General features: G+C 37.0%; 2 protein-coding genes and 1 long non-coding RNA gene across 5 annotated transcripts; 2 read left to right on the forward strand and 1 right to left on the reverse strand.

The window, feature by feature from the left end:
• Window positions 1–4,383: 4,383 nt before the first annotated feature.
• Window positions 4,384–44,282, forward strand: LOC107598696 (SWI/SNF-related matrix-associated actin-dependent regulator of chromatin subfamily D member 3-like). Of its 3 annotated transcripts, none has more exons than XM_016290089.1 (14): window positions 4,384–4,919; window positions 28,561–28,754; window positions 33,864–33,953; window positions 35,172–35,214; window positions 35,937–36,059; window positions 36,772–36,894; window positions 39,081–39,176; window positions 39,495–39,596; window positions 40,101–40,262; window positions 40,471–40,568; window positions 41,256–41,391; window positions 41,606–41,728; window positions 42,966–43,067; window positions 43,212–44,282. In XM_016290089.1, exons 1-14 carry the CDS (start codon window positions 4,908–4,910, stop codon window positions 43,263–43,265), a joined length of 1,458 nt encoding a protein of 485 aa, XP_016145575.1. In that variant the 5' UTR covers window positions 4,384–4,907; the 3' UTR covers window positions 43,266–44,282. The 3 variants fall into 3 exon arrangements, with proteins under 3 accessions (XP_016145575.1, XP_016145574.1, XP_016145576.1); XM_016290088.1 differs by lacking the exon at window positions 4,384–4,919 and adding an exon at window positions 20,500–20,900; XM_016290090.1 differs by lacking the exons at window positions 4,384–4,919; window positions 33,864–33,953 and adding an exon at window positions 20,500–20,900.
• Window positions 44,283–50,535: 6,253 nt separating this feature from the next.
• LOC107598719 (chondroitin sulfate glucuronyltransferase-like) lies at window positions 50,536–52,541 on the reverse strand. Its single transcript, XM_016290127.1, has 3 exons — window positions 52,513–52,541; window positions 50,976–51,259; window positions 50,536–50,656 (listed from the first exon to the last, which is right to left on the reverse strand). Exons 2-3 carry the CDS (start codon window positions 51,242–51,244, stop codon window positions 50,653–50,655), a joined length of 273 nt encoding a protein of 90 aa, XP_016145613.1. The 5' UTR covers window positions 51,245–51,259; window positions 52,513–52,541; the 3' UTR covers window positions 50,536–50,652.
• A 1,505-nt stretch (window positions 52,542–54,046) lies between these two features.
• LOC107598720 (uncharacterized) lies at window positions 54,047–54,661 on the forward strand. Its single transcript, XR_001610589.1, has 3 exons — window positions 54,047–54,144; window positions 54,256–54,318; window positions 54,547–54,661. It is a non-coding gene; the product is annotated as an uncharacterized lncRNA (long non-coding RNA).
• The last annotated feature ends 9,954 nt before the right edge of the window (window positions 54,662–64,615 follow it).

Raw genomic sequence — 64,615 nt, forward strand, 5'->3', positions numbered from 1 at the left:
TCATTTAGATCATTTTACATTAAATGCATCATATAAGTCACTTTGGAATAAATCACAGTAGGCCTATGTATCATGATAAAAAAAACGACTTTACAGTCTGGAAATACTTTAGGCTATAGCAAATTATTTCTTGGACCCCCTATCGTCTACACAGAAGAAAGCCCTGTCTAGACTCTGCCCCGGTACGATTTGTGTCCAGCTATTCATTAGTCTGTTTGATGAGAAAAATATGAAATTGATCAAATGGATTATTAATCCGTACAACTGCAGCAGTGGAGGACTATTATTCTGCTGCATGATACTGCAGAAGAACTGATGATGGTACGGGTTGATCTTCGGCTGACCAATCAGCAGAAAGGGGAGTTTAATTCCCGCCCACGTGTAGAAATCAAATATTCAAGCTGTTTATTCATTTTTCCACCCATGAACGAAAAACGAAAATTTAAGATGAATTCTCGTTTTTCGGTTTTTGGAAAAAAACAAAAAAACTAAAAAGGAGCCGTTTTCTCATTTTTCTACTTTCAATATTAAATCAAAAAACGAGTGATCGAATGATACACGGATTATGAAGGAGTGTTACATTTGTTTTTAAAATGTAGAACATTAGACAATTTTATGAAGATGTTAAGGAAAATTGTGGAGGATTTTTTTAAGTGATCAGAATGATTGGTTAGAGGAATGGGAAACATTGTTTTTATTTGGCTTTAATGGAAAAGCAACAAAATGTTTATGCTTTAAATTTATGGTTAACAGTAGCAAGATATACGATTTGGAGACGAAGGAATATAATGAAATTGAAGAAAAAAATGATATTATGTAACTTATAAACAGTATTTGACTGCAGTGACAGAGGACATATATGATTATTTTAATATGAATGGACAAATGGATGTATTTAACAAATATATTGTAGAAAATAACCCATACATTGTAAAAAAAAACATGGTCTGGTTTTAATGTAATTTTGCCTGAAATGTTTTAACTTTTTTTTGTTTTGTTTTGTTTTGTGCATATACTTCAAATGTAAGGCTGTGCATATATGAAATTTGTGTTATTTTAAGAAAGAAATTAAAAAAAACTTCACTAAAGCTAAGCAGGCCTGAGCCTGGTCAGTGCACTGGTGGGAGACCGTTTTTTGAAAATGTAGTTTGCTGCTGCCGCTAGTTTTAGTCCGGCCAGCAGGGGGTGCTCATTCCCTGACTTGTATCGGTGCAAAAGTCTTAGCATAAGGAATCGGACTTCAGACTGTAAAAAGAAGCAACCTTTTAATAAAGCGTTAGACCTGTAAAAAGATCGTCGTTTAGGAGCGGCATTAAACTGGCTCCTGCATGCAGCAGGCAGACTCTGGTCCCTCACTTAAGATAAGCAGGCCAGACTGGTATGTAACTTATAAACAGTATTTGACTGCAGTGACAGAGGACATATATGATTATTTTAATATGAATGGACAAATGGATGTATTTAACAAATATATTGTAGAAAATAACCCATACATTGTAAAAAAAAACATGGTCTGGTTTTAATGTAATTTTGCCTGAAATGTTTTAACTTTTTTTTGTTTTGTTTTGTTTTCTGCATATACTTCAAATGTAAGGCTGTGCATATATGAAATTTGTGTTATTTTAAGAAAGAAATAAAAAAAACTTCACTAAAGCTAAGCAGGCCTGAGCCTGGTCAGTGCACTGGTGGGAGACCGTTTTTTGAAAATGTAGTTTGCTGCTGCCGCTAGTTTTAGTCCGGCCAGCAGGGGGTGCTCATTCCCTGACTTGTATCGGTGCAAAAGTCTTAGCATAAGGAATCGGACTTCAGACTGTAAAAAGAAGCAACCTTTTAATAAAGCGTTAGACCTGTAAAAAGATCGTCGTTTAGGAGCGGCATTAAACTGGCTCCTGCATGCAGCAGGCAGACTCTGGTCCCTCACTTAAGATAAGCAGGCCAGACTGGTCAGTGCACTGGTAGGAGACCGTTTGTGACAATGAAACTTGCTGCTGCAGCTACTTTTAGTCCGGCCAGCAGGGGGTGATCATTCGCTGGCTTGAATGGGTGCTGGTATAATAACGCGGACTTCAGACTGTGAAAAGGAGCATCATTCAGATGAGTTATGCATATGAATGAATTTCACTACGGTTGATCTTTACCTTTCACTCGTGTTTGTAAGAGATTTTTCCAAGTAGGTATAACTGCAGACCGGAGATCTCCAAAATGGGGCGTGAACTCCAAAAGTGGGCAGAACCTCCAAAATGGGGTGGGGTCTCCTCGTGTGAAGACTTTCACTATTGTCTCTGGCTCCAGCCAATTGTTACTGACTTACATTTCAAAATAAAACTTTATAAATGTAACATTGTTTCTAGTTGATCTAAAATAAAATATGCTATATAAATAAATATTCTCCGTGAGAGCAGAGCCCAAAGCTCTTGGCCAGTGGTGTTCAGACTGGAGTTTGAAACTCTGCTTCATGATATAAACGGGAATCACTCAGGAGCTCTCCCGCCAGCCGTCCCGGCACAGTGCAGGGGAAAGATTTTACTCTATGGCTTTTTTCTAAGCAACGGGGGCATACCGGGGCTCGAAATTCTTAGGGTAGGATCGGGGGTAGTGATGCTGGGTGTAACTAAAAAGGTGCCATTGTTCGGTGAGGTCCGGTTGGGGAGTTACGGAATGATCTCATATCGCATAATCTTAATAACTGTTTATCTGCTGAACTGCCACTTTCTTTACCATACTATTCAGCGCCAATCCCGCAGTGCAGTCAATTTCACTGGTTAAGGTTAGGGTCAGGTGTGGGGAGGCTTTTCAATAATTATGGCCTATACTGCCCCTCATACAAATACAATAATATTAGGGCACTTACATTTTAGGCGGAAACACGGCGCATTTCACAGCAACCAGACGATTCATTGCTGATTGATTCCGTGTTTTGAACAAATCGGTTGAGGTAAAGTTTCATCATAAACATCTGATGAATCTGCCGTTTGAACGAATCATTTGAATGAACGACTCACTCATTAAACGCTCACTACTGACACCTACTGGAGTTTTAATTTCGTTGAAAAGTATCATTTCCACCATCATTTCTTGTTTGTATATTCAAAAACATTTAAAATAATCTCATAATATTATTTAATGCAGTTGTATTTTTCAGTGTAAATGATTTAATTTGATAACGTATAGATAATCACATTATTGTAATTGAATTTATAGATCAAATGTAAGAATTTGAAAAGAAAGTATTAATAAATTTTTTTTAAATGCCCTTGGATAAAATATAAAGAAACGTGCAGATTTATATGTCACAGCTGATAGAAAACTAATGAGAATATTGCTTCAAAATAAATCATAATTGCAAAAAAACAAAACACACACACACACACACACACATACACACACACACACACAGGTTTGTTTTTGTGAAAAGTGAGGACTCTCCATAGGCGTAATGGTTTTTCTACTGTACAGACCGTATATTCTATTGCCCTACACCAACCCTACCCCTAAACCTACCCCTTACAGGAGACTTTGTGCTATTTCAGATTTTCAATACACTCCATTCTGTGTGATTTATAAGCGTTTTGAAAAGTGGGGACATGGGGTAATGTCCTGAAAAGTCACCTTCTCCTTGTAATACCTGTCATTATACAAATGTATGTCCTCATTCGTCACGAAAACGCGCGCGCGCGCGCGCACGCACGCACACACACACACACACACACACACACACAAAAAAAAGAAGAAGAAAGAAATATATGTATTCTGAGACTAGATTTGACATAATCAGTGACCTTGACATTGACATCTGTTAGACAGCTAATACAAGTGTCAGGAGTAAGTCAGAGTGAAGTTGGACATCGGCATCAGGAAGGTTGTTGGTGCTCATTACCATACTTTGTTAAATAAGGTGAAAATAACTGCGTCTCAACTCCAATAAATACTTCTGAAAGCACAATTTTCTGCAGTTCATGTGACTTAAGTGCAATAATGAAGAATGATGGGACATCAGTAGTTATCCACATTATGCTTCCCAGGCTTCAGGATTATGTAGCCTAGTTCTGTTTTCTTCTGAGCCCAACAGCAATGATATTGTGATACTCTTGTCATCATTTTTTTCTATGAGAGGAGTGACCCTGACGTCAACATTCACTAATATCAAGAAACATCTGAAGGTTCATGAACAGTTTCTTCTGAGGGTTGTAATGACATGAGTGAAGTGCTGGAAGACTATCATTGTTCAGTGAATGTTTGATGAGCCTTACTGGACATGGGCAAAACGCAAGGGAAGTACAAAGTAGGCTAACGCATCCTTAAAAATTAGTTCAATCAATAGGGTTACATAAAGGATTGCTCACTGTATGAACTTACGATACATAACGATAAATAATGACAGAACTTTAGTTTTTGGGGTGAGCATCACATTATCGACGGCGCTCATTGTGAGGAAGAAGCTCTTGGCTGCTTGTGTGTGACAGCTGGTCTTTGTAAACTTGTCTACCACCATCTCTTCTTTACTCTCATCTTCGTGTGCAGATATTTGGCGGGCTTTTCACGCTCAAGTTGCGTAGTATTTTAGGCCTGTTCGACAAAGTTCCCACTGTACTCCGACGGCCCGTGTTAGTGACTGACTGGAGCGGAGCGTAATTTGATGACGCTCCCTCTAAACCCCCGAGTTTTATTCGAAGCAGCGGGGAACGCGCTTGCGCCTCAGCGCTCACCGTCTCTGGCTGCATCCCCCTCTTCTTCACTCCGCTCTGCCTCTCTGTCCAGTCACTCCAGCACCAAGCAACAGGGAGTGTGTGTGTGCTTGTGCTTCAAGCTATAAAGAACTTCATCTCCATCGCGCCGGACACACATCCGCCTCTTCATCTGCCATTCGCTGCCCTTTCGCTAACAACCGGCCACAGTAACCATCAGCCATGGAGAGGAAGGTAGGACATTTACAGCAACATCATAAGAATGTCGACTGCTCCACTGAGCACTTATTAACCAACAGTGTTCAATGTCTGCGGTCTGTTACCGTCCTGATGGTGTATAATCAGCCCTTCTCGTCACATAGTCAGATTAGTGCGCATGGGAGTTTTCCGACTGGATCTAGTTTATTTGGCAATGTAAAGAGCAGAAAGAGACTAAATGAAGCCAGACAGAAGAACACACGAACTAGTCCTGAATGCGCGCACGCACATACACACACTGGTGCACGTGTTAATCCTGTCTTCTCCATCACTGATCTTCAGTACAGATGGAGGGTTCTTCATGATCATAATGCTGACTGGAGTGAGAGGTTCAAAGCAGCATTTAAAGGGTTAGTTCACCATTAGCCCATAAATTACTCACCCTCAAGTCATCCTAGGTTTATATGACTTTCTTCTTTCAGACGAATCCAGTCGGAGTTATATAAAAAATTGTCTTTGATCTTTCAAGCTGTTTAATGCCACTCAGTGGGTGTTGCATGCATCAATCGAAAAGAAGTTAAATAAAAAGTGCCCATCCATAAAAAAAAGTGTCTCACACAGCTCCGGGGGTGAACAAAGCGAATGGATGCCATAAGCGAATTTGCATGCGCAAAGCTGACCTCATACGTCATTCCTCCGGAACTGCTTCCAGTGTTCAACTGTTGGCGCAAGCTACATTAAAGTGATTATTACGTTTTGAATAGAGCCCGACCGATATGGGTTTTTTTGGAGCCGATACCGATATTAGGGAGTAAAAAAAAAGGCAGATACCGATATATCGGCTGATATTCTTTGTGTATATTATAGTACAGTACCAGTCAAAAGTTTGGACACTTTCCCATTCGTGTGTCCAAACATTTGACTGGTACTATATATAGAATACAGTATATACATAAACAGAATATATATATACATAAACACATTTTTTGCAATGATCACTCAAATGTGGTGATCAAACACTTATAATGGTGACAGAGATATGTAAGGGCATTTAACAATTTAACAATAAACTTGCGATGAGTGCGATGCACAAAGTAATGGGGTGTTAGTTGTAACACACATGGTTTGAATATTTATTTTACCATAGTAACATTTAAATTCTGGCTTAAGTAAAAAAAATGTATCTCAGTTTTTATTATTCATTTAAAATTAGACAAATCTGCTATTATTTTAATCTCCAATCTGTTATTTATCAGTTCAGATATTTTTTTACTGGTTTGATTACTAGCAGAAGACACTGACCAGTTTTAAATTCCAATTGCGCAGATGGGGCACGTTGTAACACTGCGTTACAATGTGCTATTCTATGACATTAGCGATGTCATTTACACTATTTACTTTAATTAATTTTAATGAGAAACAACGAGAAACAGGTGAATAAAGACTGACAGTCAACGTTTAATGTTTAGAAATGATTATTTCAAGACATGTAAAGCATTTTTGCTCATTTATGTGGGCCGTTCCAAGCATGGTTGCAATGTGTGTATTGTCAAACTCCAAAATCTGATTATTTTTAATCCTTAAAAAACGCCATTATTTTATTTAAACAACAAATATACATTAAATAACAAAATATTTTAGTTTGTCTTGTATATTTTTTTCATTCTATCAGATAAGATTTTAAGCTGTTATATGGTCATGTTACAACGTGCCTGCTGGACCGCGAATTAAACCACCCGTAACTCCCGAACCCCGGGTCTATCCATGCGGGGGTGGTCTCATTCGAAAGAGGGCCTCGAGACGTACACTCGATTTGCGTTCGAGAGGGTTCCTTGAGCTGAAGAGATCCCCCGAATTTGGTGCGGATTCGCCACGCCGTTACGGAGATATGGCCGTTCAAAGTTTCAATGGTTTTCCATTGACTTAAGCTTTAAAGCGTTTCATCCAGGCCGCCAGTAGTAAACAATGGAGGGCGCTCTGCTGGACAAACTAAGTAATTACAGCATTTCAAGCATTTTATATGCATTATATGTGCTGTAAAAAATTTTTTTCATATCAGCGGCATATCGGCGGCATATTCGCCGATACCGATATATCGGTGACAGGCTCATATCGGCAAAACGATATATCGGTCGGACGCTAGTTTTGAATATGGATATTTTTCTTACAAAAACGCATCGATTCGCTACAGGAGACCTTTGTTCACCCCCCGGAGCCGTGTGAGACACTTTTTTTAATGGATGGGCGTTTTTTATTTAACTTCTTTTGGACTGATGCATGCAACACCCGCTGAGTGGCATTAAACAGCTTGAAAGATCAAAGACAATTTTTAATATAACTCCGACTGGATTCGTCTGAAAGAAGAAAGTCATATACACCTAGGATGACTTGAGGGTGAGTAATTTATGGGCTAATTTCATTTTTGGGTGAACTAACCCTTTAAGGCTCTAGTGGAGATGTTATGAGACATAGATGCTCCCCTGTACTCTGCTAAGAGCCTAATTACCTTTCAGCTTCAGTTGTTGGGTTTGCAAGTGTTAACTAGCTATATAAAGATGCCTTTCCTCAAGATTCACTCTTATAGTCAATGTGAACTCAGTTTGTTTGTCTTTGAGTGAAGGTATGTGATTTAACACTGGTATGTTTATGTAAGTAGTTTAATGCTGGAATAACTAAGCTAAAGCTGTCAGCATCATTTTGTTCTTCACCAAGCTAATATGTGTTATTTTTTTAAGCCCCGTCCTTTTTCTCTGTTAAGGTTCCCGCGGTGATCAGGATTTTTAAAATAGATTTTGAAACCTGAAGTCATGGAAATATCTTTATTGCATATAATATTTTCTAGTTATAGAAATGGCATGTTGTGAATGCAGTCTCTGAAATCATTTTCAAGTAGTCACAAACAATTGGAGAAGTCATGAAAATTGTATTTGGCGAAAAAAAAACATTTTACATTACATTACATTATTTTGCACATTATATTGGAGTGTGTGGGGTTTATATAGTACATTGTATATATAATTTCATGCCCCTACACAGATTTGAAATCTCTGAATCTGAATATTTGTAATTTCCCCACTTTCATATACTGTATGTCCTTACAGACATAGGCTGAGGTAATAACAGTGCACACTTTGCTAAGAGATCAAATCAAATATTAACACTATGCTATGAGGCAGCACATTACGATTGTCTAGAATCTGGTTGTTGCATTTATAATAATGATCTGAAAAATGCCCAATTTCCTTATGATCATGTACATTCAGTACTGATTGTTGTTTTGATGTTACTAAGAATAGTTCAGATGTACTGTAGGAGTAAGAGCCCTGAATTACGGTAAACATGACTGTCTTTAAAATAAATAGTTGAAAGCACTTTTTGCATTCTACAGCTAAAATTGTAAAGGCATATTGATGTGGATGAATTTATTTATTTTTTTAAGAGTGTTCTGATTTTTTTTTTTGTCTTTTGTCCTTTGCATTTAATGCATTCTTCTTCCCACTCCTGGGTAACCTAGTTCTTAATATGTGCTTTTCTTCACCACAAGGACTGATATTATGATACTACATCATAATTAACTGTTTCTTATACAAGTGAAGTGACCTTGATGTCAATGTCTGTTCACTCATACCAATAAACAGCTGAAGGTTTATTGACAGTTTCTTTTGGGGGGGTCATAATGCCATGAGGGAAGTGTTATTTTATAAGACAACATATTGTAATATGGCACAGATTCATAATAGGTCAGTTCCTTGTAGCATATACTGTATTTTATGTTCTGTTACATTTTCAAAATAATAATGTGACAAAGCATTTGTGATCTCAGTGTTGAGTTGCCATTCCCTCCTATATCCATCACATGTGTTGCTGAGTGAATCACCAGAATACAAGGAACTATTTTATTTTTCTTATTCAAGAGTATTCAGTAGTCGTGCAGTAAGTTTTTGGCTGTGGTGAGGTGCATGCTGCTGGAATGCCCTGTATTTGCTGCATTGCTTCTGCTTGGATGCACTGCAGGAACGTACACCGCCATTGACTGTAGATAGGCTGAGCATGCAGAAGCACTCATAGTACATGTTGTCCAATCTAACCATGCTGGTTTCTATGAGAGCTGGGGCTGTGCCTTTAATGTTGATGGTCTTTTGTGTGCCTGTGTGCAGTATTTCATGTTGTATGTGAGTTTAAGTGGGTAAAAGTGTGGTCTGTGGTCATTATATCTGGTCCTCCACTTGTTTGCTTTGATTCCATTCAAACTTTAGGAAGGTTTCTTTTACTGTTTCAATTATTCAGCTCATTCAATTTATGTTTCTCAACCCTTTATATAGGTTTATACTGAGAAGCATGATTGATGTAGAGTAATGCATAAACAATTTTGCTGACTACCCAGCCCTATCTTCTAACTGCATTCTAAGGGACAAATTGAATTTAATTTTGTCATCTTTTTTTTAAACCATGAAGCATAAGAATACAGTTTGATCATCCTTTGTCAACCTTATACACTTTCAATTCAATTCAATTCAAGTTTATTTGTACAGCGCTTTTCACGATACAAATCGTTGCAAAGCAACTTTACAGCAAATTAAGTTTCTACAATATTTAGTGGTAGCTTATCAGTGGTGACTGTCAGTTAATGTACATATGAGAAATGTATGGAAAAATCAATTAAAGACGTAATCAATTAGACGATGAACACTATTAACAGCAATTATTATATGATGCAATCAAACTTTAGCAAAATTTGGTAGTTCTGTTTGTTGTTTCGAGGTTGTTCTCTTAATGTATCAAATTTTACAACACTAACTGTACAGCAATTAATTGTACATATTAAAATTACACAACTATACAACAAATTACTGTAATTAACGAATTACTGTTTCTCACACAAAGCTATCAAATGTGACCCTGGACCACAAAACCAGTCATAAGGGTCAATTTTTTTAAATTAAGATTTATACATTAGCTGAAAGCTGATAAATAAGCTTTCCGTTGATGTATGGTTTGTTATAGATACAACTATTAGAAAATCTGGAATCTGACAGTGCAAAAAAATCATAATACTGAGAAAATTGCCTTTAAAGTTGTCCAAATGAAGTTCTTAGAAATGCATATTACTAATCAAAAATTAAGTTTTGATATATTTACGGTAGGAAATTTACAAAATATCTTCATGGAACATGATCTTTACTTAATATCCTAATAATTTTTGGCATTAAATAAAAATGGATAATTTTGACGCATTCAAAGTTTTTTTGGCTATTGCTAAAAATATACCGACGCAGACTTATAAGTGCATTACCACCACCTATCTCTCAAGTGGACCATTGACACTCTATCTACAATCTCAATTAGGAGTGTCAATGGTCCATTTGAGAGATAGGTGGCGGTAATGCACTTATAAGTCTGCGAATGTGCTCAGAAAATTGACCCTTATGACTGGTTTTGTGGTCCAGGGTCACATTTGATAGCGTTACAATTAGTGTGAGAAACTAATTCGTTAATTACAGTAATTTGCTGTATAGTTGTGTAATTTTTATATTTTCAATTAATTGACGTACAGGTAGTGTTGTAAAATTTGATACATTAAGAGACGTTTATGTACTGTTTGCTGTGCCTCTCAGCGAGGCATCTGTTAAATGTTTTAACCTTTGGGGATTGTACACCGTGTGGCCAGCTTAGCTTCAAAGTACTAAGTCAGTTGTTGCAAATAACATTTTTGTAGTACTAGGTTTTAGTTTGAAGTACCAAGTCGCAGGTGTGTCTTTGAGCTTGAGGCCTTGTATTCTCTCTGGAAACAATTCCAGTGAGGCCAGCAACACTTAGAATGGATCACAGAAGTTCGCTTCAGTGCCCAGCAATCATCTGAGAGTGAGAGAAATCCCATTAGTATTCAAGCACCCACTTTTTCTAGCTGTCACACCTCAAGAGCTTTAGGGAGAATTTAGGGAAAATCTTTTTCTCCTCCACTGCCTTTCTGCAGGTCTAAATGTGAGGAATTAGAATGATAGGATCGCTATGGCTGAACTCTAGAAACGCCTCATGTCATGCTGCCCTTTGTTCAGCTCAACAGTACGTCTTCTCGTTTGTTAGGACACCTGCAGTATTTGCATCTTTGACTTATTTTCGTATTTATACTTAATCCAAGCCTGTTCATGTATTTGAAATTGTTAACATATTATTGATATGTTATAATATATATATATATTTTTAAAAAAGATAAGACAAAAAGATGTTTACCTAAAAGAGGATCTAAATGTCTTTGATTGACCTCCTGGCCCAGTACCACAAATACAAACAGAACGTTATGCTTTGCAAAGTAGATTTTAACTTTTTAGATTTATTACTATGTTATTTCTGAGTTATTAATATATTGCATATATTGTTTTGTATAATATTTTTATTTTAACTTGTGATCAGTTGGTTAAAATAATAATTTAAAAAATCGCTTGCAAGACGTTTTGCTTCATTTGTTTGCAGATGCCACTTGGTTTGATATTTTGCAGTCTAATAGTTTAATAGCATTCAAACAATTTAAATGTGACTTAAGTGTCCAAATACTTGGGGCCACTGTGTTTTTTTTTCTTAATGTTTTGTATTGTATGCTTTACTTCCTGTAAGGTGTTTTTTTTTTTAATTCAAGCTGCAGAGAATGTGTTTCCCGTCCCTACCCCAACCCCCCCAAATACTAGGTCACTCTTTTGAAATGTCTGAGGCTTTTATGTCCAAGGTTCCTTGCAGAGAGATATGGACAATTGAGGACTTCCTTATTTGGCTGGACTGAAATGCTCTTGCAGCATTAAGGTAAAACAATCCTTTGTAAGCGCAGAAACTTCCTGCAAGCTCATATGAGGGGATTTGATTTGCTTATGCAAGAAAACATGGAATGTGAATGCAACCAAAAGCCAAGTAATCAGCTTGTAAGGTTAGCTTTTCACAAATAATGTATAGATATTTATAAAAATTCTGTTTTGTAGCTCAATAGAGTGCCTTCATGTTTTTCATAAACCTTTGCATATACACGATTTAACAGTGTTATGATGTTTGTAATGTGCAGATGCCAACACCTGCCAGCTTGGACTCTGTGGACGGGTTTGGTTCTCTAGTTTGTTCCTTGACATGTTCTTACACTGCTTTGGTCAACAATTCAGACATTTATGGTCAGTTGACAAACCTAGAATGACTATTCATTTCAGGATTATAACTTCGTCCTTGTGAAAAAGAAACTTAATTGCGTTGAATGTGTACTTGTGTACATCAAATCTTAAAAATATATTAAAAAAACCTGTACTTGCGTAATGTAATATTTATGCAATAAAAGGCCACTTAAGTGTACTTAAAGAGACACTCTTCATGCTTCTTAACACACATCAAATTAATTGTTTTACATTAATGTACATTAAAAAAAATTTAATAATCTTTTGTTGTGCATTTGTTGTACACTTATTTTGATGCGCTGACTAACATACTAAAGTGCTTGATTATAAGTTTAACTGTATTATGTTATTCGATATAACGTGTAATATATTTTAAATGTACTTAAAAAATTGCTAAATATTAAGCTGCAACTTCAATACAAATGTGTAATGCAAATATATTTAAAAACATGACATACAATGTTCAGTATAAAATGACATTAAAGTATATTTTATAAATGCTTGGCAGTACAAGCTACTTGAACCAGATTATTTGCTACTAGAACCAGATTGTATATAAGACATAAAGATGTACTTAAGTCCTGCTTAAGTGGGTCAAAAAATCACTCAAAAGTTCAGCCAACTGCATTTAATATTTAAACTATAATACATTTTTATTTAAATGCATTTAACATGAAACGAAGTGTTTGAAATCATTCAGTTCATATTTAAATATGTTCTTTTAAAATTAATTATTTCTGTAAAAGGTACCCTTTTTTTTAAAGTATGCTTAAGTTAAGTGTTGTAAGAAGATAATGTGTTTCCACAAAGCATAATTATGAATTATGAAAAGTATAATTGCATCTTAAAACATTGCAGCAATTATTACAATGAAAGCTTACATTTTTATGGTTAAGTTTTATTATAAATAATAATATTATTTATTTATTTTCCCATGAGAAACAAACAGTTCTTCTGTTTTCCATGCATGAAAATGCTGGGCGATCACTTGACAGTCGAGTTCGGTTGCACCCTAAAAACTAGATGCCCTTAGTTGTGTCACTGTCCTGCATGAAGGGTATTCAGTTCAGAGCCAAACCACCCCGATATTGATTGTTGATACTCTGATTACTGTGATCCTGATGCTTCACAACCCATAGCAGTGTCCTGGCCTTATGTGTAATTACAGGTGAACTGCACTGAGATTAAGTCTGCGGCTGCTGTGCGGTGGGCCTCAGTACTTTCCACACATCTCTTTAAAGTCCTGGACTCAGAAGGGGCTCAATTGTGAGGCAGGATGGTCTGATAGCTGGCTCGCAGTCTGAGTCTGTAGTGCGGTGTGCTGTCCGCCCAACTACGGTGCTTTTTGGTCCTCTCTGAGACAGACTGCTTACAGAGAGCTGACCCATTTTTACGGGGGAAAGGCTCAATATCCTCCCCCCCCCCCCCCCACTACCCGAGTAAGCGAGGGGAAGAGAAAGTCTGGGATAGCTGAATGGCTTGTTATTGTTAATCCATACCTAAATGGCATCTGACACATGGAGTTGATGCCTTTAAAGCTGATTGGGTGCTTTTCAGATGTTCTGCGTGTCTGTTATACAGTCAAAGGACATGAATGTTCACCTTTGTGCTGTCATATGTAGATTTTGAAAGGCTTCCTTTATTGCAGGCTCAGTTCGACCCCTCATTGTCTCTGGCCTCATTCTGTCCATCTTCTCTCTAAGAATGAAGGATGAAGTTAAAGAGACACCAAAGTATTTGTGTATGTATATGGGTTGATGAGAGAAACAGATATAAGATATAAGAGGGAAATAAAAGAAACACAGTATCTGATACATGTTCTGGATCTCGGTAGTTTTGCTTAGTCAGATTTCATTGATCTATATTTTCAGTAGTGTGCAATACATACAACATTTAACATATTTGACAGTGTGTTTACACTACTGTTCAACAGTTTGAGGTCACTAAGATTTTTCATGTTTCTGAAAGAAGTCTCTTATGCTCACTCACTAAGACAGTAATATTGTGAAATATTACATTTTAAAATAAGTTTTCTATTTTAATATATTTTAAAATGTAATTCATTTCTCATTACTCAGGACTTGGTGCTCAGGAAATATTTCTTATTATCACTGTTATCCTGCTTAATATTTTTTGTGAAAACTGAGATATATTTTTTTCAGAATTCTTTTTAACGTTATGCCTTCACTGCCACTTTTGATCAGTTTAATGCATCTTAGCTGATAATATGTATAAAAAAAACTTACTGACTGTGTACTTTTGAATATCAGAAAGTATCAAGTTATATTAAATTAAACAGTATTATTGGCCAGAATTAAGAATTTGCTAGATACAAAATCATGCTAACGGAATTCTCTTTATTTATTATTTTAAAAGGTATTATTGTAAGATGTAGTCTTATTTTTTTCTTTATAATGTTACTTTTTAATTGCTTTAGATTTATTGTTTAGCACATAAGCTGCTAGTATCGTATAGTATAGTAAAAAATATTAATTACAATATAAGAGAACAGTGTGTCCTGAAGCTATTGTGGATGCCAAATGAGACGTTTTGGTGAGGATTATGAGATGAGACCAGTTCTTCCCCACAGTTTTGTTTTCCAGAAAGACAGAGAAACTGGTCTTGCCAGGAACTCTAGTCTAGAAGACCGAGGATAGAGATGTTTGTCAGTCCAAATCAAAATCTTGCTGCCTTTAATATTTTCTGCATTTCTCAATTAAAATATGTAACTTCTTATAAATTAACAATGTCTTTGTAGCAAATCTCTTTTGTTGTTTCAGGTTTACTTGAATTGTGTTATCCTTTGGTGATTTAAATATTAAATTTGCCAGGTGCTCAAACTCAAGTGCATAGTTTGGAACATCAGTTCAAACACATTCATTTCATAGTACTTACTGCAGCAAATGTAGCAGCTGAGGTTAGATGGTATTACATGCACTGTAATCCAGAATCACATCAAATTTGCTTGGTCTTTAAATGAATAAGGTAGCTTGCTTTTATTTTCATGTGGTCTGTTTGGCTTGGCTACTGATTATTTTGCCAAGAGTGCATTTAGTCTGAAAACGGACCACCCGGGATACAAGCTTTTGTTATATGAACATTCAGAAAGTTTGTATACTTGAAGGAGGCTGAATCAAGAAAATGGTCATATCTTCATTAAGAGAAAGTACAGTGAAAACATTACAGCCATATCTTCGAAGCTTTCAATTCAAGGTGGAGCATTTTTGCCTGTGCAATAGTGTTACCAAATGTAATTGCAAAAAAAAAAAAAATAGATAAAAAAGTTTTTCAAGAGTAACTTTGAAGTTGGCTTGAGAAAGCCAGACCAGAAAGTTTGAAAACGTTTTAAAAGCTTGAAGTTTGAACGTTTGAACGTTTTCAGTTTAAAATGGTTTTAAAGATTAAAGGTTGAATGTTTTGAAGGCAATACAGTCTGATAGATAGATAGATAGATAGATAGATAGATAGATAGATAGATAGATAGATAGATAGCATTCATTCTCCTTCCCCCTCTTTTGAATTAACCTTGCCGTCATCTAATCTGTACATAAAAACGTGTGTTTTAGAAGTTAAAATGATTCAATCTGTCACTGTCTGTATCTCAAACTGCCATCCCCAAGCTCACTGTTTACGGCCAGTTCTAGGCAATGAGAATGTGATGCTTCTGTGCTTTGGCATATTGATTCGAGTCAATAGTTTCATAGGGAGGCATATACAGACCTCTGCAGGAGAAACCTAAAACTGCAGCTTGAAGTCAAACTGTCCCGCCGCAGTCTCCAACAATAGACACAAACACACAATTCCAGCATTATGGACGTGACATTTGCAGTCAAAACCTGAAATATAAATTCTCATAGAATGTAGGCTATTCGTTACCGATATATTGAACCATCTCTATATATTTTTCTAAATCCCTGCAAATAGAGTCCAGACATCAGAAAAGTGTCCGTCTATAAACACGTTTTATGTTTTAGATGAAGGAAATACACATGAGTTACGGACGTGACAAAAAAATGTTTTTGGGAGACAACATAGTTTATTCTGTAGACTTTCTGTGATTTACAATGCACAACCCAAGCAAGAGAATTCAAAAATAAAAATAGAAAACATTAAAATTAAAAATAATAATAATAATAGTTTTGGCAATTTGTCCTACAGTCCACCTGTGCCTATTTCTGTCCCGGACAACAAATGCAGTCTTTTGGCTAAATCTTTGCTATGTTCTCATTCAGAATGCAAAATGTTATTAGAATAAATACATTTCTAAAATGTTATGATACGGTAAGCCTAAAACGGATCACAGCAGTAGACTAGACACAGTATCAGTCCTCAGCAATGTGGTAAACATGCGCGCCGGTATGCATATGATTTAATATGAAGCGTCCGTAACACGTTATTATGATTGATAAGAGCAAAGAATGAAGATGAGTTGTTTATCATTAAAATGGACATAAGATGGCTTTGTACATTAAGTTTCAAGTTAATTGCATTAATAATTACTATATGATATAAATTTAATCTTAAAACCGTTACGGACATGACACAGCACTGAAGCGACCTGATGTCATAAGTATAGCCCTTAAAAATCCAAAAATCATCGCTGATTAGACACAAAGATTTTATTTATTTTTCAGACAGACCTCCATCTTTCTACAAAATGCTTACTGTTGACATTAATTTAAAAAATAAGCCTTTGAGCTCTCATTTAAAAACATGAAATCTGGTGGTTCATCCGGCTAGATGAAAATGTGGTGGATAAACAGCGATTTCCTTCCAATTTCTATTATAGCATGCTAATGCAGTAAAATACAGACCTAAATGCACAAATTAAATAGTGCTTTTGTTCTTTTGGTAAAAACTTTATTTTTTCATGGTGAGGTTGACATTTGCATGGAATTGCTCACAGACAATCTCTCCTTACCCCACACAACACTCTCCCACCCCCTTTACCACCCAGTCAATGGGACCTGAGCATTTGGCAGAGCTGTAATGGGAAAAGGGATACTTGGGGGGGCTCAAAGGGGTACCAAGACCACCACATCTTTTCAGCTCTTTGATGAGATGCTTTTGTAGAACTACATCCTGAATTGGGGTGATCAAAAGTATAAAGGGGTCACAATGTCACACCAAAAAAAAAAATTCTCACAGATTTTAAGCAGGCAAAAACAGGCCCTTTCGCAGTATTTTTCTGTGCATTTTAATTATATGTGGCTGCTGCTCGTTTCTTTTTTTTAAGTCAGTGTTAAGTTTCTGTCACATATCACCACTTCTCTCATCTGGCCACAAAATCACTTCCCACACCACAATTGGTCATTAATATGATTTTTGGCAGACTCTAGAGTCCAGACATGCTTTCCTTTTGAGTAACTGTTTCCTTTGTGCCACTCTCCCATAAAGGCCTGCGTAACACAGAGCTCTCTTGATATGTTTGACTGATACACCTCATTCTCAGTCTCTCTGGCATCTTTTACAAACCTCCTTATTGTTAATGCATATAATTTTGATTAATAACCTTTAGTCACTTTCTGATTTTTCAACAAACAATGACCACTTGTGTCCAAACATTTGGGTACGTTTTTGGGTACATTTGGGAAAAGTTATTTAGTCTTCATATTCACAGCTCTCCATCAGAATCATAGCATGAATATTGATATTGATCTCTTAACTGCCAGACAATGTGATAGTAATTTTTGTGATTCACAGGTTGAAGCCAGTAGTTTGTCAGTTATGTCCTTATAGGGTAATTCCTCTACATCTGTGTAAACTTAAAGTTTCTTAAATTCTTAAACTTAAATTTTGCAACACTGAATGCTTATTTAAAAGGCATATTTTAGTATTGTTTTCAAATGTCAAAACACAATGCCTAACAATTGAACTTCAGTGTTATGAAACTAAATATCAGAGAAAATAAAATGTTGATCTATCAGTCTATCGTTCTTAATGTATTGTTGTTTAACAATTTGACACTTTCATCATTTTAACATGACCCTGTATAATTTTTTGAAACATTTCTGGTTTTGCATGATTCATTTTTGAGTGGTATCCCCCCCCCAAAAAAAACCTTTGTCTTGTAATCTTTAATTAAATATGAGTCACTTTCTTTTGAAATGAGTCAAGCCCTTATTTTTTTTACCATGTTCTCCCATTGTCTGCATCTATGTCTTGACAGAGGTTTCTAATTTGACGGCATCAGGTGTAAAGATTTTCAGCGGTCATTTAACACTTGCCACACAATGAATTTGTCATTTAAAACACCTCTTGAATGATTGAGTATTCACTGCTCTTTTATAGTTAAGCAAATGGGAAGTCAAGGGGGATGGGAGACGACTTGTGGCTGGGAGGAATTTATGAAACTAAATATCAGAGAAAATAAAATGTTGATCTATCAGTCTATCGTTCTTAATGTATTGTTGTTTAACAATTTGACACTTTCATCATTTTAACATGACCCTGTATAATTTTTTGAAACATTTCTGGTTTTGCATGATTCATTTTTGAGTGGTATCCCCCCCCCCAAAAAAACCTTTGTCTTGTAATCTTTAATTAAATATGAGTCACTTTCTTTTGAAATGAGTCAAGCCCTTATTTTTTTTACCATGTTCTCCCATTGTCTGCATCTATGTCTTGACAGAGGTTTCTAATTTGACGGCATCAGGTGTAAAGATTTTTAGCTGTCATTTAACACTTGCCACACAATGAATTTGTCATTTAAAACACCTCTTGAATGATTGAGTATTCACTGCTCTTTTATAGTTAAGCAAATGGGAAGTCAAGGGGGATGGGAGACGACTTGTGGCTGGGAGGAATTTTTGTGGCTAGCCTCCTCCACAAAGCTATTTTCAGAGACCTGCCATTAGTGACAGTTTCAAGTAAAAAAATTATTTAGCAATTTTAAGTAAAAATTTTGATTTATTAACTTTTTGGTTTGTTTGTTTGAAAAAAAAAAGAAATTTCAAGAATCACACAACAACCAATATTTAGATGATTGGGCAACAGATGTTTTTTCAGTGCTCAGTTTTTTTAATTATTACCCTCGAATCTAAATATGCAATTATAGCCTCAAGTACCATAATTTATTGCTAATATGCATAAGCTTGAAGTGTGACATTATTTTTAATAATTTGTAGAGAAAATGGACTGTGCTTAACGTGATGAATAGTAACTAAAAGTAAATGTAATTACATACCAGTGACCAAATAGTAGTAAAAATACCTCAAACAAACGGTATTTCCCAGTTCAGAACATTTTCTAGAGACTTTTAAACAAGGAAAATATGGTTAATATTTGTTGTAGCTGGATTGATCGTTCACATGCTAGTCTACTCACACAGTGATCGTATAGCTTAATGGTAGAGCATATTTTGATAATATTTACTTTAATTCATGTTGTTTGTTCATAGCTTTGAAGTTATGGGGGAAATCAGGCACATGGACATTTGAGAAACTGATTCATCAAATGAGTAAGGGAATGAGGAGACAACTGAATCAGCATCCAAATCAGAATGTGTGTGTGTGTGTAAGAATACTTGGCAGTAAATCTCAAAGGATTTTGTCTTGGCGAAGCTTCCAGTACACACACCAAAAAAAACATAAAACACAGATAATACTGTAAATGGGGGTTATGCGCAAAAGACGTCTTATTCTGGCCTTTATGCTTTGATTTATTTCATAGTTGATTACCATAAAAGTCCATAGATATCGGCATGAGTTCATACTGCTGTTAACACGTTAACACAAGCGGATGCAATGAGACCTGTTTTCCGGTCTGGTCAGGTGACAGTCGACATATACGCCATACAACTAGTCAATTAATTTATGTACACAATAGACAAGATAGACAAAATATTTATGTACAAATAATCTATATACAGAAATAATTATGCAAGGGAATGTAAATAAGATAGGAGGAGGATATGTTAAATAAAAATACAAACAGTGTATTGGATATTGCACTTTTTTGGGAAGATCTTGGAGTTATTTTGCCTGTTCATTATCACTGATGGTGAGGTATGGCTTCAAAACCCACATTTTCAACAGCGTAATCCATTAATACAGCAAAATTCTGAAGGAATTATTATTGTAGGTATTAGTATTTAGTTAACACAGATGGCAATTAAGGTCAATATGACAGGTAGTGTAAAAAAATCTGTCTTCAGTGCTCTCTGAGCCTGTTTTAGATCCACCTCCAATTAGACAATCTGAAAACGGGCAGGTTTTCCTCACTGCTGCTGCTTTAAGGATCCTCCCTCCATTTTTATTTTTATTTTTTTGAGAATGAGCAGCGTGTTCCAAGCATTGCTTGGTTTGACTGCAGCAAAGACATGAGCGAGAGCAGTAGTGAAGGCAGAGGAGGAGGGTTTGGTTAGCGGCGAGACTAACTACACGCGACCAGTCAGCGAGCATTCCCTTATCTACCAATGGAATGCAACAGCTGCAGCAGCCAGTGAGCGTGTGTGCTTTTCAGTCAGTGTGTTTGTAAAAGGGGGATGGGGAACAGTCATGGTGGGCCAGCAGGAACCCCCCTGAAAGACCCCCAACTCGCAACCCCCCACGTTCTCTCGCAGCCGGGCTCCTGAAAGGCAGCTCAACCGAACGCAAGCGTGAGAGACAGAGAGAGCGAGAGACTCGATAGGGCAGCACACTCCGAGACGGAGGGAGAGAAAGCAAGGGAAGTGGAGCAGGGAGCCTCGGAGGGGGTTGAGGAGGTGAGCGAAGGGTGAATAGGAAGAGAGGCAAGGGAGAGGGAAAGACAAAAGAGAGGGAGAACCAGAGTGGAGAGAGACCAGAGGGAAATGGCTTCGGAGGAGACCGCTGGAGGAGCTCGCAAAGCCACCAAGAGCAAACTATTTGAGTTCCTCGTCCATGGAGTGGTACGTACCCTCTCGGCGCGCGCGCTCTGTGTGTGTGTGTGTGTGTGTGTGTGTGTGTGTGTGTTGAGCTCCGCTACAGACAGACACAGCCCGTGCGTTTGACTGATAGCGGTGAACGGTGTCCATGTGAAGGTTATTTCCAGTCCTCCGGATCCCGGCTCCTCGCCGCTCTTCTTCCTAAAGCGGAGACGGGGTGGGGAGGAGAGGCGAATGAGGGAGATGAGCATGTAAGAAAAAAAAGAGCGAGACTGATCGGCGAACGTGAAAGAAAGGCCAAAGGTAGCCACTTGGTCACTGGAGGCTGCATGCGTTTTGCAGTGTGCCTAAGGTGATGGGCGCTTTCATTCAAAACACATGCCGCTCTTTGAGACTCAACACACTGTTATACAACTCCAAGAACACATCAAGTGCTTCAGATAGCATCTACTGTGTAGATTAGCGTGTCTGTTGTCATGTCATTCATTAAAAATTCAAGCTAGTCCTAGAGCCAAAGGATGTACTAGTAGCGAGTGCAATTATTACTACTAATAATACTATATCACAGACTGCTGTTTCCTATATGATACTATTCAAGGTTTGAAGCAGAAGAGGCTGTAAGGATCCACTTATTGTCTAAACCTTTGTGTATGTACAGTACAGTAGCGGTGTAATCTTTATTTGTGATTAGCAGGGCTTTGTCTAGCCAGAGCAGATCAATGTGAAAAAGCAGTTTGTAGTAGAGTGAGCGTAATGTGTAAAACAGCATCTTCATGCTGTTGTTTGTTTAGTTCTTGCTTTTCATGTTTCTTGAGCCCTGTGATTTTATTCTTGATATGGTTTCTTGTTTTTGTGAACCAACATTGGATTTTTAGAAAGGTGCCATGTTAATAATAATAATAATTATTATTATTATTGCTGTTATTAATACATGTATGTGGCAGACTATGATATTTCTGAAGAGCTTCATTAGTTGGTGTCTGTGTTTGATTGTTTTTTCTATTTCTTTTACTTTTGAGTATTCTGATTTTTTATTATATTATTAGATAGAAGGATTATTCAATGACTGTGAGATATACATGACCATTTAAAAGTTTGGGCTGAGGAATTTTTTTTTTTAAAGAAATGAATACCTTTATTAAGAAAGAATACATTCAGTTGATGAAACATGACAGTAAAGACATTTATAATGTTGCAAAAGATTATTGTTATTTTTTTATTTTCTATTCCGCAAAAAATACTGTAAATGTATCACCACAAAAACATGGATAATAATATTATCCACAACATATTAGAATGATTTCTAATGGATCATGATTCATGAGACACTGAAGACTGGAGTAATGATGCTGAAAATTCAACTTTACCATCACAGGAATAAATTAAATCTTAAAATATATTAAAATAGTGAACAGTTCATTTAAATTGTACCAATAGTTCACAATAGTATTGTGATGGGAGGGGGGGGGGTGTATTTTTGATCAAATAAATGCACCGTTGGTGTTTGTAAGAAACTTCTGTCAAAACAAAAAATAGTTAATTCTAGTGTGCTTGTGTAAGTGAAGTGCTTTTGTAAGTGAAGACTTTTCACTTGCAGTAATAGTCTTGGCATCATAAACAACCTTTTGTTCACTATTTGCCTCAGTTCTGCATTAAGCTGCTTTAACTTCACATAACACATAAATGCTGAGTTTGGATGATGAATGAAGAAAATGATGGTGTTGCCTCTGCAGACTAATTAACCTTGACGAAGCACTGATTGTTCCTGGGCAAATGTTTCCCGCTCCTTATTTTGGCTTCCTCTCCTTTTATGTCCTCTCCTGTGCCTGTTTTCGTCTCCTCTGCATCTTCTGTGTTTCTTTCTGGACTCTGTATTCTCTGAATTACCCCAGCCTGACCTTTGCTATTGTTCACCTTACTGTTTCTCTGCTGCACTCCGTCTGAAGCCTGGCATATGAAAGTTATACTGTATATTCTCTGTTACATGACATTATATGTTTGACCATAGTTTGAACTGCAAGAATGTGGTGGTTCAGCCTTGTTCCCAAGGCAAGGAACAGTACGTGCACATCAAGGTTTGCAATTAAGTAACAGTTTAAACAGCCACTAGTATGAGAGAAATGAGTACTCAAAGTGTGTTTTGTATGGAAGGAAATCTGTGGCAAATACTGTTCAGTATTAACCATCTCTTGTTTTGGAAAACCTAATCAGAGTATTTGAAATTTGCTGTATATAGAGTATTTTGTCTCTCTGCATGCGATAAATCACCTGTGCTTTAGACGATGACTTGTTGTTAGTTTTATGCATATTCTGTCTTGATCCTTATTTTCTTTTTGATCTCCACTTCCAAACATTTAGTTTTGGCTCAATGTCGAGTTCAGATTAGGTGTCACAGTTTCAGTGTTTCTCTAATACACATTACACGTTATATTTGCTCCTTCTCTCTCGGGCACAAAATAAAACACAGTCTTGGTTAATGACAGACTCAGTCTTACTGTGTAACTGTGTGGATAAATAAAGGTGACCTATAGGTCATTTCACTCTACGAGCGGAAACTCTCATTACAGTTCACTTTAATCAAAGCAAACTTACTATAATGGTGAAATACAGTGAAATGAGTAACAGTATTTTACACTTTAAAATACACAGATTTACTATAATAAACTGTTTGAAAATAACAAAATAAGAATAGGTCCAACCATTATGACTTTTACCCTATTTTGTTTGTTGCTTCAAACAACAAATCATTATTGTGATTGTGAAACCATCCAATGAAATAAAAGTACCTTTTAATTTGTCCTGTGTATCAACATGTTTATATGCACAAATTTGTCATTCTGAAATAACCCAATCTGATTTTAGAATCTGAAAGTTATGTTTATATGAATCCTAAACTTTACAATCAGACTTGTATATTTGTTTCCACTGACCAGTTTCTAAGACAAAGATAAGTTTCTAAGACATTGGCAAGATGTAAATTCATCCATGTAAAGTAGTTGGATTCAGCGTGGCTAATTACTTTTTAACTTTTTAATCTCAATTGGATGGACTGAAGGGTTTACTTGAAAATTTTCAGTCGGTTTATAAACTGATTATTTGGTTGCTAATGTAAACATCTGCAGTAACTTATAGAAAGCACAGGAGTCAGATAATGTCATCTATCCAATCAGATGTCTGTGCAGTTGTCATATTAACAGCAAGCAAAGAAACTCCAGAGGGACGTGCATGTTCTTGAGCAAAAAGTTGTTGTTTATCAGCAGGAATCGAGCAGAAGTGCTCATCAGTCAAAGCTGATTGACAGCACAAACACTGCCACTCTCTCTGAAGTGCAAATCCACACGGTGTGACTGCTGGAAAATATTCCAAATAAAATGTTTTCCTTCCTACCTGCATCCAAATTTATATTCAAAGTGGTTTGTGAACAAAGCAGCCACACAGAGAGAGACAGCAAAGGACAGTAATTGTTTAAACTATTTTAAGTGGTAAGTTTCAGGACGTTCCGTTTTTTTTGTTCATGCGCAAACCCGCTACTCTGATAACAAGAGGAATCTGATGAAAGGCTCTTTTATTCCTCTCTAGCTATCAAACATGATCATTTTTCCTGCTGGTCAGTTTTTCCTGTGTTAATAATGTGACGGTAAGACAGCTCAACAGCAGGCAAAGACAGTTAAAAGCATCTGGCAGCACATCAGACTGAGAGACCGAGAAAGTGTTTATCTGCAGTATTCAGGGAATGACAGAAATGTTACACCTGCAAGTGTGTGGCCTTATAGAATGCTAAATATCTCATTGTCTTTTATTACCCTGAATTCAATGCTCACTGCACAGTCTGCTCTTATTTCACAACAGTCTAGAGTTCATTTAATCAATCTCCTGACCTGCAGACGTAACACAGCTCAAGCCCACGTAAGGTACATCATTAATAGGTACATCACAATCACTTCCTCTGTATAATAAGTAAAAAAGAAAAACAAATCTAAAATCAGCAGTTAGATGTTACTCTCACATATTTGTTTCACATACCACATCTGCAGCAGTTCAGTGTGAGCCCTTCCTGTTTAACTAAAGTGCAAAGAGGTTTCTCACACCGTAGTCACAAGGTGAAAGTAATCGTGTTTAACATAACTATGTCAAATCTCAAATGATGACTTCACACCATTAGGAAGGGAGCTTGACCGATTCAGATCTTCTTCAGATCTTCAATTCTGCTGTAGTGCTTCTTTGGCTCCAGCAGCTTTGTAGAAAATTTTTAACAATGCTTAATAAATCAGATGTGGCCATTCACACAGAATGTGTTTTTGTTTTGAAAAACGTTTAACTCATTGCAACTTGAGCCCTGCATTTGTTTAGAACGCTGTGTCATGTGCGAGATGCTGCAAAAGACTTGAGTGCAACTAAAAAAAATCACATCACAAATCTGTCTAGTGTATATTTACATACGAAACAATCCAAAAGTAGCAAAATGGACTTGAAAAAATTGTTGTGAACCAGCCCTAGCAGGCCTATACAGTAATGCTGGTGTAATGACCCTTCACTAAGCTCCGTCCCCTTCGGTTACTGTTGCTACAGTAACTCAGACAAGCTTTACAGAATGTCTCATATGAATGAATTGGAGATTTTCATAAACATATTAGTGATTTACAGTAAATTCTGTTTACCAATTGATAAAAATGTTACTTTATAGACTGAATTAGAATTTTAAGAAAATGCTTCTCACAGTCAACTGAAAAGCGGACAACCTCCTTTGATGACAATTATAATTGATAATGTTAGTGAATTTGATTTGATTATTGTGGTATGATTCATAAACATGTTCAGATATATTCTGAAGACGCATCTCTTGCAGAGGTGCAACTGAAAACAGGTCAAGAACTGTATTTTGGATAAGAAGTGAATGCGTAATACATGGAATATGACTATAATTCCAGTCCATTCATAAATTCAGTAATCAATGCGTTGAATTTATGCTTTGTGATGCATCAGTGCATTTACACCTTATTTTCTCCCATGATCCAGGTCTGTCCTGCTTTCTCCCTTTCAGTGTTTTGTCACTATATCTGCTTTGCGTAACATGTCTTTGTTGTCCTCTCATTATGACTTTAGAAAGACATGGAGTGTACATTTCCTGCAGTACATTTGTCTGATTGGAGTCTGATTGGAGTTTCTTTTGACCACTGTCTGTGTATTTGTGTCACTTTAAGCCGTACCTTTGACATGCTCTCAAATTGCCTGTCCAATTTCACTACCAGCACCATGACCCTAGCACTCTGCTTTCTTTTCTCTTTCTAAAGAAAATCCTGTCTGCCGTCCTTAACCTATTGCTATCCTGTCCATCTTATTGGCTGTTTCTTCTTCATGTAAGGTGTTGTGTAGTATCATAGGAAACTTTATCTTTCATCCATCAGTTGTATTGTCTCACCCTGTGCAGCCATCAGGTCTGTCACTCTCAATAACATTTTCATTTGTCTTTTCTTGGCAGCCATAGCCATCGGAGACTTTATTATGTCACTATAATATATTATCAATTACTTAAGCAGATAGCTAAGGGTGAAACTTTAACACCAGGAAAAAAAATATCTGTAATAATAGCCCCCCTGAGTTTTACCCTGTGATCATAACCATCATTTGAATTCTTCCCGGTTGTATTAGCAGCCAAGAAAATGAGTATATCCTGGAGAGAACTGTTTTTTTTTATGTCGAGTTCATATCATGTTTCAAAGCCGCTACATCTCTAGTATCTCTTTAATATGTGGTGTATCTCTATACTTGATGTTAAATTCTGTGGAATATTTATGCTACTCTAACATATTGCCAACACCATTTAGTTTTTTAGTTTGTCTACATTATTTACTGAGCGGTTCAATTCAGTAGTGAACATTTCCTGTAATTTCAATTAAAGGCAGAGTAAGTGATTTCTGGTAGCCAATGTTGACATTTGAAATCACCAAAACAAACACGCCCCTACCCCAAAAGTCTCTTGCCCCTATTTTGATAGCTCCGCCCCACATATACGTACGCAACCCAGGCAACGATTAGTTCTGTGAAACAAAGCAAAACCAATGTTACACTGTGTCTACGGACGTGAGCGGCGCGGCGCAACAAATCCCCGACAGAAAACTGCTGCCGGGTTCTATTTATGACGTGCTGACACAAATTTCAAATGGTTTTCAACGGTCGTTTGATCGCGTCCAGTGGAGGCAGACTTTAGCTGTTGTAGACACGGTGTTACTCACCTATTGCGAAGAAACAATGCAACCTCCGATCGCAGGCCTCCACTCCTTGAGTTCTCTCCAGTGCTGGAAAGCTGATCCGATATTTACACGGGTCCTACTTCTTGCTTTATCGTTCCGCAGACGTTTTCCTCTTGTTTTTTATCCGCTATCTCTATCTTTCTGTCGCTCGGCTCGGCTAATGTCCGTCCCATGCACTGAACGCGCTCTCCTCCACATCATGAGTAGACACTCCCCTTATTGCTACAAGTTTGTTTTGCGATTCGGAGCAGTGGGCAGCCATTTAAGTTGGGGGTTTGGGCACCTCAGTCGTGGTATTGAAGGTGGGAGAGAGCGCTGTACATTCACTCCCCCCACCTACAATCCCTGCCGGTACGAGACTCGAACCCACAACCTTTGGGTTACGAGTCCGACTCTCTAACCATTAGGCCACATAATGCTCCAGGAAGAAGTATCCAGTGATCGCTGTAGCTGAATAAAACGCAGATAAAGACATTATAACTCAATACAATAAACATGCGATTGCACAAAATATATGTTCTTCAAGCAATCTTGGGTATTTTTTATAAGGATAAATTATATTTATAATGCAACGCTAATCGATAGCCTTTATCACTGTGTGTATATAATGCTATAAAATAGTATGATTTCTGCCTTATTATGTGATACGAAACCACGTCTGATCACAAAAATAAGTTATTTCAAACACTCGACTATGTTATGAAGTTAATATGGAGAAAAAGCATGTCAATAAGTTAAAATATCTTTGTTGGACAACAGGTTTGTAAACGATTCATACACATGTAAAACTGTGTCGCACACGTGCTACTGTAGTACATTTACTCAAGGCTCAGACCGATTGTTGTCTCTGTACAGCCCTATCCAAACCTGTTCCAGATTGTAGAAGGAGCTGCTCAATTTCATGTCCGCCTTCCTTCACATCACTCCACACAGTCGCACACAGAAATATGTCAACAACTAGACTTTATCGTTATTCACAGGAAGACAAATTCTTATCGTGTGGAGAATTTTTACCCGGTATATCGCAAACGATAAGATATCGCCCATCCCTACTGTTCCCTATCCTGAAATGTTGTATGTGTGACCTTTTGTTTCTGGTGTCACAAGTGTTGAATAGATTGCACTTAAGTTATGTGTGTGCAGTTGCTGCTGCTGTTAAGGAAAGCAACAGCTGCTGTTGTACTAGTAAGTTACAGTAGGTCTAACAGTGACATATTTTTACATCACCACCTAACTTAAACTAAACACGTGCACATTCTTTTCATTTTTCAAACTTTTCACTTTCATTTCAAATGACATTTTTTATTACTGATTGTTAGTTATTAATGTGTATGTTTAAAAAGCACTATTATACCGATTCACTGTATATCTGTAATCTCTTGTTTCAGAGTCACTTTCTTATGTCATTCCTTTTGTTGTCATCTTTTTTTCAGCGGCCCGGCATGCCTCCAGGACCACGAATGCCTCATCAGGGGGCCCCAATGGGGCCTCCAGGACCACCATATGGAGGAAGCCCTGCTGTCCGACCCGGACTTAACAATCAGGCCATGGAAGCCAGTCGCAAGCGGCCCGCTCCTTCACAGCAGCAGATGCAACAGCAGCAGGCCGTACAGAATCGAAACAGGAAGTAAGTGTAATGTGACATATACTAATCAAGTCAAGTCAAGTCACCTTTATTTATATAGCGCTTTATACAATACAGATTGTGTCAAAGCAGCTTTACAGTGTTAAACAGGAGAATAGTGTGTTGACAATGCAAAAGATCAATAGTAAACATTCAATTTTTCAGTTAAAGTCAATTCATTATTGATTCAGTGATGTCATCATCTAGCTCAGGTAAGTTCAAATAGTATCCGTGCAGTCAAGTCGCCAATATTGCCAGAAATTAAGTGTCCCCAACTAAGCAAGCCAAAGGCACCAGTGGCAAACAAAACAAAACTCTATCTGTGACAGAAATGGAGAAAAACAACTTGTGAGAAACCAGGGGGGCCAGTTCTCCTCTGCCCAGACGAAACCTGCATGGTGTGGTTTAATTCCAGACCGCAATGCAAGTCAGATGAGCAGAGGACTCGTCTGGTTCTTGTAGTCTTGTGCCAATGGCCGTCTAGTTGACGAGGTCTTCACAGGGGATATGTCTCTGGGGCTTATCTAGTTGGCATGGTCTCCGCTGACATTCGTGGCTGTAGAGGTCGTCTCTTGGTGCTGATCCACCATCTGGACTGGATACGGACTGGATCCAGATGACTGCAGTGACCATCTGATCTGTGCTAAATAGGAAAAGAATCTGCCGCCCACAGTTGATTTTGATATTCTAGGTATTAACAAATGGCCATAATTTTGAGATCGCAGTAGACGTGAAGAACTATAATGCAATAAGGGAGCCAGTGCAGTTTTGACAGAACTGGGCTAATATGGTCATACTTTCTGGTTCTAGTAAGTACTCTAGCTGCTGCATTTTGGACCAGCTGGAGTTTGTTTATTAAGCGCGCAGAGCAACCACCCAATAAAGCATTCCAATAATCTAACCTTGAGGTCATGAATGCATGAAAAACTCTCAGAATTCTGCATTTGACATTGAGAGCATAGGTCGTACTTTAGATATATTTTTAAGAGGAAAAAAATGTGTATTACAAATGCTAGAAACATGGCTTTCAAAGAAAAGATTGCTATCAAATAGCACACCTAGGTTCCTAACTGATGACGAAGAACTGACAGAGCAGCCATCAAGTGTTAGACAGTGTTCTAGATTATTACATGCAGAGGTTTTTGGTCCGATAATTAAGACCTCTGTTTTTTCAGAATTTAGCAGTAGGAAGTTGCTTGTCATCCAGGTTTTTATATCAACTATGCATTCTGTTAGTTTTGCAAATTGGTATGCTTCGTCGTGCTGCGAAGAAATAGAGAGCTGAGTATCATCAGCATAACAGTGAAAGCTAAAACCATGTTTTTTTTATGATATCTCCCAAGGGTATCATGTAAAGCATCAAAAGCAATGGTCCTAGTACTGAGCCTTGTGGTACTCCATACTGCATTTGCGATCGATATGATACCTCATCATTCACTGCTACGAATTGATGATGGCCAGATAAGTATGATTTGAACCATGTTTTTTAATGAGAGGCTTAATAACAGCCAGTTTGAAAGTTTTTGGGACATATCCTAATGACAGTGACCAATTAATAATATTCAGAAGAGGATCTATGACTTCAGGAAGAACCTTTTTTAGTAGCTTAGATGGTATAGGGTCTAACATACATGTTGTTGGTTTAGATGATTTAACAAATTTATACAACTCTTCCTCTCCTATAGCAGAGAATGAGTGGAATTGTTCCTCAGGGGATCTATAGTGCACGTACTGATGCGATACTGTAGCTGACGGCTACGTGGTTATAATTTTATCTCTAATAGTATCGATCTTGGAAGTAAAGAAGTTCATAAAGTCATTACTGCTGTGCTGTTGGGAAATGTCTGTTAATTTAACCACTGTACTGAATAAATACCTGGGGTTGTGTTTGGTTTATTCTAAAAGAGATGAAAAGTTAGCAGATCTAGCAGTTTTTAAGGCTTTTCTGTAGGAGGAAGTACTTTCCCTCCATGCAATACGAAACACCTCTAGTTTTGTTTTCTTCCAGCTGCGCTCCATTTTCCAGGCTGCTTTCTTTAGTGTGTGAGTGTGCTCGTTGTACCACGGTGTCGGACTGTTCCTTAATCTTCTTTATGCGTAAAGGAGCAACCATATCTAAAGTGCTAGAAAAGAGAGAGTCCGTTTAAGAGAGAGTAGTTTCTGTTACAACATCAAATTTTTCTAAGCTATCAGATATGCTGAGGAATTGAGACCAGTCAGGAATTTTATTAACAAAGCAGTCTTTTGTGGTAGTAGTGATAGTTCTACCATATTTGTAACAAGGAGTTGAGTTTGCAGCTTTAGCTACAGTGGGGCAAAAAAGTATTTAGTCAGCCACCAATTGTGCAAGTTCTCCCACTTAAAAATACATGAGACTAGATAATAATCTGATATCATCGCTCTGTTGCAGAATTTCAATGCCATCAACATCAATTCCATGTGATAGTATTAAATCTAAAGGATGATTATGACAATGTAGGTCCTGACACGTTGTCTAGCCCCAATAGAGTTTAGAATGTCTATAAATGCTGATCCCAAAACTGCATCTATTTCATTATCTACATGGATATTAAAATCACCAACAATTAAGATTTTATCTGCAGCCAGCTAGGCTTGCTGCGATAGATGGTGTTTTCAGTTATACCGGTGTTAAGCCGCAACACCGGTTACGTCATTTGCCTAACCCCAGCACCGCCCCCCACCGTCGTTTTGATTTTTTTATAGAAACAAAAATAATTTAGCCTAGTTCAGTTAGAGGACAGACACTTTTAAAAACTAAATGCTCAATGCAGCGTGCCGAACTGTGCGCGAACAACAGTGCACCACGGAGCAGGAGTCAGATTTTTGTTGATGTTTGCTGATTACTTTATTTAAACTTTGTGTATTTTATTTATTATATTTTACATCAAGGTGTATATGCCGTGCCTCCAAGCTTTCTTATTCGTTTTGCTAATAAACATTGTTTCTTATTTATTTGGTTCCACAGTGTTTGCTGATTTTCAGTTTTATATACCCATTTAAATTCTGTAGCCTAAGTAATTTGTTATTTTATTAGGTATATATGGTGTATTTATATTCGTTTTGTTAATAAAAGTTATGAGTTTGACGTTGTTGCTTGAATTGAATCAACGCAGAATTGCCGCTAATTTGAAAGAGGGAAATCCGAGGAAAAGAGGGAAAACTCAAACAAACAATTGTTTGACGCCGAATTGCGGCAATTCTATTGCCGCTAATTCGAAAGTGAAAGTAAAATGCACACGGCACTTTTACAATCCATTTGAAAGCGAAGAAAAGAGGGAAACTCAAATTAACTAACACCCCCCCCCTCCCACCCCAACGGTGATACCGGTATTACAGGTGTTGTCACACATCGATTAACTGGTGGGAAATTTCCTCACTGTCACAACCCTACAGCCAGCATAACACCCCCCCCTCCCACCCCAACGGTGATACCGGTATTACAGGTGTTGTCACACATCGATTAACTGGTGGGAAATTTCCTCACTGTCACAACCCTACAGCCAGCACTAACTCAGATAGAAAATCAGCAAATTATTTTATAAAGTCTGTATGGTGCCCTGGTGGCCTGTATACAGTAGCCAGTACAAACGTCACAAGGAATTTATCATTAACACTTATTACACTAGATAATGTTATATAAAGCACCATTACTTTAAACGAATTATACTTGAAATCAGACCTCTGAGAAATACTGAAAATATTACTATCAATTTTAGCAACACCTCCCCCTTTACCTTTTGAACGCAGCTCATGATTATAAAAGTAATCTTGGGGGGTAGACTCATTTAAAGTAATGTAATCATCTGGTTTTAGGCAGATTTCTGTCAAACAGAGTACATGTAGGTTTTGATCTGTGATCATATCATTTACAAAAAGCGCTTTCATAGAAAAGGATCTAATATTCATTAATCCAAGGAACTAATAATCAGGAACCCACATAAAAATATATAGAGAATTTTAGCAATAACAAAAACCTGGAGGATGTCACTTAATGTAGGTAGACTTATGTAGGCTTTTGAAATAGTTTTTTAGGGTCGACAGCTTATATAAACGTAGTTCTGGGTTTTTTAGCTTGTTTACTGTACACCTTGTCACACAGCCGCTTTTAGGCATTGTTCTGTATTTTGTTATAAGTCAGAAATGACAAGGAGGCAGCTTCCCACAATACAAGTCAATGGAGAGGGTTGGATTGTTTTCCCCCTCCGGTATGGGCGTGGCCTAAATGCGCTGTGTTTCTATGGCTGTATTGATGTAGATTTCATGAGCTTTTTTTTTCCCCGCCCCGGAAAAAGTATTTGGTATGTCACGACTTAACAAGCAGATTTTAATAGTGAAGTGCTGGGTAGCCCCGCCCACAGTGAAATCTTACTGGTCCAAAATTCTGCTCCACATATAGTAGCTGTATATTAGATATCAATCTAATATACAACTATGTATATCATATATGACCCAAGTTCCTTATGTAGATCTCTGAAAATTCCCAGTTGTTTTAAATGGGGTCACTCTGTTGTCTTTTATCACAAATCTCTCTGACATACAGTACAGTCTTAGTTTGCGCAGTGGCTGTTGTTTAGTTGCAGTTAATTTGATCTGTGGAGTCTTCGGTCTGCTGGCCAATCATCTGACTGTGCTGTTGTGACAGAAAGGGGCCACGCACTGAGAAATGTTGTATATAATACTTGTTTCTTCATTTTTCCTGGATCTCTGTCTCTTTCTCTCTCTCTCTGTTGTATCCTCTCTGAATCAGCTCCATTGATTCACATACTTGCTCATTCTGTCTGTCGACCTTGTCTGACACATTAGTGTAACATTATCTTGCATTGTCTAGAACCCTCCTGTCTCACATCAGACTAATCAATGCACTAGTTGTGTGTGTGTATATGTTTGTGTAATAACCACACATTGGCATATCAGATCTGCTGTTTCTTGTACAACTCCCATGTTGTCTGTTTTGTATATTCAGCTTTTTGTAATGTGTCCCCAACATATTCAGTAGTTCAAAACTTGCATACAAACACATGCTCTTGCAACACATACAAACACACTCAGTACCGTCTAATGAAGGACCCTTCGAATGCCATCAACTCATAGGAAGCCTGTTGGATTTCCTGGACCAAATAAGATGCCAGGGAGACAGATGGACATGAGAGAGGCCCAATCAGATCCCACACTCGGATCAAAGTAGGAGTTTATTCTGCTGCATGATGGATTCACACATTTTGATCCCACCTTCGTCTCAAGCCTTGACCCCTTGCCCCCTCTTACCCTAGCACATCTTGCCTCCAAAGAAATATCCCTAATAAGGGTTACTCCCCTTCACCTCTGATTGATGTTTAATGGTTATTATCAAAGATTATTCCTTCATACAGCAATGATTTCATTTATTGAGTTACAGATCAGCTGATGTTAGTCATGTATTGAGACCTAACATGTCATTTGAGTCAAAGACATTATAAAATCAAAGGTATTATAATAATATTAATATATTGAGGTTAAAGTTTTAATGCTATTATATATTTTCCTGGATTTAGCATGGATGCGCTTGCATGTCCTGTTGCATGGCATGAAGGCAGTATGTGAGAGCTTGTTTTACACTTCAGTGTAAAGTGTCGAATCTAAATGTTTTCACAAATAACTAAACATGTATTAATAAGTCAGGCTGACTGATTTGTGCATTTTAGTTGATTGGATAAATATATTAAGTGGGTGAAAAGTGTGCTGAAATAATAACAAAAATTGTATTTGGTCATTGCTTTCCTGATCTTCTTGCAGTGTTTGTTTTGGTGATGGTCACCTGTACGGATCCTGCTTTTAAGTGTACAAAGCTCTTTTTTTATGATGGGGAATGAACACATGCCACACAGCACTCTTTTCAGTCTAGTTAATAGGACCAATGATTATTTGCTTTCACAGGTAATGCCACACACAGCTCTCTCAACTAGCAGTTTTGCGCATATCTTATGTGAAATGGAGAAAAATGCACAAGGAAAAGCACCAAAATAATGCTACTTGTTGTGCTCAAAGAAATAGAAGAGCATTCATATATGAGCACAGATATACTTGTATGCACAACACAGGCGTATTGACACACCTGTCTGCACATCATGAGCAGGTCCTATGAATCTCTGCTGCTTTCCAAGCTTCAACTTGTGAAGTTTGAGCAGTAATGATTCTAGTTGATTCTAGTAACGTCCTCTGTGCCAATGGTTGCCAGCACCATCTGGGCTGGCGTCGCACACACACAGACACACACACACTCCCACATCGTCTTTCCCGCATCCTGGACCAGCCCCAGAATTTTAGCAGATGTCCTGGGTGCTCCACTGTCAGTCTCCATAGTAACATCTTGGGTTTTTTTCTGCCTTTCCTCTCCGTTTCCCCTTTCTCCCCTTTCTGCAGTGCCAAGAGGAGGAAGATGGCTGATAAGATCCTTCCACAAAGGGTGAGTAAGAGATCTGAGCCTTTTCATTGCTTTCATTGGTTTAGCTGGGGGTTTTTTGTGTGTGCAAATGTGCACGAATGAAGATGCACGGGTGTGCGCGTCTGTTCTCTATCTCGGCCTTTTAGAGGGGTGGAAACCACTACCAAGCAAGCGATACGGTAGACAGAAATGTTTTGGGGGGGCTTTTGCATTCAGTAATTGTCACCTCAGTTAGACAATGCAGATATACTCTACACTGACATCAGGTCATTTTTAGAAATATATTATATATTGCAAAGAGTATCTAGATTTTTTTCCCTACAAAATATATGTTCTAGTTAAGGTCAGCTTCCAATTGTATCTCATATTCTAATATTCTAATAAATAATCTAAAATATAAGACAGCATTACTGCTGTGGGTTCATGGTGATGGCTATTATTGAAAATCTATTTTTTTTTTCATCATTTAATAGGGTTTAAATATTATATGAATGATTCTGTTTAGTTTTTTATAGTCACTGTGTTGCTATGAGTTGGTTGTGTTAGATAAGATAAGCAGCATTATGTGTGTTTTATCAGGCCTTATAGATAGATACAACTCCAGTGGAGACGCCAGACGCATTAGTCATTGACGAAACACTCTGTCTATCGTACACAGAACAAGGAAAATAACTAGGATAGTTTGAATTTGTTTACCAGTGCTCCCATTTGCAAAATGAAGTTTTACTGATTTCCTTCTTCAGATTCGTGAGCTTGTTCCGGAGTCACAGGCGTATATGGATCTGTTGGCATTCGAGCGTAAATTAGACCAGACCATAATGCGCAAACGGGTGGACATCCAAGAGGCACTTAAGAGACCCATGAAGGTATTTCTCATCCTCAAGATCCATATGTTCTTTTAATTTAATTTTCCAGGACAGACTGTTTTATTTAACCTCTTTTAAAAATATATATGTGTTTGCACTTTTACTTTTGTTAACCAATCCACCTTATTTTTAACATTAGATTGGCCACGGCTATTTTTAAATTGAATGTCTCGCTTCCGGTGTCATTTGATTCCAGCTATTTTTAGCTGTTAAAAAACAGCTTCTTATGCTGCTTGAAACTGCAAACTGGTATTTTTTACCATGTTATAGTTTTACAATCTACTGCACTTTGAAATTCTTCTCGTTATTTCCCTATAGTGGCTAATGAATCGGAAGTCTCGCACATTCACAGAAAACAGCTTACTTCTGTGTTGAAAAATAAGGTGGATAATATATCAGACAATTTCAAGCAGGCACAAGGAACCTTGGAACAAGTATTTTCACCTGCAGTCTAGTCGTCTCTTATTGAACCATTTTAAATATTGCTTGCATAAATCAACAGGATAAGACACCAAACAACTTAAATGAGCATCAAATGAGGCTGGTGTCATTATTCTTGTGTTTAGCTTCTCATATTTTACCACTTATCAGCTTAAAAGCATTTTCCCAACATAATTCCTCTGTGTTTTTGTGAGCACCCAGGACTAATGTCATTTTGAGGAATGAATAAAGATAAATATTCAGAATTGACTCTTTTTTTTCCTATTTAAAGCAAAAGCGAAAACTGCGTCTCTACATCTCCAACACATTTAACCCTGCCAAGCCTGATGCAGAGGACTCTGAAGGTAGCATTGCATCCTGGGAGCTACGTGTGGAGGGCAAACTGCTGGATGATGTGAGTCAATTGTACTTAAATCAATAATTGGGCAACACATATTTAATTCAAGTCCTTTACTATGAAACACAGAGGTGCTGGTGCTCTTGTTTTGGGGCTTTTATTGGTAAAAAGTCTCATTATTGTATTGCAAATAAAATGTTTGATCATGTGCTTTTTGTCTGTGACGTCATACCTTGTGAATGGCAGCTATGTGCATTTTGAATTAGTGAGGTTAAATGTACTCTTCCAGGCTCCGAGTCTTGACCACAGACATGTGCCTCACTTACCAGTGAGATCACTTCCCAGCCTCCAGCCAAACATACGCACCAGAAAGTTCTGTGGGTCCCTTGACTTGGACTGTTTTTCCTTACTTTGCTCTTTTGATAGTTGTATGCCATGCACCCTTTTAACCAATAATGCGTATCTTAAAGGAATATTCTCGGTTAATGAATTTCACAAGGAAAATTCAACCTAAAAAGAATGCACTTAATGGCAGTCTAGCAGGCAAGTGTACATCACCCAGAATAAATGTTCAAAATATGCAGCGATCACACTTTTGAAGTGTATAAGCATAAACACGAATACTATACATATTATACATGCTTTACACTGGTTTTAAAGAATCATTTACCTTCCCAGTCGAAAGAATCATTCAAACCTTCCCATTTTTAAAAAAAATAATTTACCTTCCCACCCTGTTGCTTTTGCATGGTCAAGTCAAGTCACCTTTATTTATATAGCGCTTTTAACAATACAGATTGTGTCAAAGCAACTGTACAGCATTAATTAGGAAAATAGTGTGTCAATAATGCAAAGTGACAATAGTAAACACTCATTTTTCAGTTAAAGGCAGTTCATCATTGAATTCAGTGATGTCATCATCCAGCTCAGTTCAGTTTAAATAGTATCTTTGCAATCATTTGCAATCAAGTCAACGATATCGCTGGAAATTAAGTGTCCCCAACTAAGCAAGCCAGAGGCGACAGCGGCAAGGAACCAAAACTCCATCGGTGACAGAATGGAGAAAAAACCTTGGGAGAAACCAGGCTCAGTCAGGGGGCCAGTTCTCCTCTGACCAGACGAAACCAGCAGTTCAATTCCAGGCTGCAGCAAAGTCACATTGTGCAGAGGACTCAACTGGCTCCTGTGGTCTTGTCCCGGTGGCCGTCTGAGACAAGGTCTTTACTGGGGATCTGTATCTGGGGCTCATCATGGTGTCGCTTTGATATACCAGGAAGGGACGTGACATAACGATTCATGAAGTGCTGTTTATATGCAGCAAACTCCACCTACAGAAATTACATTAGTAACGGATAACCAGAAGTTACCAGAAAATGTTTCCCTCCTTTAAAATGAAGGTTAAGTTTACTTGCCTGCTATCTGTAATTTGGCATTGCATAATTATATTTTATGTTTGACATCGACCTTAAATCTGTTTAGTGGTTTCCATCAGTATGATTAAATAGAACTTAACTATTAAAAGCTGAGGCTCATTGCTCGTTTGTTTTTGCTCAAGCATGTTCCCTTCATATCTAGCCACAAAGACATTGGAGCATGGCTAAACATGCAAAAAAACATGCATTTATTAGTACCTGACCTGTACAAGTACCAAAAAATATGTTGACCTTCATGACCTTCATAGCTATGTAATGATATCAACTACCTATGTAAAGATAATAGAATAATAACGGAAGATAGCTGTCATCAGTGCAATCAGACATTTATTTATTTATTTATTTTTACATTGTAAAATGCGTCTTTTGGTTTATGATCTGAAATGCCAGCTAAAGTACCGGTTTGATTCATGTGATTGCAGCTGAAGCATCATTGGGACGAAATTCTTAAGAGTTTAAGCAGTGCAGCATAAATCCAGCCTCTTGGGTCAGTCTTTAACCAAGATAAGTTTTGCTAATACACTTGAGGCATGCTTTTCCATCCCCAAAGAAATAAAACTAGTACTTATTGATGATAGCTTGAGGGACTCATGCTGCCTCTGGGCTGAATGGAATGTTGTCCTGCTCAGCAAATCATCCGCCACAGTATGCCACATTTGAAATTCAGCCGTTCTCTTTCATGGAAAGTCTACCAGGAAAGTTTATGATGTGGTGCAATGTTCTTGTTTTCCAACAATGTCTTCATCCTTGAAACTGGATAGTTTGCTCAGTGGCACACACTGAAAACAGTATTCCTGCTTTCTTGTACAGCCGGGAAAGCTGAAGAGGAAGTTCTCCTCATTCTTCAAGAGTCTGGTGATTGAGCTTGACAAAGACCTTTACGGCCCTGATAACCATTTGGTTGAGGTTGGTGTTTGATATCCTGCTTATCACTCTAAATGACAGTGAAACACATTTCTTTCATAATGGAAATTCTTAAAACCAAGAACTAAAACCACAATAAGTATCTTACATTTTAACTGCATATATGTCGCGCATACACTATTTTTCAGTATAGTTCATATATAAACATGCTATATAGCTCTTTGTTCAGTAAGATGTGTGGTGATAGTCGTTCAGGTTATTTTTCTATTAAGTTACTGAAGTAACTGTGTTTAGCTCTTTTTTTTCTTTGTAAGTGTGTGCAAGCATGTTGATTTCCTTTTTTCTTTTTTTTTTCTGCAGTGGCATCGTACCCCAACCACTCAGGAGACAGACGGTTTCCAGGTGAAGAGGCCTGGAGATGTGAGCGTGCGCTGCACCCTGCTGCTAATGCTGGATTACCAGGTAAAGGCAGCAAAATGCATCTAGTAATGTTTACTTGTATATTAACTGAAGACTACTGATCAAGAACTGCAACATGGTGCAAAATGCAATTGTATGACATCAAATTTTGGAACATTTTTCCTTGGGCTTGTGTGATTTTCTTTTTGATTATAAATTTATTTCAGACTTTGAAGCCTTGAGTTTCATTGAAGTAATAAGTTGATGAAACATAACATAATAGTGAAGGGTGCATATCACATATATGAGTATATTAGAACAGGAACTCTGTGAGTAGCAGGTCTACTTGGTAATCATTTTGTGATGTTTTATTTTATCAGTCAAAATAGATAAATATTCTTCTACTGAGCCTACTTTTTTAGATTAGAAGTTAATTAAACTTAATCATGTATTAAATTATTAATAGTTAATTAAATGTAAGCATGTGTCAGTACTCATGAAATGAAATGAATGTACACAGTGACTGAAAAGCATTATATATCTGAGAGTCTTGTGTTCTGTGTGCAGCCACCTCAGTTTAAACTGGATCCGCGTCTGGCTCGGCTGCTGGGAATACACACACAGACTCGCTCCAGTATCATACAGGCCCTCTGGCAGTATGTCAAAACCAACAAACTGCAGGATTCTCATGACAAGGAGTACATCAACTGTGACAAGTACTTCCAACAGGTACACTTGATTGAAAACATTGATTAACATTCATCACAATCTGTAATTAATGAATGAATCAGCCTCACATAAACCCCTATAATGTGTTTGATATTTAAAATAACATTGCCGAAGTTCATAGAAACATGTTGGAATTATTATCTAAAGCCAGTATACTGTATTTTAATCAATAATTTTTTTGTGTTTCTGGCCTCATCTAATCTCACAGATCTTTGACGGTCCACGTCTGAAGTTCTCTGAAATTCCACAGCGCCTCACCAACCTTTTACTTCCCCCCGACCCTATTGTCATCAATCACATCATTAGGTTTGGATGTCTGATTATGTGTTTTGCTTGTCTGTACAAACGTGTCATATTTATTGTCAACATTTACCAAAATACAGTGTTCTTAATCTTTTATACTTCTGGTCAAAGCTTTGGGGTCAGTAAGTTTTTAAAAAGAAATTAATATTTTATTCAGTAAGGACACATTAAATTAATCAAAACATTAAGACATCTTTAATCTAAAGATTTCTATTTCGAATAAACAGTTATTTTTAACTTTCTACTCATCAGAGAATCCTGAAAAAAAAAGTACAGTCTCTGCAAAACTATTAAGCAACACAACTATTTTCAGTAATAAAGTTTCTTGAGCATCAAATCAGCATATTAGAATTATTTCTGAAGGTTCATGTGACACTGAAGACTGGAGTAATGACTGCTAAAAAACATATAAAAAAAGTTACTATATTTTTGATCAAATAAATGCAGCCTTTGTGAGCATTAGAGACTTATTTCAAAAACATGACTCCAACATCTTTAACAGTATTTATTTTATTTTGCAGCATCATTTTAATTCAACCTCATCACATCTCTGTGTAGATATGTATATAATCCAAGACAGGAGTATTTTGGTTCAGTCGTTGTGCCTTTTACTCTGTCTTCTCTATCTGCTCTTACTAATTTTATGAAGAATACAAAACATGAATTCAAATTGAGGTTATTTTTGTTCAGCGTCGACCCTAATGATCAGAAAAAGACGGCGTGCTATGACATTGATGTAGAGGTGGAAGATCCTCTTAAAGCACAAATGAGCAGCTTCTTGCTCTCCACAGCCAATCAGCAAGAGATTGCCTCTTTGGACAACAAGGTTAGTGCAAGTCTCCCACATCAGTGTAGGCACAGCGGAGCAGATGAGTGAACTTCTAGACATTTTGTTCTGAATTATAGGGTCTCTGATTTCAACTCATATTATTACAGTTAACCTGACAGCAGGATAATAATCAAGATTTAACAACTTCTGCAGTGCCATCATGTCTGTGAATACACCCTTGATTTTTCACTTTGGTTCTAAATGCTTGCAGATCCATGAGACTATTGAGTCCATCAATCAGCTGAAGATCCAGAGAGATTTCATGCTCAGCTTCTCCAGAGATCCCAAAAGCTACATCCAGGACTGGCTCAAATCCCAGAGCAGAGATCTGAAGGTCTGCAACAACTTTCATTCTTTCTTTCATTCTACTCATGACTCTTGATATTTATATCATTTTTATATTTATAATATTTTTGAAGATGAAGTTTGTTTTCTGTTATAGTACTCTCTCATATTTCAGCTTAATGTGCTGAGACAGATACATGTAAGCCAGTTTTAGGATGAGGTCCCAAAACGTGTAAATACATTGGCTCTGTGCCGGTTTCAAAACATTGCTCAGTTTGTTTGAGTGGTCCGATATGTCAACTTCTGGCTCAACCAATGGCATGCGTTTAGGGCAGGACTACCTGTTTGGAACAGGTCAGAAGGGGCAGAGTGTTTGGTAAACTGTTTGGAAATTAATTTTGCTGTTCTGTTGCTGCTGTTAATGATACAGAAATTACACACTTTGAACCACATTTATATAAGCTTCAACAAGGTATTTACTTCATATTCAGTAGTTTTCACTAGTACAATTTAAAGCTTCAACAGCTCCCATACAGTACCATTAAAACTCATGGGGGAAGATCATTCATTTTGGGCTCAAGATTAAAAAAAAAAGAAATTAATACTTTAGCAAGGATGCATTAAGATAATTTAAAGTGAGAATAAACACTTTTATTGCATATTTCAAAAGATTAAAAACAAAAAAAGTTTATACATTACAGAATCCTGAAAAAACAGTCATGGTTTCCACAAAAAAAATATTAGGCAGCACAACTGTTTTCAACATTGATAATAATAAGAAATATTTAATGAGTGCCAAATCAGCATATTAGAATGATTTCTGAAGGACATCATGTGACACTGAAGACTGGAGTAAACTTCAGCTTTGCCGTCGCAGGAACACATTAAAACTAATTAATAAATTAAAATATATTTAAATGGAAAACAGTTCATTTAAATTGTAATAATATTTTACCATATTACTGTTTTGTTTTTTTTTATCAAATAAATACAGCCTTGGTGAGCATAAGAGAAAATTCAGCATTGCATCACAGGAATAAATTACATTTTAAAATGTATTAAAATAGAAAACAATCAAAATAATTATTTGAATTGTATATTATAATATATATTATAGTAATATTTTTCAGTATTACTGATTTTACTGTCTTTTTGATAAAGAGCATTAGAGATTTCTATTAAAAACGTCATGTGATTTCTTTCTCTGCGAGCATGCCCCTTAATCTCCTTTTTATCCTGATGTTGTCCTGCATTTCTAACTGATATCACATTTTGATTGTATGTAGCTGATGACAGATGTTGTTGGGAACCCAGAGGAAGAGAGGAGAGCAGAGTTTTATCATCAGCCTTGGTCTCAGGAGGCTGTTAGCCGTTACTTCTACTGCAAGGTAAGAATATAAAAATATATACGATGACTAGTGTGAACCTTCTCCTGGTCTTACTATAAAACAGAGTGTTATAACGGGCTGCACTTTGTCAATGTCTGAACTGCACTGGACAAAAACTGACTGACTGTCTTTTTGCTTCCAAAGATTCAGCAGAGGAGGCAGGAGCTAGAGCAGGCCTTGGCCTTGAAGAACACCTAGAACTCAAACCGACCACATTCAGAAAACATGGCTCATTTGTGACAACACAGCCAACACATGGAGGTCCCTGCATCATTTTCTGCAATGCATGAGGGTTTGTGTGCGTGTCCAGTCATTGTTGTCACTGTGACCTACAATCCACCATAATGGACCAATCACACCATGTTACTCCAACAGCCCCATTGTATAGTATGTGTCTTCCATTCCTGGATGAAATCATCTCACAATGCACTATTTGGATTTCTGGTTTTTAATACCAATCACATCCACCAGCATTTTGAACTTGATGACTTCAGAGCTGGCTCAGTCCCCTAGACTGTGGATCCAACATTGATTCAGTTGTGATTCAGCTTTCCTTACTGTCAGTCATCAATTCCTGGTATTCACACACACTTTCCCTGTGATTAGCGTGTGTTTTGACTCCGGTATTGATGATGTCTCTAATTTAGTCCACATTTGTACCAGTTTATTTCTTGGGTATTGATCAAAAAGGTAATTTTGAATGCCTATCAGTGGAGATACAATAATTATCTCCATTATTAACACTTTTATTTAGAAGTGTATTAATGAAGTACTTTGAGGCAGGCAGCTTAAAGAGGAGAATCATTCAGTATTAACTGAACTGGTGGCTTACAGGGTATGTCGCTCTCTGCTGTCTGTCCCTGCCACAACAATGACATTTAGCTGCAATAGTGTATATAAACATTGAAAGATAGAAGGAGGTTGTTTTAATCAAGTATTTAAAAGCTATTCTGCCATATAAAGTCAAAACAGTAACTACACTCGAGAGAGAATGTGACTTTAGAGTTTTTGATTTTTTTAACGTTTTGATACATTTTCACACTTTTTTTGATTGAATTATGTGTAGTTGCTGTGATTTGCCTTTGTAGGACACTACTGACATAGTCATTAGTTCACTTTGAAGGAATTTGATAGGTCACGGTTTTTGAGAAGCTTTCACATTTGTGACCCTGGAGCACAAAACCAGTCTTAAGTAGCACAGGTAAATTTATAGCAATAGCCAAAAATATTGTATGGGTCAAAATTATCGATTTTTCTTTAATGCCAAAAATCATTAGGATATTTAGTAAAGATCATGTTCCATGAAGATATTTTGTAAATTTCCTACCGTAAATATATAAAAAATGTATTATCATTAGTAATATGCATTGCTAAGGACTTCATTTGGACAACTTTAAAGGCGATTTTCTCAATATTTGGATTTTTTTGCACCTTAGATTCCAGATATTCAAATAGTTGTATCTCGGCCAAATATTGTCCTATCCTAACAAACCATATGTCAATTGAAAGTTCAGATGATGTATAAATCTCAGTTTTGGAAAAAAAATTTTTTTCAAAACTTATGACTGGTTTTGTGGTCCAGGGTCACATATATGACAAAAATGGGCCATACCAGCATGGTGACAAGTTATTCAGAAATATAATCCGCTTGTGACATCAAAAGACTGTTTCTGGGTCCAAGCCTTTACTTCATTTGAAGTAAGAATACAATCTCAACTGCCGTTTATGAGCACTGTACATTAATGGTACCCCTTTAAGCTAAGCTTCCAGTGTAAACTAGTCTCTGGGCTCACAGCGTCCCAGTCAGAAAAGATGAATCTCTGTCTAGCCAACTGAGATTTCAGTATGAAGTTAAAGGTTAGGATCTTGATTTTTCAGTAGTACTATAGCACACCGTAAGTGTATATTAGCACTGTTTGTAGTTTGTTTTTGGGATCTGAAGGAGCATTTGGACCCGGATGTGGTGACGTGTTATGTCAAACTAGAGCAGATTATTCAGATCAGCAGTCAACTAGATAAAAGTGAATATTCTGTAAAATCTCATCTTTTCAGAGACACTTCTTTATGCTTCACCAAATCCTTTTTTGTGCACATGACATTACCATCTTCTTGGAGAAGTTCCTTTGAATCCTGAATTTTTTTTTTATCCATTTCAATAGTGTTGTTTAAAATAACATACTGTGTGTTTCTCACTAATGTCACTGTTTCGAATGATTTTAAAGCATTAGTGTAATTTGATGTTTTACCAAAGGTCTAATTTACTTTTAAAAAGAGAGTGTTCAGACTTTGACATGATGAAGGACTTTTTAAAAGATGAAGGATGCATTTTTAAAGAATACACATTTTAAATTCCCATTTCTCCATAGCTGTGAAAACAGTGCTTTTTAAAATTGCTTTATGACTCATAGAGTCTTTGCACTAAATCATGGAACATAACTGAGCGCGCTGAACGCTTTCCATGCTAATTATACGTCACCTTAACAAAAAAGTATAGAAATGAAGGATGAACTAGGGAATAAATGTTTTGGAATGTGGATACTGCCATCTGCTATTACAGATTGGTTTCATCATTGCAGCATAGTCCTGACTTATCAGTGGCTTTGGGTTTTGATCGTTAACCCTCTGCTCCTTTACTGTCAGCTGAAGGATGGTTTGTCCAGATCAATTATTGTGAGTTCTTGCGGTTTGTCTGGGAGTCTCACGCATCTTCTCGTGAGGAAAGAGGAGTTCTGGTGACCTGGATGTTGTCACGACCTATGCATGCTGCATGGAAACATTTTTATACTTTCATACAAGGACATGAGAAACCTTCTGACTGCTTGGGACTTGATACGAAAAGCACTGAGTACCTTTAGTTAGTGACCCTCTGTGTCTGGGTCACAGCCTCTACATACAGTACCAACATGTACAGCAGGGGCCATTTTAAGTTTTTTTTTTTGTCTTTTAAAAAGACACTGCAATTTAATATGTGGATAAGAGAAGCACACCAATGCTTTTTACAGAGCCTGTTGGGCAACAACAGCACCTCTCATTGAATCTTATGGGTACTACATGTATATTCAGCCATTTTGAACATTATAAACTTTAAGTATAACATCTACCTGTGTGGCTATTAGCGACTTTCTCATATGTAAAGTAACCTCTTCTCTAACTCAAGCCAACAAATGTGCTTAACCTGACTATCATGGAGTCAAGTGTTGAATGTTACCATCTCTCTTGCTTTTAGTCATAGTGTGGATCACGCTGCCCTCCAGTGCTTCTGTAAGGGAAAATATCCAACAGTTTGGGTGCTAAAAAAATCAACACTTTACTGGTATGGCTTAAATTAAATGCCACACAAGTATTGAAGTATTCAGTACTAGAGTTCTGCTGGGCTTTGAAATCTTCCAATATAACCAGGTTTTGGTTATAGTGTCCGTGTTATTCCTTGGTTTGTTCATAGAAGTACTGCCAACAGACATCTGAACAAGTAGGTTTTAATGATTCACTATGTATTTTTCTCTCTCTCTCATGGTCTGTGTATGTTTGCTTTCTCATCTTGTTTCACTGTTCAGCTAGAGAGATCAAAACTACAGACGTACATATGTAGCATAGTGAGGATGTAAATAAACAAGCGCTTGCCAAAGTTTGTGAATGGAACACCATACTGAAAGTGTGATGAGAGTTTATTTTCGAGATGTGCAGTGGTACTCAACCAAGGGGTCAGGGCCCACTAGGGGGCCTCAATAAGTTATATCAAATTATTTACATTTAGTCATTTAGCAGACACTTTTATCCAAAGCGACTTACAAATGAGGACAATAGAAACAATCAAAACCAACAAAAGGGCAATATGTAAGTGCTGTGACAAGTCTCAGTTAGCCTATCGCAGTACACATAGCAAGGTTTTTTTAATAATAAAAAGAAAGCAAGTAGACAGAATAGAAAAAAAATAGAGAACGCTAGTGTTAGAGGGTGTTTTTTTTGTTGTTTTTTAATTAAAAAAAAAAGTCAAGAATAGAGAATGCTAGTGTTAGAGGGTCATTTTTATAACAAATAAAAAGAAAACAAGTAGTAAGAATAGAAAAAGAATAGAGAATGCTAGTGTTAGAGGGTCTTTTTTATAACAAATAAAAAGAAAACAAATAGTAAGAATAGAGAATGCTAGTGTTAGAGGGTCTTTTTTATAACAAATAAAAAGAAAACAAATAGAAAGAATAGAAAAAGAATAGAGAATGCTAGTGTTAGAGGGTCTTTTTTATAACAAATAAAAAGAAAACAAATAGTAAGAATAGAAAAAGAATAGAGAATGCTAGTGTTAGAGGGTCTTTTTTATAAATAAAACTAGTAAGAACAGAAAAAGAATAGAGAATGCTAGTGTTGGAGGGTCTTTTTTATAACAAATAAAAAGAAAACAAATAGTAAGAACAGAAAAAGAATAGAGAATGCTAGTGTTAGAGGGTCTTTTTTATAAATAAAACTAGTAAGAACAGAAAAAGAATAGATGAGGGTCTTTTTTATAAATAAAACTAGTAAGAACAGAAAAAGAATAGAGAATGCTAGTGTTAGAGGGTCTTTTTTATAAATAAAACTAGTAAGAACAGAAAAAGAATAGAGAATGCTAGTGTTAGAGGGTCTTTTTTATAAATAAAACTAGTAAGAACAGAAAAAGAATAGAGAATGCTAGTGTTAGAGGGTCTTTAAAAAAAAAAAAAGATGGAATAGAAAGAAAAAGTATTATTTTAATGATTAATTCATAATTTAAAAAATATTTTTTTACGATAAAAATGCACCCAAAAAAAGTACCAGAGGTAAATATCTCAGATTGGAGGGCTTTAAATATTTTCTTGGACAAAGGGGGCTTTGAATCAAAATAGTTGAGAACCACTGCATTTGTGTGAAATCCAAGGGGGAAGGGGGGATGGGGGGGGGGAACTAAATCAAACAACATTACAAATGGTTTGATAATACGACTGTGGCAGTTGAGAATAAGACTCATCTATGACAACTATTATTTTTGTGATTACAGCAGTGGTGAAACAGCAGGGAGTATGAATTATTAATGATTTATTTGTTTTCCTTTTCTTAACTCCTCTTTTAGGATAAATGTGTCATTATGCCAATGAGGAAACTGGTGTTTGTATTCAGCAGCTGGCCACACCCTCCGCTTTGAAAGAACCTTTCACTGCCTCTCTGCTCTTGACCTGGTCAAATCCACAGGGTGTCCCTCTGTTCTCTAAAATGCATGAAAATAGCAGAGCAGAGAAAAAGACTTCCATACATACAGTCAGATGGAGAATGTTCTGTATTAAACTATGTTCCCTGTGGAAAAAGACGAAAGGCGCCATTTCAAGTCAATGTCTCAGGCCCCTCTAAACATACAGCATATTGAATTTCATCTCTCATCAGCTGAAAAAGAGGAGGGGACTGAAACTGTGATTTATAAGATTGTGGCGAACCAGACCAAGCTAGTTAAGTAAAACGTGTTGTTTTTCCAAGAGTATAGGCACTCTTTGTACAAAGGTCTATTCTCAAGTCTGATTCACAGGCACCCATATTTAAATATGAACTGTCACTTCTGGTTATATGTGAGAACCAGTGGTGTTCAGTGTCACTGATGTCAACCCAAACAGAGACCGCATGAGTAGGCAAAAACTTTGATTTTGTAAACCGGGATTCACCCTTTAACCAGTGTTGCTTAGTTCTACGTAGCGCAAGATACTTGATAAAAACATATATATTAAAAAAAGTTGTTGCATCATAGTAATGATTCATAATTAGTTTTCACAGATAATTTGTTTATTCAATCCTGAAATATTTAGCACATTCTGTTCAAAGGTCATACAATCATATATCTGGAGGAAGAAAGATGGCTCAAGTTACATTTGTAGCGGAGACTAGAACCTCTACTAACCACCTAAAGTCTGACGTGTTCATATAGTAAAAGATGAAGGTGTTCCTTATGCTTTCCCATTGCTAACTTCAGGTTCCTGCATTCAGTCATCGGTATTAATGTAAACGAGGTGAAACTCGTTCCTCAGGTTTTATTTAAAATGAATTATGGAGATATCGTGAATGTTGTTCTCTGGTTAAATTGGTGCACATTTATAGTTTAAATCCTTTTCTTTTTTTGTAGATCCTTGAAGGGACTCAAAAAATATAAATTCTGTCATCGTTTACTCATCTTCAAGTCAGTTCAGACCTGAATTTCTTTCTTCTGCAGAACACAACAAAGAGAACTGGTCACCTTTGACATTCATTGTATAGACAAAAAAAAACATTCTTAAAAATGTCTTCAATGTTCCACAAAAAGTAAGACATACAGATTTTGAACAACATGAGGCTAGGTAAATGACAACTTTCTATGCCTTTAACAAGGCGACTTCACCCAGTTTCACTGAATTGAGATGACTGGATGATCTGTGCAGAGAAGTTCACAGCCTCGGTGAAATTTACTCGGTCAATATCAGTAGGTCATTTAAGGCCACCTATATATCAAAAAGTTTAAGCCATCTTAGGGTTGCAGTAGTAGTCAGTTCAGGTGCTGTTACATTTCTTATGCTCACCAAGGCTGTATTTATTTGATCAAAAAATACACTAAAACAGTAATATTGAGAAAAATTATTACAATTTAAATATACTTTTTTCCCCCTATTTGAATATATTTTAAAATGTTTAATTTATTCCTAAATAATAACGTCATAATTAATTCCTGTGATGGCAAAGCTGATTTTTCAGCAGCCATTACTCCAGTCTCATGATCCTTCAGAAATCATTCTAATGTGCTGATTTGCTAATCAAGAAACATTTCTTATTATCATTGTTGTGCTGCTTAATAATTAATATAGTGGAAACTAAGATATCCCTTTGTGCATTTAAAACACTGATTAAAACACTGGTTTTAACTGGTTAAGGCCAAGAATGAGGGGATAAAGATCCAATTCAAATTCAAAGCTGAGTGAGACAAATGAGGGAGAACTACTATGATCTCTAAAGCAAACAGCTTCAATGACCCTAACCTCTGCTCTGGCACCCTAGTTTTGTCAACATAATTATTAATAAAATTGTATTTGTTATTGGTAAATTGAGGACAATGAAAATGGCAGCGTGTGCTCAACTCAAAAGATTTATTAAAACGGTCTCTAATAGTAGTCAAAACATGACATGTAAAAGTTAGGACAATTGTGGAGATCAGCTGATATCATTTTTCTCACAAAATGATTTTTGTTTACATGCCCAATAACCAAAATCTTTTTGTAATGCATTATATTTCGTTATTAATAATGCCCTTCTATTTATGCAAAGTTGTTTTGTAATCTAAATTGATGCCAATATTTTTTAGCCGTTAAGCCTAAAATGATGAATAAACAGGCAGTTTCTTATTTTTTAATCGTATTTAATTTACATAAAGATGCAACACAAACGGTTACTGATGTTTTAGTCCCAGTTGACAGAAGTGAGACTAAGAATTCCAAACATAACCGTTCATCATCTAAACCTCTCTTGGGGTACTGGCATGGCTGAACTGCATATGCAGCCGTGGGTGTTTTTATGAGAGGAATAATAAGAGATTCTATGTCTGTGGCTTCACAAAGTGGTGAAGAACTCAGCTGTAAGAAAAGCACAGAGGCGAGGTGAAAAATACTGGACAGAGACCTTACTACTTACTGCCAAGTCAAACAAACCCCCCTCTCTAGTCACATTTCTATACCGACTACTGATACCAACATGATCCAAAGGTCATAGCTGATTTAATATCATTTTAAATACTTTTAAATCTACATAGCTCATTGCAATTTTATATGATGGCCTTCTTGTCTCATTTTTTTGAATAACATAACAACTAGCTAAAAGAACCATTTCTAACTGAGATTTCGGGCCTTTCATATAGGACATGAAGCCAAACTGAACTGATATGCAGGGACTCACCTGAGGACTTTCTTGTGTGGTTTGTTGGGGTCCTTGTGATAGGGCACAACGCGAGGCTGGAAGTCCTCATTCCCATCTTGACCATCCTGGACATCCCTGATATGACCACTGTGTATGAGTCTCCCATTGCCCAGCTCATCTCCACAAGCCTCATCGGTCTCCCCCTGCGTCCAGGACACCATCAGGAGGCTGAGGCTGCAGCCCAAAGAGAGGCCCAGGATGAGGGGCAGAGCAGGCCGGAAAACAGCCAGGAAAGAAGACAGGCGCATGGTCGAGCAGGGGCTCTGCAAGCCAGTCAATGGATGTCAAGTCTCGATAGGTCTCCTTAGAGAGCAGTTCAAGTAATAGCACAGTCTCGTTTACAGTGGATTACAGTAGAGGCATTTGACAGGGATTCTGTAAAGGTTAATATTTAAATTCCTGATACCATGCGTGCTCGTGTCTAATCATAACATGAGTAACTTAGTTAAGTCAGCGTTGATGTCTTCACAATCTGATTAACGGACGACGAAGATGTCAAGTTCAGCAGCGAAAGGCCAAAACAAAAGGAAGAGCAACAGCAACCAATCTGACCTGCCTCTTCACAGTCAGCTGACTAACATCGGGACATATGGGTCTGATTTAACATCCAAACATGCAAAACCGACACACTACCACCCTCCATATAAATTAGTCCACTTTGATCTAGCCAGACATCCTCCTGCACGCAATATGCGCGAGCTGCATGCACGAACACATCATTTGAGAATTACATGTACATTACTAGATGAAAAATCACCTCCCCTGGTGCACTTTCATGCACAGTCATTTTGTGGTCCGAAAGACAACTGCTGATAAATTACATTCAATAAAAAGTCCTCCACTGTCTCGCGTAGCTTCGTAAGTTAGCTGCTTTGCTTGCACAGAGGCTGAGCAACATTAGCAGCCACCAGCGATATTTCCCCCAAAACACACTAATCCGCTCACTTTGGATGAATTCCTGCGTCTCTTCCGAGGAGCCGTTGAAAAATACAAAAACAATCGCGAAATGACTTTCTTGGCTTTGCTGTGAATGTCTTCAGCATCGTCGGTCACGTATCAATTCTTCCTACGGATGTGCTCAAGAGGAAGATTGACTCGATGGGTTAAAACAGACCCAAGGAAACAAGCAGCAGCCGCACAAGAGTTCCACCCGCACAAGAGTCCCGCTGCACGGATCTGCAAGAGCTGGCTGGCGCTCTCTCCGGCAGCGTGAACGAGGAGCTCGAGACTCAGGCCATCAGTGTCAAATAAGCGATTACAGCGAGGCGGCAGTGAGTCATATAAAAGAATAGCTACCAAATAAATCAAAAGGAAAAAAATAATAATAACAACAAAATAACTGCACAACAATTAGCTCTCAAATCTGAAACATTCTCAACAACATTCTTAAGGGAAAGTAAAATAGCACATTTAATTGTATTTATTTAAACGTAAAGAATAAAAAAAATCGTAGCTTTAGAAATTATGAAATTTAAAGTAGATTCAAATTCAAATGAAGTAGAAATGTGAAGTAGACCTTTTCAAGGACTCTGTCCTGACTCCTGACTGTGAGACTCTAGGACAACAGATTGTTGACTGACACCAATATCTTGTTACCAGAAATCTTATAGCTGTTTGGCATTTGAGTATTGCTTTAAGGATGGCCAATTGACTGTTTACTTCTGAATCAAGTTCATCTGCCTTTAGCAATGGTCAAATTGCATTAGGTAAAAGACTTTGCTTTGGGCAATAATGAGACAGCTCTCTTCACAAAGATGAATGAGATACAGAAAAACTTGAAGTCATGATGCAATGCAGAATATCTTCTTTGGTGTAATACATATATACAATAATATATTATTAGGTATTTTATTGTCTGCTTTTTAGGCCAATGCCTGAGTTTCAAAAGGTCTCAAGTAAAATACAGATTCAGTTCTACTTAAAGGGGATAGTTTTAATTCCCTCATCATTTATTCAGAATATATAATCAATCTGAATAGTGAATGAGACTGTCATTTTGGCTTATATCTCATTTTTGTTTCACAAGATGGTGATTCAAAATTCATTCACTAAAAATTATTTTGGGATCAACATATCGAGTATTGTAATTCTCGTACATCCCTGCATGCACATGGACCCCTTTATTGTGTTATTTTATACTTCTATTGCAATGTTTGGTAGTACGTATCGTTCAGTTTTAACAAATCAAATGCCATTGTCCACAAGTAAGCTACTGCTGTTTGCGGTGTTATTGCATTTTTATCAATTAAGACTAGCACGTACTACCACTGCCATATACTCCTAGTAAAAACCTTATCTTTTAACCTGATCGGACCTTATCTCAGTGCTACTTTAACACTGCTGCCGCGGGTTGTTTTTCATGTCCGCGGGTGGAAGCGACTCCAATAACATGATATTTACCCCCTGGAATGCGATTTTTAGCAGGGGAACCCCGCCAAAAGAACGTGTATTTTACCCCCTGGAACGCGATTTTTAACTGGGGACCCCCTCGAAACGCAATTGGGATAGTTTTGAGCAGCGATTGGGCGGGTTTTCTTGTAAAAACCTGGCAACCCTGGTGTGCGCGAGCCGCCGCCTGCCCGGGCGCGTGTCAGAGAGCTGCGCGTGCGCGCTTTGCTCCTCTCAGAAAGGTACGTCTAACCCTTATACACATACAGGTGCATCTCGATAAATTAGAATGTCGTGGAAAAGTTCATTTATTTTATTCATTCAACTCAAATTGTGAAACTCGTGTATTAAATAAATTCAATGCACACAGACTGAAGTAGTTTAAGTCTTTGGTTCTTTTAATTGTGATGATTTTGGCTCACATTTAACAAAAACCCACCAATTCACTATCTCAACAAATTAGAATACTTCATAACACCAATAAAAAAAAACATTTTTAGTGAATTGTTGGCCTTCTGGAAAGAAAAGGCTCTTTATAGTTATTGTTCTTGGTGTGAACGGGACTGTATGCGCAGTACAAGGAATAACAGTGGTAAAAGCAAATATTTAATCAAATCTTATTATTTTTCTAAATTTATTATTTTTTACAGCATTTGATTTATAAAAATGTGGAGTTTGGCATTGACCTGGACACACGAGTTGCAATGTGGGTCCCAATGGGGCAGGGAAGTCCACACTTCTCAAGCTACTAATGGGAGAGGTCAGTTATGAAGAATATATGATTTGACAGTTAAAGTCTTCCAAAGTTCTTAACAGTGATTCAGTTTTAAAGTCATTGGCATTCATTGGCCTGTGTTTTTGTCTCTCATAGCTTCTTCCCACAGACGGAATGATAAGAAAGCACTCGCATGTCAAGATTGGCAGGTATCACCAGGTACTGTCTTCATAGAGTATGATTAGTTGTCTTGCTACTTGTGTCATTCTTTCCATTTTCATAACAGTTGTGTTATATGTATGTAGATGTAGAGAGAGACTTGTTTGTTACAGTTCTGAGCTTATAGTCACATCATTTACATGTTTCTTCATAATTTGATTATAAGCATGTTCGTTTAAAGTATTGGCAATTGTTTGTAATTGCTCTTGCATTGTGTTTGTCCTGCAGCATCTGACTGAGCAGCTAGAGCTTGACCTGTCTCCTCTGGAGTACATGATGAAGTGCTTCCCAGAAATCAAAGAGAAAGAGGAGATTAGGAAGATCATTGGACGTTATGGCCTGACAGGGAAGCAGCAGGTATCTGTGTGGTTGTGTTTATTGTGGAAGGCTGTTAACATGAGTCCTGCCAGACAATACAGTGCACTGTATTTTCTGTTTTAACTGTCATGTCCCCCTTTTACAGGTCAGTCCCATCATTGAACTGTTACAGCAAGATGAGCTCACATCAGGCAAAACTGTTGTGCTCAGTTTACACACAGTACAGCCCATTCAGTTAGCTTGGCTTGTATCCGTGGAGAGAATCATATTAGTGATATAACAGCAAGCAATGATGCATTAATATGGTTTTTATATTTTAAACATTTTTAAATAGTTTCTCAAAGTAGCAAATATGCAAATACACAAACATGTTCATGTTTCACAGTGAGGTACATTTATCAGTTCTAGTGAGCAGCAACTCCCTTTATCTCATAAAATGCCAAGTCATGCAGGTTTCAGTGGTTGAGAAATGTTCCGGCCAACACTGTGTGTAAATTTGTATTTCTAACCCGGCTATATTTTGGGGGCACATTTTTTTCTTCTTCTGATTTTTCTTTATTTTACAGTGTCCTTGTAATGCGTTACATGTACTTACTATAGTAGTGAGTAAATTATGCATAATTGTATGCAACAACCATAAACCAAACTCTAATCCCAACTCTAACCCCATAATAAGTGGATGTTGTTAGTTAATAATACTCAGTACAATTGCACTTTAACAAGGACGCCGTAAAATAAAGTGTAACCAATTTTCTTCACTAAATCTGATAAGGTCCTCCTCCTAATAACATCCTCCCCGTTAAACTCTTTAAGACAGTTCACGGTAAGCAGGTGAATTGGTAACTGGTGAGGGTGTCATGTTTGGGTATAAAAGGAGCATCTCAGCTGGATTATGGCTCATCATTTTGTGCCAAATTTCATGACAGAAGTGTCAAACAAATAAAAAATCACATTTCTCAATGCAAAATCCCAAAGAATGTAGGTATTTCGCCAACTACCATACATAATATTGTGAAAAGATTCAGGGAATCCAGAGAAATCTCAGGAAACCTCAGTTGAGCTGCCATGCTGCAGTGTTAAATATAGACACATGGGCTCAGGAGTACTTTGGAAAACCGCTGTCACTTAACACAGTCTGCCACTTTATCAATAAATGCAACTTGAATCTCAGTTGCTCTTGGAGAAAACTATACATCAATTCTATGCAGTAATGCCGCCGGGTTCTCTGGGCCCGAGCTCATCTCAGATAGTCAAAAAGACAGTGTGCTGTTGTCAGATGAGTCCACATTTCAACTGGTTTCTTTCAGTCCCAAAGACCAAAAAACATCCAGGCTTTTACCAGTGACAGATGCAAAAGCAAGCGTCTGTCATGGAAGGGGGGTGCAGCAGAGCAAATGGCATGGGTGACTGGAATATGTCCGAAGGTACCATTGACACGGAGGCATATATTGAAATTGTACAGAGACATGTACTGCCATCAAGAAGACATATTTCATGGGAAGTGCATGGTTATTAGATCAAGACAATGCCAGGTCTCATTCTGCATGTGCTACAACAGCGTAGTTTCATTGACACAGAGCGAATGTGCTAGACCAGACTGCCTGCAGTCCAGATCCGTTAAATGAGATTAGAAAAAAGATTTAAGAAATTGTTCAATAGTTTTATATATACAGTCCATATATTTTTTATTCTAATGTCACAATATTCTCAAGGTTTACTGGGGTTTATTCTGTGATGCTTTTGTAGTGTGGGTTTGGTGAAATGTACTGAAGCTCAAGATGAAACAACAGGATTAAAGATGAACAATACTTAATAAAAATGGCACTGCCTGTCCCTATCATAAACATTCTTCAAAATGTAATGATTAGATCATCACAATATATGAGATGATGCAACCTTTTTGATATAATACAAGATTTGATTACTAATGTAATTCAGCAGTGTTTATTGTTCATTTACAAGTGAGAATAAAAATAAGTTGAAATTTCCTTCCAATGCCCTGTTCCATGCATATACTGTCTCCAAGTAATTCAAACCATGAAGTTGTGCTTGAGAATACATAAAGAATATAAAGTGATCATTTCATTAAACGGAAGTGTCTTACCAAAGTTTTTTTTTTTTTCATTTGCAACATATTTCTTATCAGGAACATGCACATTTTGTCATTATTGCAAATGCACATGACTTTCTAACAAGGGTTCAATATAAATATTGCTGTGTAACTTCCTCACTCTTAGTAGAAGCAGATAGCTCTAGAGTTTAGGCTCTAGTTATCCTGCTGCAATGAAGCAAAAATCAGCTCTACATTTGACTGGAGGCCAAATTCTCCTTATTTTCATCTTTATACAAGGAGTCTTGACAGATAAGAAGTCCAATGATCCATGGGTGAGACGACAACTTTACTTGCAATATTAATATTACTATATTAGTAATAAATATAGTAAAATAGCAATACTACATTTTATAGTATGACAACTGTTTATGAAAATGAACTCGGTATAATGTTCCTTATTAAACATGTTTATGTTTAAGACATTTCTTTCTTGCTCTTTTGTCCTCTCAGAATTTTGGGTTCCCAATAATAGCAGCATCTGAAGCTGATAGAGTGAACCCAGGAGTGGATTTCAGGTTTAATGAGGTGACGTCCTACTTTGTCCAGCCATGTCAGATAATGTCATACACTTTAAATCATTTATTTCAAGGTTTTTTGAATATTTCTAGTAAATGTTTGATCCAGGCTATTGTGTTCCAAGTTTTAAAGCAGAACACCGTGTTTGATTTCTCTGCTTTAATTATTAGCCACCAGTGGACATGGAGCTGTCAGGATCCGGTGATGACACACCTGTGGAGGAGCCATTCATCTTAGGATTTGAAAGATTAAAGCAGGCAATTTAAACATTTAAAACTCTCTCTCTCTCTCTCTCTCTCTCAACTTATTATCATCTAAACAAATACATTTAGGTAAAATAATTCATGTTGTGTATTATTTTTTCCTGAAGTTATTCACAAAGAAGAACCAAGTCGATTAGAAGAAGAGCCAAGATGATTAAAAGAACTTGTAGACATGATTGTCCCACTGCCTGTCTGCATGAAACATTTTTATTTTTACGTTGGAATCAATGTTGGCCATACGATTGCATTTTGTAGAATTAGGTAATGAATTAAAATGTCAGATGCAAAAAAAAACAGTTCAAACATTTTTTTTAAATCAAATTATATTCATATTCAACAATAAAAAATGACAATGTTTTTTTTCCCTGAAGGCTATGTGTATAATTGTACAGGAAATATTAAGAATAAGCATGCATCTGGGATTATTAGCATGAATAGATTTGAATACAATGCAATACAATATTAAATTAAGATCACAGTTGTACTGTTTATCATGCATCATCTTGCTCGGGTGACAATAAATGCTGGGAAATAATAGGCCATCTGACGTCTTTTCATGGACCAACATCTACTCCAGGCTATTGGAGAATCTGAGTAATAATTATTAATTTGAGTAGTAATAAGGGCTGCAGGCTGGTCAGTACAAATTCCCTGACTTTTTACTAGTATGTCAGTTTGCATGTTATTTGTGTATTTTGTTGAATTCACTGTTAATTTAACAAGCGTTTAAGTAATTATCGTAACTGTCTCGGAATACATGCTATTACACAATCAGATGTTTGAAACCCACTCAGTAACTTCACAGTAAAACCAGCTGCTTTGTCTTTGTAATTACCGCCCCTATAAATAATTCAATTGTTATATCAGCAGTCTTATTACTAAGTTTAATTTTAAGTAGTTTCATATCTTCATCTTTACCAAATCATACACTTTATCATACACTCTCATTCTTGAACATACACTGCCCCTTTTTATCTCAAAATGTAAATATGCCCCTCTGATAGATAGATAGATAGATAGATAGATAGATAGATAGATAGATAGATAGATAGATAGATAGATAGATAGATAGATAGATAGATAGATAGATAGATAGATAGTATAGGGTTAAGAAGGGTTAGCTATTTTTGCACTGTAGATAGTATAGGGTTGGGTTAGCCTACCATTGCAACTAACAATAATAATAAATACAAAACAAAATCCATAGATAGCATGTAAGTTTTTTCGCTAACAAAATAAAAATTAAAATTAAAATTCTTAAATGATCAAATAATAAATCAAACTCTCAAAATGGCTTCTCAAATGAGAAATCCAATGCTCAAATGCAATTTAATTTCCTCATTAGGGAAAGCATGAACTGTTTCAAAAATCAAATAAAAAATAATTTGTATTTGATATTTAATTTTCATTATCAACCCAGTATAAGCCTGTCATAATTAAATCTATAATCCAATGCTCAAATCATAAATCAAATGCTCAAACCGGCTTCGCAAATTTTAAATCAAATGCTCAAATACAAATGAGGAGCCTGGTCCCTTTGATCAGGGCCCTTGGAATTGTCTTAAACATCCCACATTATGGCACCCCTGCTCCTCATAAACCTGATCTCTGCTGAAACATTAATACTCTTCGAGTTTTGTATTAGAAAAGTCACGAAAAACAGCCGTGGTGGAATGTTCTCTCAGAATTAAATAAAAAATGATATATTCTTTAATGAATTCGTCACATTATAATGGTCAGGGGATGGCGCTAAATGTATATTGTCTTGGGTGACGGTTCTGTGGCGGCCGACAAATACACTTAGTTCTATAAATGTAAAGGTTACACTTTATTTCGATAGTCCACTTTAGACATTCTACTAACTATAAATACAAACAACGTGATTATTTTTCACGAGTCCAACATCCAGCCGTGCAAGAAAACATGCAATCTACCTGAGACGTGATCAATAAGGGAAGCCGTCTTTTACTATTGCAAAATAGAGAAAAAAACATTTTACATCTAAATAACTAATAGCTTCTTAACATGTTTCAAGAGCAATCAGGAAATTTCAGGTGAAACAAAACAACTTTTTGCACATCTAAATTTGATTCATGGCATCAACAGTGCTAGCACTTACTTCAGATGTTGTGAAAATGGCTGTAACAGAACATTCAATTACTTATGGTCATATAAGAGACACATATTAAAAGAACATATTTGTCAAACAGTATCATCCACAACAGATACAGATTTGCACAACCAACATATTCCAACACAGTCACCATCAGAAAACATGACAATAGCGCTAAATGTATATTGTCTTGGGTGACGGTTCTGTGGCGGCCGACAAATACACTTAGTTCTATAAATGTAAAGGTTACACTTTATTTCGATAGTCCACTTTAGACATTCTACTAACTATAAATACAAACAACGTGATTATTTTTCACGAGTCCAACATCCAGCCGTGCAAGAAAACATGCAATCTACCTGAGACGTGATCAATAAGGGAAGCCGTCTTTTACTATTGCAAAATAGAGAAAAAAACATTTTACATCTAAATAACTAATAGCTTCTTAACATGTTTCAAGAGCAATCAGGAAATTTCAGGTGAAACAAAACAACTTTTTGCACATCTAAATTTGATTCATGGCATCAACAGTGCTAGCACTTACTTCAGATGTTGTGAAAATGGCTGTAACAGAACATTCAATTACTTATGGTCATATAAGAGACACATATTAAAAGAACATATTTGTCAAACAGTATCATCCACAACAGATACAGATTTGCACAACCAACATATTCCAACACAGTCACCATCAGAAAACATGACAATATTGACAACACTTACAGATGACTCTGGGGGCGATGAAGAAACCGAGGATTGGGATGATTTAGCAGAGGAAGATATAACATACAGAGTGGCATGCTAGTCTTCTTGCAGATCAATTTTGAAAAACCAACCAATCAATTAGTTGGTTCACAGAAAGTATGTATTTTAGTTGGGGCGTTTTTTCCCCACATAACATGGTATTATGTAGAACTACTCAAGTATCGACCCGCTGCTGAACCACAGCCGTCTGAATGTGCTACAATCTGTCCAAGCTTTGACAGAGATCCAAGACTTCCTGAATTGTATCTCAGGAGAAGGTGAGTAATTGTTTTCAATGTTGGGTAAACACTTGATGGTTTATAACCATGTTGTGGGGTTCCAGCAGACTAAATCCTTTTAATGTGACAGAGTCACATGTTACATGTACTTACTATCGTCATAAAAGAATATTATGCAAAATTACAACTAAGTAACCCTAAGTATACCTACCTATAGTAAGTACATGTAGTTAATTAATATTGCTCAGTATTAGTTGTGTGGTTACACAGTAACCGCCTCACCTTAAACTGTAACTGTATCTGATTTTTCTCAGTCTCAGTGAGTTCTCTGAAGTTCATGACCAGATTGTGGACCAGCCGCTATCCGGATGCTAAACTGGACCCCATGAATGTTTGGGATGACATCATCACATCTCGGTGAGTCGGCTAATCTACAACACCTTACTGGGAATACAGATTTCTTAGCACTGTTGATGTGAAGAATTGGTTCACCTTGAAATGTCTGTAATGCTATAAAGCTTAATTGTGGAGAAAATGTCCCATCCTTGTTTTCATCTGTTTTTAGTTGTTTCTTCTTGGATAAGATTCTGGAGAGATTGACCTCCACCCCTGAAAACAGCATGGAGGTGGATGGTGCAGAGCAGGCGAGTGGAGAGGAACTTGGAGTACTGGTGAAGAACTGTAAGTTCAACATGAAACTACAAATGGCAGACAGTGCATGGAAACAGGTGCTCAGGATTTACTAAATATCAGGGCTGGTGCCTAGTATCTTACGTTCTACTTCTGTAGGGTGAAAAATGAATAAATATATAATCGTTTTCAACATCAGTAATCACTTAAGCTCATATTTTTGTGTTTAAACCACAGAAACAGAAGAATTAGGAGCAAGCTGAATATGATGTGTTAAAGGCATAGTTCACCCAAAAATGAAAATTCTGTCATTAATTACTCACCCTCATGTCGTTCCAAACCCGTAAGACCTTCGTTCATCTTCGAAACACAAATTAAGATATTTTTTATGAAATCCGAAAGCTTTCTGACCCTGCATAGACAGCAAAGCCACTGAAGCGTTCAAGGCCCAGAAAGGTAGTAAGGACATTGTTAAAATAGTTCATGTGACATCAGTGGTTCAACCGTAATTTTATGAAGCTACAAGAATACTTTTTGTGCACAAAGAAAGCAAAAATAACGACTTTATTCAACAATTTCTTCTCTTCCATGTCAGTCAACGCACGTTCACAAAGTACCACAATGCATGCATGTGTATTCCTCTGCTTGTAAACAAGGCGCAGCACATCCAGGTTCTACATCAGCTCTATGGGTTCTAAGTCTACAGCATCATCACACGCATACGTCTTGGTACGCTCATGAACGCGTATAGACTGACACGGAAGAGAAGAAATTGTTGAATTAAGTCTTTTTTTTTCCCTTTGTGCACAAAAAGTATTCTCAAAAATATCTTCATTTGTGTTCTGAAGATGAACAAAGGTCTTAGGGGTTTGGAACAACATGAGGGTGAGTAATTAATGACTAATTAATGATATAAATTTTTAGGTGAACTAACTGTTTAAAATTGTTTGACAGAATAATTTTTCGCTGGCATCCAAGCTGTTGACGGAACTTCATCGTGATGCAAAGTCTGATGATGACTGGTTGGTCCGCTGGGTCCACAGCTTCAGCCGTTTTACTCACAGAAGAAGTGCTGACCTTGGATCTACTGAAAAGATTAATGCTTTGCTCAAGACTGTTCCACTTCTGAGTATGAATGATCCCCTGTCATATAGAAAACACATAATTTCAACCCCTAAACCAGGCTTACTTTTCAAGTATTGAATTTTTGCTGAAAACAAGTTTAGGTTACCAGTGTAATACCAGAGTATTGAGCGATTTTCATGGTAGACACATTATTTTACAGTTGATGCTGGTAGACAGAGTGAAGGCTCATCTGCTCGAATATTCTGTGACCAGAAGATCCTTCTGGGCACTACCTATGACCTCATGGCCAGAGCTGCGGATCGCAGTCCTTCTGCTGTGGAGACTCTCGGGGAAGATAAAGTACAGAAGATTCTCCAACTGTCAGGGGCCTCATCCATCACCCAGGTAATGAGTTATTTAAATGTAGCTTATTGGGATATATTGTTTATTGAAAGCACAATTAGGTAATTGCTATTGTAGAATTGGTCATGTTTTTAATAAGCTGATATAGAGATGTTTAGCTTTGCATTTAAGCTGCACATTTGTAATGTCCTTAATATGAAAAGAACAAGAAACAGCACCATGTTGCAAATACACTACTACTTACTCTTGAAGTACTGTAGGAGCCTATGCACTCTTTGGTATCAATGATAGATTCTTACAGTTTGTGCACAAATTAATAATGCTAATCTATACCGATTTATTAAAAAGCTGTTTTAATGACATCTGAATAATGATAATTGTTAGGTGTTTTTTTCCTGCTCAGGTGGTGGAGGGTCTGCATATGCAGGCTCTGGAGATGTTGCGAAGTGCTGCACGTAAGGCAGAAGAGAAAGAGCAGTCCTTCAGCCAGCAGCATGTAAACACACATGGTATTGTGGAGGCCTACATGACCTTGGTCAACTTTTGTGACCGAAGACTAAGAGATAGTGAACAAAAAGAAGAGGGTGAGGCAACTGTGCAGCACCCAACTGTTCTCATAATTCTAGTAGAAAGTTAAAACTAATGAAGAGCACCCTATGAGTGTCTCACAGGATTTATAATGTCTTTTTGTGATTCAATGCATCCAAGTATTGGGTTGCAGGCAGAGGCGGACAAAGTACTCAACTCCATTATTTGAGTGAAAGTACAGATACTGCTGGTCAAACATTACTCCATTACAAGTAAAAGTTGTAAAGACAGATTTTTACTTAAGTAAAAGTACAGAAGTACTTGCTTTTAAAAGTACTTAAGTACCAAAAGTAAATTTCCTTTTTTATGTCAATGCACTGTTTTATTATTGTTGTTTGTAATTCTTACAATACTTCTGAAGCAACTTAGAATACATTACACCTGCTGAATACACTGACTAGCTTGTAGTATCTTTGGAATAAAGAGCTTTTAGAATGTTAAAAACCTATGGGCAAAAAAATAAAACAAAAACATTATTGAACACCCCTACCCACCCCCACAAAGCAGGATGGTAGTGATCTCACACAGCTCTGACAGTGTGCACACATCTATGTGTAGCCATTCAATTGCATTTGAACAGAGTGGACAGTGAAATCCTGTAAATACAGAGTGATAAGGAAGAAAAAAAATCAAACCTGCTTTAAAACCCAGCAACACAACTGTAGCTGTACAACTTTACAACAGTAACACTGCTTTAACAAAAAACCAAAATAGCAAGACTTATTTGACATCAAAACAAACATTTTAAATGCTGTCTAATCGCTCTCGCTGTACTTTGATGTCATACAGTCTGTGCAGTGCTGCTTGAAGTCCAACACCTTTTGTGTTTTATTAGGAGACGCACAACAGTTCTTCTGTGGCTTTATAGGTAATATTTTCACCTACACAATTTAGCAAAATCAAACAATATTGTGTCTAATATATACCACAATATTAACTTCTTATTATTGAACTGTTGTAAATAAATATCACATTTGCAACTGGTCAGTGTTCAAAAAATGCTGGGAAATCTCTTCATGTAGCCCCACAAGAGTGATTACTGATAAACTGTCTGAAAAAAAGAAAGTCACGTTTTAGAGAAGAAAATCACCCACTGACTTTCAAAGCTGCTGAGTACGTGAAAATATTACCTATAAAGCCACAGAAGAACTGTTGTGCATCTCCTAATAAAACACAAGTACCACGAGAGTGATTATACAGCATTTTTTTAATTTTTGTTGTGATGTCAAATAAGTCTTGCTGTTTTGCTTTTTTGTTAAAGCAGTGTTGCTGTTGTAAAGTTATACATCTACAGTCGTGTTGCTGGTTTTAAAACAGGTTTGATTTTGTTTCTTCCTTATCACTC

This window comes from Sinocyclocheilus grahami, unplaced genomic scaffold (assembly GCF_001515645.1).
Source record: "Sinocyclocheilus grahami isolate Dianchi unplaced genomic scaffold, SAMN03320097.WGS_v1.1 scaffold254.1, whole genome shotgun sequence".
Classification (NCBI taxonomy): domain Eukaryota; kingdom Metazoa; phylum Chordata; class Actinopteri; order Cypriniformes; family Cyprinidae; genus Sinocyclocheilus; species Sinocyclocheilus grahami.

What these genes read in the sequence shown, in the direction of transcription:
- LOC107598696 (XM_016290088.1), top strand. Translation starts at nt 20,823, where the DNA reads ATGGCTTCGGAGGAGACCGCTGGAGGAGCTCGCAAAGCCACCAAGAGC. An exon ending in TGCTAATGCTGGATTACCAG is followed by an intron (nt 39,597 to 40,100) that starts GTAAAGGCAGCA and finishes TTCTGTGTGCAG; the next exon opens with CCACCTCAGTTTAAACTGGA. An exon ending in GTCATCAATCACATCATTAG is followed by an intron (nt 40,569 to 41,255) that starts GTTTGGATGTCT and finishes ATTTTTGTTCAG; the next exon opens with CGTCGACCCTAATGATCAGA.
- LOC107598719 (XM_016290127.1), bottom strand. Translation starts at nt 51,244, where the DNA reads ATGCGCCTGTCTTCTTTCCTGGCTGTTTTCCGGCCTGCTCTGCCCCTC.